The sequence below is a fragment of the Mustelus asterias genome, chromosome 11, assembly GCF_964213995.1.
Source record: "Mustelus asterias chromosome 11, sMusAst1.hap1.1, whole genome shotgun sequence".
In the NCBI taxonomy this organism is placed as follows: Eukaryota; Metazoa; Chordata; class Chondrichthyes; order Carcharhiniformes; family Triakidae; genus Mustelus; species Mustelus asterias.
The window spans coordinates 21,251,862-21,323,950 of record NC_135811.1 but is presented as its reverse complement, the minus strand read 5'-3'; the positions used below and the strand labels follow the sequence as shown (position 1 = coordinate 21,323,950).

Here is a 72,089-nt window from a genome sequence, read left to right as displayed (position 1 = left end):
TATTCCCTTCTCAAATCATCTTGTCCATGAGCCCTAACACCTGCTCAACTAAACTTAATTCCACGAAATATTTGACCACATAGCTTCCACGTTAATCTATATTGTTCACAGTTACCTCTCTTTAGGTCTTGCATCTCTCCTCTATCATCAGCCTTCTCAAGAAACACTTCTTAATCTTGATGTCCTTGCAAACAATGCCCTTTCTCCAATCTCCCTTGTCAATCCATAGTCCTTTGTGTTGTCGCCTCCCAAACTATGGCCATTTTTCCCAGAACTCCATGTTTGAATCCCTCCAATCAGGTTTACACTCTGCTAGGGTACTGAAATGGTGGTACTCTAAGTCACAAACAACACCCTAAGTGACTGTGACAAAGGTAAAAGAGCCCTTCTGGTCCTTCTTGGCCTGTCTACAGCTTTGTTTGACAGTTGACCACACCAAACACTGAACATTTGAATTAGGAGCAGGAGTAGGCCACTCAGCCCCTTGAGCCTGCTCCGTCATTCAATAAGATCATGGTTGATCCGATTGTAACCTCAACTTCACATTCCCGCCTACTCCGATAACCTTTCACCCCCTTGCTTGCCAAGAATCTATCCATCTCTGCCTTAAAAGTATTCAAAGACTCTGCTTTCACTGCCTTTTAGAGAACTGAATTCCAAAGACTAACACCCTCAGAAAAAAAATTCTCCTCATTTCTGTCTTAAATGAGTGGCCTCTTATTTTTAAACAGTGACCCGTCGTTCTAGATTCTCTCATAGAGGAAACATCCTTTCTACTTTCACCCTGTCAAGACCCCTCATGATTGTATATGTTTCAATTAAGTTGCCTCTTACTCTTCTAAACTCCTTGAGGAGTTAGCAGAGACAAGCCTAGCCTGTCCAACCCTTCCTCATAAGACAGCTCTCCCTTTCCAGGTATTAGTCTAGTAAACCTTCTCTGAAATGCCTCCAATGTATTTACAACCTTCTGTAATTAAGGATATCAAAATGGTACACAATAGTCCAGGTGTGTCTCACCAATGCCCTGAATAACTGAAGTGTAACCTCCAACCTTTTGTATTCAACTCCCCTTGCAATAAATAATAACATTCTATTAGCTTTCCTAAGCAGTTGCTGTATCTATTTACATACTAAACTTTTGTGATTCATGCATTAGGACACCCAGATCCCTCTGAATCTCAGAGATCTGCAATCTCTCACCGTTCGATCTACTTCTTTATTCTTCCTTCCAAAATGGACAAATTCACGTTTTCTCACATTATACTCCATTTGCCAGATCTTTGCCCACTCACTTAACCAAACTATATCCCTTTATATCTCCTTATGCCCACTTCACAATTTACTTTCCTATCTATTGTCATCATTAGCAAATTTAGTAACCATACCTTTAGTCCCTTCATGATATAAATTATAAAACCTTGAGGCAACAGCACTGATCCCTGTGGCACACCATTCATTACATCTTGCCAACCAGAAAATGACCCATTTATGCCTACTCTCAGCCCTTGTTAGCTAGCTAATCTACTATCCATGCCAATATGTTAATCCATGAACTTTTATTTTCCACCGTAACCTTTGATTAAAGGATTTGATTAACCTCATCAAATGTCTTCTGGCAATCTAAGTAAAGTACATCCACCAGTTCCCCATTACGCATAGCACGTGCTTATTCCTTAAAGAACTCCAATCAATTGGTCAAACATGATCTATTCCTCATAAAACCATGTTGACTCTGCCTAATCGCCTTGAATTTATCAAAATGCCCTGCTATAACATCTTTAATAATAGTTTCTGAGACTTTCCCTATGACAAATGTCAAGCTATCCTACTTGTAGCTTCTTGCTTTCTGTCTTCCTCCCTTTTTGAATAAAGGAGTTATATTCTCTCTATTTGGAACCTTCCAGAAAGCATTTTAAATTTAAAACCAATGCATCAACTATCTCACACGCCACTTCTTTTGAGACACTAGAATGAAGTCCATCAGGACCCAGGGACTTGTCACCCCGCAGCTCCAATACTATCCTCCTCCAACACTTATATACTGCCATTCAGCTGGGTGGAACTGCTCTCATCTAGTTCCATTCTTGTCAACCTAATCATAAGCAGGGAATGGGTGGCATGGTGGCTCAGTGGTTAGCACTGCTGCTCACAGTACCATGGAGCCTGGTTCGATTCCAGCCTTGGGTCACTGTCTGTGTGGAGTTTGCACATTCTCTCCATGTCTGCATGGGTTTCCTCCGGGTGCTCCGGTTTCCTCCCACACTCCATAAATGCGCAGGTTAGGTTGATTGGCCATGGAAAATTGCTCCTTAGTGTCAGGGGGACGAGCAAGGTAGAAATGTGAGGTTGCAGGGGATGGGGCTTGGGTGGGATTGTTGTTGGTGCAGGCATGATGAGCCAAATGGCCACCTTCTGCACTGTATGGATTCTATGATTCTACGACTCTAACGACTTGCAATGGATTCTCTTCCTGCTCCCAAACCTTTACGTCCACTGTCCCCACGGGTCTATCCTTCATCCATTCCCACTTCTCATCTAAATGTTGCCACTCCGTGAGATCATCTAAAAGCATAATATTGGTTTTCACATGTTTGCTGAAGCCACCCACATTTACCTCACCAACAGCTCACTCAACTTCAGCACAGTTGCAAAATTATCAGACTGTTCATCCAGCATTCATTACTGGGGGAGCAAACATTTCCACCAATTAAACATTAGGAAGACTGACGTTATTGTTTTTGATCCTTGCTACAAACCCATCCCTCTCCTGGGCAAGGAGACTAAACCAGTTTGCAGCCTTGGTGTCATATTTGATCCCAAAATGCACTTGGGATGTCATATTTGTGGCACCTCTAAGATTGTCTGTTGACCCCTCGGTAACTGCGGAATCTTGCCCCTGCTTGAGTTCATCTGCTGCTGAAACTTCATTCAGGCCTTTGTTCCCTCGAGACGTGACTATTCCAACTCATGGTTGGCCTCCCACACTTTACCCTCTGTAATTTGAAGGACATCCAACATTCTGCTGTGTCCTAACTCACATCAAGTCCCTTTCACCTATTACCCCTGTGCTCACTAACTACACTGCCTCCCATTCAAACCCATTCTTGATTTTAAAATCCTCATTCTGGTTTTCAGATCCCACCACGGCCTTGCCCTTCCCTATCTCTGTAATCTCTTTCAGCCCATAAAGCTCCAGGTTTTCTGCACTCATCAAATTCTGGCCTCCTAACCATCCCAATTTTAATCACCACCCCATTGGTGGCCATGCTTTTAATTGCCTAGATCCTAAATACTGGAGCACCCTCCCCTTCACCTATCTTCCTCCTTTAAGACCCTCCTTCAAGCTTATCTCTTTTACTAAGTTTATAGTCAGCTGACTTTGTATCTCCTTATGTGATTGAATGCCATAGTTTGTTTCATAATGCTCCAATGCAACTTGGAATGTGATATTATGTTAAATGCAAGATGTTGTTTTTATATAAACTCATTATGTAATTAGGTCCTCCTACCAGTGGTGGCTCTGCAGCATCTCTACAAGCAACAGGATGCACAATGGCAAAAGTTGATAGAAAATGTAATGTACTACACCCTGTGGTATTGATCACAGTGGGTAAAGTCTACGTGCAGTATTCAGGTCAAGCCAGCTCAGCTGAGAGAAGAGGAGAGGAAGGGAAGAGGAAAAGGAGAGGCAGAGAGAAAGGAAGAGAGAGGAAAGGTCATGGTGGCAAGTGGGAAAAGGTAGAGGCAAGAGATGAAGATAAGCAAGGAGATGAGAAAAAGAAGGGAAGATTAGCTCCATGTCCAGGCAAGTGAAGAAAATGTCATCACTCTCCTGACTTGGCTCTTAGTGGTGGATGGACATTGGCGAATTAGGTGAGCCACTCGCTGTAGAATACCAAGTCTCTGCCATATTCTTTCAGCCCCAGTATTTATGTGGCAGGTTCAGTTAAGTTTCATTTCAATGGTCCTCTCCAGGATGTTGATGATTGGGATTTTGAAAAAAAAAATGCAATTGACAGTCAAGGCAAGATATGAAATCTCTTTTATTAGAGATCGTCATTGCTTAGCACTTGTGTGGTGCAAATATTAGTGGTCACTTATCTACTCAAGCTTAGATGTTTCTAGGTCTTGATGCATGAAAATATATACAGATGTAGTATCCTTTATCTGAAACCCTTGGGGCTGAAACCCTTGGGGCGGCACGGTAGCACAGTGGTTAGCACTGCTGCTTCACAGCTCCAGGGTCCCGGGTTCGATGCTCGGGTCACTGTCTATGTGGAGTTTGCACATTCTCCTCGTGTCTGCGTGGGTTTCCTCCGGGTGCTCCGGTTTCCTCCCACATCCAAAGATGTGCAGGTTAGGTTGATTGGCCAGGTTAAAAATTGCCCCTTAGAATCCTGGGATGCGTAGATTAGTGGGTAAATATGTGGGGGTAGGGTCTGGGTGGGATTGTGGTCGGTGCAGACTCGATGGGCCGAATGGCCTCCTTCTGCACTGTAGGGTTTCTATGATTTCTATGACTTCAAAATTACTTGATTTCAGGTAATTTTGGTTTTCGGGATACCCCATATAGACCGAGGCCTACCTACATTACAATGACCAAAGCCAAGGCTTAATATCGTCTAAAGTAAATAAAATGGTTAGAAAAGTAAGATGTACCACTGAATAATAAATACAGGCTATTTGTAATAAGTTCCCACCGGGTGCCATATGTATTTGGTTTGCAAGGAAAAGTTCCCAAAGTAAGAAGTGCAGACAAAGAACTGCATTTCCCATGCTAAAGGTTCAGTGTGATCGGTGAGGTTCTTATCATAGAATCCTACAGTGCAGAAAGAGGCCATTCAGCCCATCGAGTCTGCACCAACCACAATCCCACCCAGGCCCTATCCACATATCCCTACATATTTACCCACTAACCCCTCTAACCTATGCATCCCGGGACACAAAGGGGCAATTTAGAATGGCCAATCAACCTGGCCCGCACACCTTTGGACTGTGGGAGGAAACCGGAGCACCCGGAGGAAACCCACGCAGACACGGGGAGAATGTGCAAACTCCACACAGACAGCGACCCGAGCCGGGATTCGAACCCAGGTCCCTGGAGCTGTGAAGCAGCAGTGCTAACCACTGTGCTACCGTGCCGCCCCGGCTTGGGTCGTGTCAGCTTGGGTCAGGGACTTCCTGTGCTAAAGGTCAGGTGTGGTTGGTAAGGTACAACTGAGCTCAGGTCAGAGATTTCCCACGCTAATTGTCAATGAGGTTCAAAAAAAGTGTGATTTTTGGATGCATTCGGTTTTCAGTTTTATAGAAAAAGGATACTCAACCTGGAGTAGGTTTCTTTAAATGACAAACTGGCTACTCTGAAATTCTGATTTGAAAGCAACAACTGAATGCTCTGAATTAAATGATACACTTAGTCTAACAGGGATTTGACTGAATTTACAAACAGATTCAGGTTTAAATCTTGCATGTTGACACAACAGTTTCAAAATGCATAACATTTTCAAATCTAAAGCACCATTTTCAGTGTAGGGTAATAACCTTGTGCATAATTTTCCTTGATAACATTTGAATTAAATCCAAATAATCATCTTGTGAAGACATGTTAATAGACTGCAATATATCATTACAATCAAAGAACTGTGATAACTCCTCGCGGAAGTAGGTAGTTAATACCATCAAATCTAGCTTCTGGAAGATATGATTTCTACAATATCTGGCAAAAAAAAGGCTCTGAAATGGCATATATTATTTAGGAAATGTGCTCTTCAATCCATTTACTGATGAGTAAGCTTGAGTGCAATCAACTAGAGCTAAAAAAAAACTCATAAAATAATGCATCTCTGATGAAGCAGACATTGTAAAATTACAGACTTTCTTAAAACTCATCAGTAATTGGGAATAGGGGTCATCATTAATAAGTCACAGTTACAAATTCTTGTTCACCATCCACACGGTAAAAATCAATGAATATAAATTGCTGCATGAGAAACAATTTTCTGTCCAAGTCATTTTCTAACTAATCAAAAAGCCAAGTATTTTTACACGGTGAAGTTGAAGTATTAATAAATTGTGCCAGAGTCAATCATTTTTATTGTACAACTTTTAGAATCATTTACATTGAAAAAAAAGAATGAGCTTAGCCAAGATCTATTAGGTCTACCTTGTTTGTTCTTTCTAAATGGGCAATTTACAGTAACTTTCGTTAAAATGAGGAATGCATGAAAATCAAATGCGGTTACACTTACCACTAACCTCTGAACAAAGTATGCCCAGAAAGGCATGAAGGCATTTAGAGTAACATTTCTCTTGTATTTGACTTTTTGTTCTGCCACTATAATTGCAAACTCAGAACTGAAATGAAATATGGATTGTCAGCAAACACCAGTTACTGGAGGAAGCAATAGGAAATGCGGTGGTTTAGTGGACGAGACTGAAAATTCAGAGATTTTTAAAAATTCACTTTACGGGGTGCGAGCGTTGCTGGTTGGGCTAATATTCATTGCTCGTACCTAACTGCCCTCCATTTGAGAGTCACCTGTAAGCCAGATTTATATTGTGAATCAGATGGGTTTTTACGACAATCAACATGGCCATCATTGGATTTATAATTCCAGATTTCTATTGAATTCAAATTTCACCATCTGCCATGGTGGGATTTGAACCCAGATCTTGCTCTGGGTCTCTGGATTACTAGTCCAGTGACAGTGGCACTGCCTCCCCTGTAATGGTATTGATGTCATTAGGAATCTGGAAAACAACAAGCATTTTGTCCAGAACGAGGAAACAAATAGAGGACAAGGCCTATATTTGAATGGAGAGGCAAGAATTGATTTTAAAAAATTTGTGGGAATATTGTTTTAATGAGCGAGTGCTAAATGTATGAAAAATATTCCCTGAGTAAAAACTGTAAGCAGATAGTACCAATTAGATCAAATAAAAGCTAGATTTCTTTCAGACGGTACTATTTTGAGATACAGTGTCAGAGCAATTTGAGACATGAAAAATTATAATTGTGCCATTCCAATTCTCTTCCCGCACTTTGTGATGCACTAAGGCAGACTTTTGTCTCTTTCCATAGCTAGTAATTCCTGGAACAGGTTGCTAGTCTGTCGCCAGGGGCTTATAACTCAAGAGTAGACTGAGGGGACTGCAATGTACTGAATTGGATCTGTCCTGATTTTTCTGGACAAGATGTACGTGGGCAATTTTCCACAATGTCAAGTAGATGTCAGTGTTTTAGCTGTACAGCTTGGTGTGTCTAGTGTTGGAGCACATGTCCTCAATACTAGTGCCAGAGACTTTGCAGTTTCCAGTGCCTTCAGCCATTTCTTGATATCATATAAAGTGAAGCTAATTGTCTCAAGATTGACATGTAAAATAATAAGGACCTCAGGAGGAGGCTGAGATGGATAAGAATATAAGAACAAAAGAAATAGAATTTACTTAGCCACTCCTCATATGACAACCATCTCTTCCCAGGAATCAAATCTAGTGAACTTTTGTTGCATTGCCTCCAATGTAACTATAAGCTTCCTTAAATATATCAACCAAAACCTGCACACACTATTCCCGGTATGGTTTTCAAAAATTCATTACTGGATGTGGGTGTCGCTGGGTAGACCAAAAGTTATTGCCCATCCCTACTTGCCCTCGAGAAAGTGGTGGTGAGCTGCCTTCTTAAACTGCTGCAGTCCTTGAGGTATAGGTACACCCCAAAGCTGTTCGGGACAGAGTGCGAGGAATTTGACCCAGCGACCCAGGAGTTAAGGCCAGCATAGATCAGCCATGATCGTATTGAATGGCGGGGCAGGCTTGAAGGGCCCTGCTGGCCTACTCCTGCTTATATTTCTTGTGTTCTTGTGACAGCGAAGGAATGGTGATGTATTTCCAAGTCAGGACAGTCTGCAACTTGGAGGGGAACCTCCAGATGGTGGTGTTCCCAGGTGTCTTCTGCTCTTGTCCTTCGAAATGATAGTGGTCGTGAGTTTGGAAGGTGCTGCCTAAGGAGTCTTGATGAGTTCCTGCAGTGCTTCTTAGAGATGTTACACAGTGCTGCCACTGTTCGTTGGTGGTGGAGGGATTGAATGTTTGGGGAAAGGGTGCCTGTCAAGTGAGTTGCTTTGTCCTGGGTGGTGTCGAGCGCCTTGAGTGTTGTTGAAGTTGCACTCATTTAGGCAAGTGGAGAGTATTCCATTACACTCCTGACTTGTGCTTTGTAGATGGTGGACAGGCTTTGGGGAGTCAGGAGTTGAGTTATTCACCACAGGATTCTTAGCCTGTTATAGAGTCATAGAGTAATACAGCACGGAAACAGGCACAACTGGTCCATGCTGACCATGGTGCCCTCCTAGCTAGTCCCAATTGCTCGTATTTGGCCCATGTCCTTCTAATCCTTTCCCATCCATGTACTTATCCAAATGCTTTTAAATGTTGCTATTGTATCTGCCTCAATCACTTCCTCAGGCAGCTCATTCCTCACCCTCTCCGTGAAGAAGTTGCCCTTCAGATCCCTTTTAAATCTTTCCCCTCTCACCTTAAACCTATGCCGCTAGTTTTCAATTCCCCTTCCCTGGGAAAAAGACTATAAGCATTCATCCTATCCATGCCCCTCATGATTTTATACACCTCAATAAGGTCACCCTTCATTCTCCTACTTTCCAACGAATCAAGCCCTAGCCTGGCCAACCGCTCCCTATAACTCAGGCCCACTAGTCTTGGCAACATCCTTGTAAATACTCTTTGCACTCTTTCCAGTTTATCGATGTCTTTCCTCTAATAGGATGACCAAAACTGTTCACAATACTCCAAGTGTGGCCTCACCAACAACTTATACAGCTGTAACCTAATGTCCTAACTCCTATACTCAATGTCCTGACTGATGAAGGCCAGCGTGCTAAACACCTTCTTCATCACCCTGTCTACCTGTAATGCTACTTTCAACAAACTACGTCCTTGTACTCCGAGGTCCCTCTGTTCCTCCTCAGTCCCCAGGGCCTTACCAATCACTGTACAAGTCCTATCCTAGTTTGACTTTCCAAAATGCAACAGCTCACACAATTCTGTATTGAAATCCATTCGCCAATCCTGTTCTTGTAGCACAGTAAATATATATATGGCTAGCCCAGTTCAGTTTCTGGTCAATGGTAACCCATAGGCTGTTGACAGCGGGGGTTAAGTTATAGTAATGCCATTAAATGTCAAAGAATAACTGTTAGATAAACACTCATGGGAGATGGTCATTGCCTGGCACCTGTGTGGCGTGAATGTTAACTGCCACCTGTCAGCCAATATTGGATATTGTCAAAATCTTGCTAATTTTGATATGGACTGCTTCAGTATGAGGAATCGTGAATGGTACTGAACATTGTGCAATCATCAGCCAAACATCCCCACTTCTGGCTCTATGATAGAAGTGTGGTCATTGATGAAGCAGTTGAAGACGGTGGGGCCTAGGTCACTACCCTGAGGAACTCCTGCAGTGATGTCCTGGAGCTGAGATGATTAACCATCTTTGTTTGTGCTAGGTATGACTCCAACCAGCAGAGAGGTTTCCCTCGATTCCCAGTTTTGTTAGGGCTCCTCAATACCACACTCAGTCAAATGCTGCCTTGATGTCAAGAGCAGTCACTCTCAGCTCACCTGGTCTGACCAAAGCTCTGTACAATTGTAGCAAGACTTCCCCTAGCCAGGGGAGCAGCATCTCAGAATAAAGGGTAGGAAATTTAGAATTGAGGCGTGAAGGAATTTCTTCAGAATTTGGTGAATCTTTGGAATTCAGTCTCCTCAGTCATCGAGAATGTTCAAAACAGAGATCGATAGATTTACAGATATTAAAGACATCAAGGGACAGGGTGCAGAAAAATTATGTTGAAGTGGAAGAACATCCATGATCTAGTCGAATGGCAAGCAGGCTTGACGGACCAAGTGGCCTACTCTTGCTCCTATTTTCCATGTTCTTATATCATTCTACTCCAATCCCTTTACAATAAAGGTCAACATGCCATTTGCTATAATTTCTTGTACCTGCACTCTAACTTCATATTTCCACTCGGCGCTGAAGATGGTTGTAAATACTTCAGCTTTGACTTTTTAACTGATGTGCTGGCTTCCCCATTATTGACAATGAGGATATTCTTACTGCCTCCGCCAAGTAACTGTGTAACTATCTGCCACTATTCATGATTGCATGTGACAGAATTGGAGAGCCTTGATCTGATTCATTGGCAGTGGGATTGTTTACCTCTGTTTATAGCATGTGGCTTCCACTGTTTAGCATGCACATAATCCTGTGTTTTAGCTTCAAATGTAGGTTGGCATCTCATTATTTGTTATGCCCAGTGTTGCTCCTGGCATGTTCTCCTCCACTGATCATAAAACCAGGGTTGGTGCTCTGAATTGATGGTAACGATAGAGTGCGGGACATGTTAAGCCATGAGTTAAAAGGTTCTGGTGGAATATAATTCAACTGCTGCTGGCCCACAGTGCCTCATGCGCTGTTATATCTGTCCTTAACCTATTCGATTTAGCACAGAGGTATTCTCCCTTCCCACCCCCAATGGATTTGGGGTGGGAGCTAAAAAATCAGAAAGCCGCCAGTGTAAAATCACATTGCAATTCGCCCAAAGGTGGGTTAATGGTGGGTCAGTATTCCCATTGGCTGGTGGTGTGAATACTATTTGCATTTATTTGCATCTCATGAATGCTCATTAAAACAGCTACCCAATAGCATCTCATCAGGGCTTCTGATCTTGTGTCACACCAGTGTGAAATTACATTGGCACAAAACCCGATTGTTAAAGAGTGGCATGAGTTGCTTGCATAGGACACCCCTCAGTTCCTAAGAGACATCGGGGTGAGTGCAACAAAACCTTGCTGCCATATTGCTGTGCTGTTCACCACTGTGCCGGGGCAGACTGGTTCCTGCCCTCTGTGCCGAACTGATCTTCATGGATAGCGCCATGCTGCTGGATGCATGGACCCTCTTGTGTCACCGAGTCAGATCAGTACTGTGTCGGAGGTTGGGGAGTAGAGCGGTTATCTTCCTCTTGGTGCCACACACCAGTGTCTAGCTTGATAGCAGTGTGCTGCGGCAATCATGCAGCCACTGCAGCAAAGGTTTGAAGTTCAACCAGCGTTGGTTCGAGGTGAGGCTTGGGAGGTGAGGTGGGGTGGGTTGAAGAGTTGTGGACTGATGACAAGGGGGTGCAGGAAGTGCAAAGATTCACGATGGCAGACAGAGGGGCAAGGAGCTGGATGAAGGAGATGAACAATGGAAGGCAGAAGGAAGACCAAAGGGAGGGAAGCTGGACCCTGACAAGGCTGCATAAAAAGCTCACAAACAAGGGGGTATCATATTGTCTATTGGAAGGGAGTGCATGAAGACTCCAGATGCAGTGGGTGGATATCCAAGTGGGGCATGGGCACCTTGCAGGTGCTAAGCAGGGGGTGGATGGGTGGTTGAATCAAGGAATAGATTTCCTCTCGAGGCTGCTATAGCCTTTTCCCTCTGGGTTGCTGACATCCTGCATGGTCTGGTGAAAACAGGCAGACTGGAGAGAGTGATACAAGTGTGCTGGATTAGTGTTCAAATATAGTACCAGGACCTTTGAACCTGGCAGCTGATTGTGGATGAGTGTATCAACTGCCAGCCCACCAGAAGATTCAGAGAGAAACGCGTCTGTGCATAATGAATGAGGCTCCTAGTGCAGAATCTGGAGTGGGATCCTGCCATTCTGGCCAGTGGAAAAGGCATTACACTTTGTCTCAAAAACGGAGAATTCTGCATAACATGATGCAAGGAGTCCTCAGTGTCTCCACAAGGATATGCGGTTGTCATCCCTACCATCCGTCATGGACAGCTGTGACGGATAGATTGGTGAGGGCGAGGGAATCTTTCCCTCTTGTTAGTTCTCTCATCATCTGCCACAGGCCCAGTCCAGTAGATATACATTTAATTGTAAGTGGAACCCCTAATGGGATGGTAAGATTTTTAAACTAGTAGACAATAAGGCACTGACAGAACTAGCAGCATTCAATTAAATGACTTTTAAATTAGGTTTATGAGCTAACAAGAGGCAATTTACACATATGAGATGCAGTCATTGATTCAAACAAGTGATCATGATTGTAAAACGCATATGCTGATATTTTGAATGCATTATTGATTTTAAGGAATATTGTTAACTTTAATCAAAAAGCATTTTACCGCAAGGTGTCATGATAAAAGTCATTAGGGCAAAGCCATATTTCAAGAGATGCAAGTTTTATCAGTAAAGGTTTGGATGGGAGAACATTTAGAACACTTTATCATATTTCATGAATAGGGTTTATTTGCTGTCCAGACTAGATGGACTGGTGCCCAGACGTGGTGTCACGAGTTAGTTTAGTTGGGCAATAACCTTTAAGGGAACCTGTGAGAACATTTATTGGAACTCTGGGCTGAGCATCTTAGACTACTAGGCAACCAGGGTGTGGGGTCAGCCAAGAGAGGAGTCAGCTTCCGGATTTCACGGACTAATAAAATATCATTATGCTGAGGGGTGGAATTCGATTGACATGTATTATTGTTGGTTTGTGTATCCTGGAGATGATTGATTTAAAGCTATTGAAAGGCGGGAATGATTGATAAGAAAGAACTATAATTGATCTGTTTTTGATTGCATGTTAGATTCATCTGAGAGGTTCTGCTGCCCTATGTCAGAGCTACTTAACCCTTTGATGAACACCTGCAGGCCACTGGTTTAAATAAAGTTACATCTTTATACAGAGATACCTGCCTCATGAGTCTTGTATTGTCTAAACTTTGGGCAGTACTGGTCACCTCAGGTACCCCACAACATTACCATCCGTCATGGACAGTTGCGATGAATAGATTGGTGAGGGTGAGGGAGTCTTTCCCTCTTGTAAGTTCTCTCATCATCTGCCACAGGCCCAGTCCAGTAGATACACATTTCAGGACTCCAACCTGCTCAATCAGGAGTGGTGCTACCAGGCCACATTTGGTGAAGGATATTGATGTCTGTATTAAGAACATAAGAACATAAAAAATAGGAGAGGAGTAGCCCCTCGAGCCTGCCCTGCCATTCAATAAGATCATGACTGATCGGATAGTGGTTTAGTTCCACTTACCCGCCCACTCCACATAACCCTTAATTCCCTTATTTATCAGAAATCTATCTACCTGTGACTTAAACATATTTAACGAGGTAGCCTCCACTGATTCAATGGGCAGAGAATTCCAGAGATTCACTACCCTCTGAGAGAAGAAGTTCCTCCTCAACTCTGTTCTAAACTGACTCCCCCTTATTTTGAGGCTGTGTCCTCTAGTTCTTGTTTCCTTTCTAAGTGGAAAGAATCTCTCTGCCTCTACCCTGTCTAGCCCCTTCATTATCTTATATGTCTCTATAAGATCTCCCCTCAGCCTTCTAAACTCCAACGAGTACAGGCCCAATCTACTCAATCTCTCCTCATAAGCTAACCCCCTCATCTCCGGTATCAACCTGGTGAACCTTCTCTATACTCCCTCTAAGGCCAACATATCCTTCCGCAAATAAGGGGACCAAAATTGCACACAGTACTCTAGTTGCGGCCCCACCAGTACCTTGTACAATTGCAGCAAGACCTCCCTGCTTTTATACTCCATCCCCTTCGCAATAAAGGCCAACATTCCATTTGCCTTCTTGATCACCTGCTGAACCTGCAAACTGAGTTTTTGCGATTCATGCACAAGGACCCCCAGGTCCCTCTGCACAGTGGCATGTTTAATTTTCCATCATTTAAATAATAGTCCATTTTACTATTATTCCTTCCAAAGTGGATAACCTCACACTTGTCAATGTTATACTCCATCTGCCAGATCCTCGCCCACTCACTTAGCCTATCCAAATCTCTCTGCAGACTTTCCGCATCCTCCACGCAATTCGCTTTCCCACTCATCTTTGTGTCATCCGCAAACTTTGTTACCCTACACTCGGTCCCCTCCTCCAGATCGTCTATGTATATGGTAAACAGTTGAGGCCCCAGCACCGATCCCTGTGGCACGCCACTAGTCACCAACTGCCAACCAGAAAAGCACCCATTTATTCCAACTCTCTGCTTCTTGTTAGATAGCCAATCCTCAATCCACGCTAACACTTTACCCCCAACTCCATGTACCTTAATCTTCGGCAGCAACCTTTTGTGAGGCACTTTATCGAACGCCTTCTGGAAATCTAAAAAGACCACATCCACCGGTTCCCCTCTATCAACTGCACTCGTTACATCTTCATAAAAATCCAGTAAATTCGTCAAACACGACTTTCCCTTCATGAATCCATGCTGCGTCTGCTTGATCGAACCATTTTTTTCCAGGTGTCCTGCTATTTCTTCTTTAATGTTGGATTCCAGCAATTTCCCAACTACTGACGTTAAGCTAACCGGCCTGTAGTTACCTGCCTTTTGTCTACCTCCTTTTTTAAACAGTGGCGTCACATTAGCCGGCACTTCCCCAGCCTATCCAAAAATTACAACCTGCCACTTTTCCAATCAGCCGGCCCTTCCCCAGAGTCCAGCGAATTTTGATAAATTACAACCAACGCATCTGCTATTACTTCTGCCATTTCTTTCAGTACCCTGGGATGCATTCCATCCGGGCCCGGGGACTTGTCTACCTTTAGTCCCATTAGCCTACCAAGCACTACCTCTTTAGTAATAGTAATCGTTTTAAGGACCTCACCCCCTACAGTCCCACGACCGTCAATTTTTGGTAAGCTATTTGTGTCCTCTACCGTGAAGACCGACACAAAAAACTTGTTTAAGGCCTCGGCCATTTCCTCGTTTCCTATTATTAAATCCCCCTTCTCGTCTTCTAAGGGTCCAACATTTACTTTAGCTACTCTTTTCCTTTTTATATATTTGTAAAAACTTTTACTATCAGTTTTTATACTTTGTGCTAGTTTAGTTTCATAATCTATCTTTCCTTTCTTTATCACTTTCTTAGTAGTTCTTTGTTGTTTTTTTAAAGGTTTCCCAATCTTCTAATTCCCCACTAGTTTTGGCCACTCTGTACGCATCGGTTTTTAATTTAATACTCTCCTTTATTTCCTTAGTTATCCACGGCGGGTTATCCCTTTTCTTACATTCCTTCTTTATCACAGGAATATATTTTTGCTGAGTACTGAGAAAAATCTCCTTAAAAATCCGCCACTGTTGCTCAGCTGTCCTATCAACTAGTCTGCGCTCCCAGTCTACATTAGCCAATTCTGCCCTCATCCTATTGTACTCCCCTCTGTTCAAGCAGAGGACACTGGTTTGGGACCCTACTTTCTCACCCTCCATTTGTATTAGAAATTCAACCATATTGTGATCACTCATTCCAAGAGCATCCCTCACAAGAAGATTATTAATTTTACCTGTATCATTACACAGGACCAGATCCAAGATAACTCGCTCCCTCGTAGGTTCTGTAACATACTGTTCGAGGAAACTATCCCGACAGCATTCTAAGAACTCTTCCTCAAGTCCACCGCATTCAACTTGAGTCAACCAATCAATATGCAGGTTAAAATCCCCCATGATTATTGCTGTTCTGTTTTTGCACACATCCATTATTTGCTTGTTTATAGCCTGACCCACCTCAAAGTTATTATTTTGGGCGCCTATAGACCATGCCCACCAATGACTTTCTCCTCTTACTATTCCTTATCAACACCCACAACGATTCCACATTCTGCTCCTTAGAGCCTATATCGTCTCTCACTACCACCCTGATGTTATCTTTAATTAACAGAGCTACCCCACCTCCTTTTCCTTCCTGTCTATCCCTCCGAAATGTCTGATACCCCTGGATATTCAGTTCCCAGTCCTGGTCACCCTGCAACCACGTTTCTGTAATGGCCACTAGATCATACCCATTTGTACTGATTTGTGCCATCAACTCATTCGCTTTGTTTCGAATGCTACGTGCATTCAGGTAAAGTGTCTTTATGCTCGCCTTTATATGGACCCGATTTGTTAGTGCATTCTTTTGATTGCACGCTCTGTCCCTACCTGTCGCAAACTGGTTATCCTTCCCCAGACCATCTCCTTGCTCTGCGTTGACCACCTCCCTTCTTGTGCTCGTCACCTTTTTTACTCTGCCTGAGCCCTTGGCTCCTTTAACTAGATGAATGTTCTCATCATTAACCTGCACTCGTACCCTCTCCTTTACCTTTGATTTTGTAATTACCCCTTACCCCTGAACCCTCCCCCCCACTATTTAGTTTAAAGCCCTATTTACAGCCCTGGTTATAAGATTCGCCAGGGCTCTAGTCCCAGCACGATTCAGACGAAGACCATCCCATCTGAACAGGTCCCATCTTCCGCAATACTGGTGCCAATGTCCCATGAATTCAAACCCATTCCTCCCACACCAATCTTTGAGCCACGCATTTACCTCCTTAATCTTATTGACCCTGCGCCAATTCGCTTGTGGCTCAGGTAGTAATCCAGAGATTACCACCTTGTTGGTTCTGCTTTTTAATTTGGCTCCTAGCTTTTCATACTCCCTCTGCAGAACCTTTGTTCCTGTTCTGCCTATGTCGTTGGCACCTACGTGGACCACTCCAACTGGATTCTTACCCTCCCACTCCAAGTTCCTCTGCAGCCCAGATGAGATACCCTGGGCCTGAGCACCAGGCAGACAACACAACCTTTGGGATTCTCGATCCTGGTCACAAAGAACAGTGTCAATACCTCTAACTGCACTATCCCCAATTACCACTACATTTCTTTTTTCTTCCTCCACCTGAATGGCTCCCTGTACCACGGTGCCGTGGGCAGTTTGCTCGTCCTCCTTGCAGTCCCCGTTCCCGTCCACACTGGGAGCAAGAATCTCAAACCTGTTGTACAGATTCAGGGACTGAGGCTCTTGCAAACTCTAGCTTCTGGATCCCACTTCCTGCCTCACTCGCAGCCACACCCTCTTGTCCCTGACCCCTGGCTGAATTAGTTAGTCTAAGGGGTGTGACTGCCTCCAGGTAACTCTCCCCCTCCCTGATATGTCGCAGTGTCCGAAGCTCAGACTCCAGCTCATCAACCCTGAGCCGGAGTTCCTCAAGCAACCAACACTTACTGCAGACATGCTCACTGGGAACCACAGTGGGGTCCACCAGTTCCCACATCATGCAGAAACAACACATCACATGACCCTCCATCCCAATTACCTATGCCACGGAAACCCTTGGTGCTTCTTCCAAGTGCTGTTTAATGTGAAGTGCTGATTAATCAGCTAAAAGGGAGCAATAGGTAGCAATCAGCAGGAGATTTCTTTGTTTATGTTTGACTTGATGCCATGAGACTTCATGGGATCTAGAGTCAATGATGAGGCTGTCAGGGCAACTCCCCTTGACTGTATAGTATGGTGCCGCCACCTCAGGTCTATGGAAAACAGCCCCAGCCTAACCAGCCTATCTCCATAAAGGAAATGCTTCAGCCCAGGCAGCATGCTAGTGAATCTCTACTGCACCCTCTCTAGTGTTGTGACTTTTAATATTAGACATAAGACAGGCTTTCTGGCACGTTTAAGTCAGAAGATAAACACAACACCCTGATGCATAAATGCAACAAAAGCACTCTCTCCCTCAAGCAACAGACACACATAAACAGAAGATGAATTCTGGTGAAGAATCATGCATTTTGTTTCTTGTTACTCCCACCGTTAATAACCTATTAGTTCTTTTTAAGATGCAATGTCGCAAGCCTGGATGGGTTTTCTCTTGTGGTTTTTTGGAGGTTGGGAGTCTCTAGTTTTCCAAGCGAAGATGTAGCTGAGTTTCTGTTGAAATGACTTCTTGCAGGAAAGGCAAATTAGCCCCTGTCTCACTTCCTGGATTGACTGATTGTATTCGGCAGAGTTTCTTTCTTACTGTTGGAGGATAGTCTCTCTTTTGTCCTGCTGGTCTCCAGACTGACTTATCTATGGCTGGTTCTTGGTGTAATAAGATTTGTTAGCTGAAGTCAGTTTTGTTCATGTGACTAGATGATCAATGTTTCTATTGTCCACACAAATGATCCAAAGAAAGAAGCCATTGCTAGTAAATAGTAGCTGTTCACACCTTCTTGCGATAAATTGGCTTCTCCAACATTCTTGTTGCTAAGTTTCAAGCTTGCTGACATGGAGTCTGGGGGCAAGGGGCTATTGAACTTAAGTTTTTGTAAATACCCAGAAAATTGGGTATGTGAATTCACAAATTATTTAATATCCAACATTTCCATTCAAGGAAGGGCACTCCACAATCATTTGAAATTGAAGAACTTTCCAGTGACCCAAGTTAATTCTTTGTCTGTGCAGAAATCACAAAAAGTGACTTACTTTCTCGGGAGCAGAGGGAGCCAGACCTATGAGGGACACACTGCACAGAGGAGAGGATTAACAGAGAGCCAGGCTTGGGGCCTTTACTTAGCTTCTCAGGAGTGGAGGCAGTTGGACCTGCAAGTGACACATTGTATAGGGACAGCGGGCTGAGTTTGAAAAAAATCGTAAGAAGTTTAACAACACCAGGTTAAAGTCCAACAGGTTTATTTGGTAGCAAAAGCCACACAAGCTTTCGGAGCTCTAAGCCCCTTCTTCAGGTGAGTGGGAATTCTGTTCACAAACATTAATAGTTTGTGAACAGAATTCCCGCTCACCTGAAGAAGGGGCTTAGAGCTCCGAAAGCTTGTGTGGCTTTTGCTACCAAATAAACCTGTTGGACTTTAACCTGGTGTTGTTAAACTTCTTACTGTGTTTACCCCAGTCCAACGCCGGCATCTCTACATTTTGAAAAAAATCAGCAGTGAAAGCACAGGAAAACTGTAAGTTGATTGACTGGTGAGAAGCTGCTATTAGGGATGGTGTTCAAAAAGCTTAAACTAAAAAATAAGTATCATCCTTAAGGAATTAACTCCTTGGGTTTCAGTTTGAACATTAGTAATAGAGGAAGCTCAGTGCTGCCTGCCTGCCTGGAGTGCTTTGGAGTTGTGTAAAACAGGCAGTTCAGGGGGTATATTGTAAGGTGTAAACTGAGAAACTGAATACAGAGCTCAGAGTTTAGTGAGAGGGAATAGTCAGAAATTTTGAAAAGCAAATTTTAAGAAGTAATTAAATAAAATGGGGATGCAGAGCCAGGTAACACGTTGTTCCTGCACGATGTGGGAGCTGGTGGAGTCCATTGTGGCTCCTGGTGAACAGATCCATAGCAAGTGTTACTTGAGAAACTCCAGCTCAGAGTTGATGAACTGGAGTCCGAGTTCCAGACCTTTGCATGGTCCGTGTCCCATCCTCTACAATTCTCGTGGTGGGCGAGGTGATAAAATTCCACCTAAGGAGTCTAAAATCAATGAAAAGGTAACTGAACACCTCAAAAAGTTTCAATTAACCAGAGAGAGACAGCATGGATTCATGACAGGTAGGTCATGCCTGACAAACCTCAGAGTTTTTTGAAGAGGTGACTAAGGTTGTGAACAGGGGAATGTCTGGCCATTGATAAAGTTTCACATAAGAGATTGTTAGCTAAGATAGAAGCCCATGGAATTGAGGGAAAATTACTGACATGGCTGGGAAATTGGTTGGGTGGCAGACGACAGAAAGCAAGGAAAATTGGTTGGTATTCAAATTGGCAGGATGTGACTAGCAGTGTTCCACAAGGATCTTTGTTAGGGCCTCAATTGTTCATATTAATTAATAACTTGGATAATGATATAGAAAATCATATCTAAATTTGTTGATGATACAAAGTTAGGCAGCATTGTGGACAGTGTAGATGATAGCGTAAAATTACAAAGTGATATTGTTAGACTAGGCGAATGGGCAAAACTGTGACAGATGGATTTCAATCTAAGCAAGTGTGGAGTTGTTTATTTTGGATTGAAAAAGGGTAGACCATGGTACTTTCCAGATGGTATGAAGTTAAATGCAATGGATGTTCCACAGAGACTTGGGGGTTCAGGTACATAGATTTTTAAAATGCTACCAACAGGTGCAGAAAATAAGCAAGGCGGCTAATGGAATTCTGGCCTTTATATCTAGAGGACTGGAATACAAGAACACAGAAGTTATGCTGCAGCACAGTACTTGGAGTACTGTGAGCAGATCTGGGCACCGTACCTTAGCACGGATGTATTAGCCTTCGAGGGAGTGCAGTGTAGGTTTATATGAATGATACCTGGAATTCAGGGGTTGAATTATGAGGAGAGAGTATACAAATTTGACCTGTTTTCTCTCGAATTTGAAGATTATGGGGTGATCTGATTGATGTTTTTGAGATACTAACAGGAAAACACAGGGTAGATAAAGATATTTCCACTGATTGGTGATTCTAGAATTAGACAGTAGTGTCTAAAACTTAGGGCCAGACCACTCAAGAGGTATGTTAGGAAGCACTCATACACACAAAGGTGGTAGAGGTTTGGAACTCTGCTCCACAAATGGCAGTTGATGCTAAGTCAGTCACTATCTTTAAATCTTGTTAAACAAAGGTATTAAGGAATGTGGGCCAAGGGCAGTATATGGAGTTAGGCCACAGATCAGCCATGATCTCATAGAATCATAGAAGCCCTACAGTGTAGAATGAGGCCATTCAGCCCATTGTGTATGCATTAACTCTCTGGAAGAGCACCTTACCCAGCCCACCCACATCCCCCTCCCAGTCACCTGCTCGGTCTCCATAAACATGTGCATTTACCATGGCCAATCCAGCTAACCTACACATCTTTGGATTGTGGGAGGAAACCGGAGCACACAGAGGAAACCCACATAGATACGGGGAGAACGTACAAACTCCACACAGACAATCACCCAAGGCCGAAATTGAACCCATGTCCCTGGCACTGTGAGGCAGCAGTGCTAACAACTGTGGGGCTGAACAGCCTACTCCTGTTCCTATGTTCATAAAAAGTCACTTGACCCTCGCTGGAACACTGACCTTTCCCTTAAATAGAGGACATTTTCAAAATGTCTCCATAAAGTCTGTATCTAGAAAAATTGAAATATGGTATGTCTTTACAGGGCATGACACCCTGAAGCAATTTTCAGTGGTATGAGCACTGGACGTTTTACCATTAAACATTAGAAAAATTAATAGGATGAACTCTTTTCTGGCGATAACTGAAAGTGGAATATGTACACTATATGCTGGCTGATATCATTAACCATGAACAGAAAATATGCTAAGGTTGCCAAACAGATACAACAAAACAGAAAACCCAGTGAATGAGAATTGAGTTAAAACAGATCTCCCCATTTTGTAACGATTACCCTGCTGCATTGCTGGTTTATGTCATGGACAAGGGTTGCTGCCCTGGTTTAAATTGCACTATTTCTCTAGCTGGAAGAGCATTTCACCTCCAGAATCTGCATTCAAATTCAACTCAGACTGATGGAGGTGAAAGCTTTGCCTGTCTTCTGGCAGCAAGGGGTCTTTTGTGATATGAGCCAATCTGCATCCATCCATCCCGTTCGTAGTGGGCATGGGTGTAAATTGGCCCTAGCTTGTCTCTAAATTGCCAATCTCTGTCAGAAAGGCTACATGGCGGCTGATGTGTTCAATAGAAATATTTTCACTTTGGTGCAGTGAAAGAACAAAGAACAAAGAACAGTACAGCACAGGAAACAGGCCCTTCGGCCCTCCAAGCCTGTGCCGCTCCTTGGTCCAACTAGACCAATCGTTTGTATCCCTCCATTCCCAGGCTGCTTATGTGACTATCCAGGTAAGTCTTAAACGATGTCAGCGTGCCTGCCTCCACCACCCTACTTGGCAGCGCATTCCAGGCCCCCACCACCCTCTGTGTAAAAAAACGTCCCTCTGATATCTGAGTTATACTTCGCCCCTCTCAGCTTGAGCCCGTGACCCCTCGTGATCGTCACCTCCGACCTGGGAAAAAGCTTCCCACTGTTCACCCTATCTATACCCTTCATAATCTTGTACACCTCTATTAGATCTCCCCTCATTCTCCGTCTTTCCAAGGAGAACAACCCCATTCTACCCAATCTCTCCTCATAGCTAAGACCCTCCATACCAGGCAACATCCTGGTAAACCTTCTCTGCACTCTCTCTAACGCCTCCACGTCCCTCTGGTAGTGCGGCGACCAGAACTGGACTCAGTACTCCAAATGTGGCCTAACCAGTGTTCTATACAGCTGCATCATCAGACTCCAGCTTTTATACTCTATACCCCGTCCTATAAAGGCAAGCATACCATATGCCTTCTTCACCACCTTCTCCACCTGTGTTGCCACCTTCAAGGATTTGTGGACTTGCACACCTAGGTCCCTCTGTGTTTCTATACTCCTGAAGACTCTGCCATTTATTGTATAACTCCTCCCTACATTATTTCTTCCAAAATGCATCACTTCACATTTATCCGGATTAAACTCCATCTGCCACCTCTCCGCCCAATTTTCCAGCCTATTTATATCCTGCTGTATTGCCCGAAAATGCTCTTCGCTATCCGCAAGGTTGGTCAAAGCAGAGTATAGGCTATTCTAGCTCTTCTCTGCTGGTCATGAGAGTGCTTTATGCTGCCAGTGCCTGTCTGAATTGGGAAGTGGTCCATTCCTCAGCACTCGGCTCCTTCACCTTGATGAAGGTGAAAAAAAAAAATTCCCAGGTTAAAAGTGCTAAATTTAAAATATTTACCAAAAAGATTCTAGTTGAAAATACAACACAAGGTAGAAGAAGAAAGATATAATAAAGATGACGTTCCCATTTTATTGATTTCTTAGCCTTTGCTATGAAAGAGGCCACACCTTAAGTAAAAGGATAGTAAAGACAATGACCTGCTCTCTCCCATCACGTGAACATTTACTGTGACTTGTATTTATCCACCCACGTACCTGCAGTTGAGGGAAATTGCTAAATATGGATTTTCCACGAGCCATTCAAAAGCATGCATCTGTCTCTTCACCATCTCTGGAAAGATAGTTTAAAAACTATCCACATACTCTAACTGGAGATATGCATCTCTCTTCAATGTCTTGCCTTGTAATAAAAAAACCTTTGAATCACTGTGAAGAATATAGTGGAAATCCCAAAATGGACAGTGTGTGCTTCAAGAAATAGGGTGAGTAAACCACTTTACACAATTCAAGAAAGAAAAGGGTTGGATATTAGGTTACAATAGTCAAGAAAAGGATAACTAAAGCATAATCATCTTCAGGGTAGAGAGAGAACACAGTAAAATGAAAAAATCCCATAGAATCTTTAACCATGCAGAAGGCCATTCGGCCCATCAAATCTGCACCAACTCTCTGATAGAGTATTCTGCCTAGGCACATTCCCCTGTCCTATCCCTGTAACATCATGGCCACTAACACTAAGGGGCAATTTTAGCATGGCAAATCCACTTAACCTGCACATCTTTGGACTGTGGGAGGAAACCCATGCAGACACGGGGAGAATGTGCAAACGCCACACAAACAAAGTCACCCAAGGCTGAAATTGAACCTGGGTCCCTGGTGCTGTGAGGCAGCAGTGCTAACCACTGTGCTGCCCATGGTGAGCACAAGTTATGTATTGAATTTGTTTGGCTCTAATTAAAAATCATGTTTTAGCTTTTAATTACTATCACAGTAAAGTACTCCTGCTAGTTCAGTTAACATCATAACACAGGGAAGATGAGAGTGACTGCCCTTTACATCAAGGCCTCACTTTGAGTCTGGCATCAAGTCACCCTAGCAAAACTGGAATCAATGGGAATTAGGGGGAAAACCCTCCGTCGGTTGGAGTCATATCTGGTACAAAGGAAGATGGTTGCGATTGTTAGGGGTCAGTCACCTCAGCTCCAGTACATCACTACAGGCGTTCCTGAGGGGAGTGCCCAAGGCCCAACCATCTTCAGCTGCTTCGTCAATGACTTTCCTTCTATCGTAAGGTCAGAATTTGGGTTGTTTGTTGATGATTGCACAAGGTTCAGCATCATTTGCGACTCCAAATGAAAGTCCATATCCAACTAGACCTGGACAATATCCAGGCTTGAGCAGACAAGTGGCAAGTAACATTCATGCCTCACAAGTACCAGGCAGTAGCAATCTCTAACAAGAGAGAATCTAAACATTACCCCTTGACATTCAATGGCATTACCATCACTAAATCCCCCACTAACCTCATCTTGGCGGTTTTAATCGACCAGAAACTCAACTGGACTAGCCATTTCAATACTGTGGCTACAACAGCATGTCAGAGGCTGGAAATCCTGCAATGAGTAACTCACAAAGTTAACAAATTTGAGGAGATAGATAGGTGTTTAATTAGTTGTGGGATGAAGGGTTATGAGGGATGGGCAGGAAGGTGGAGATAAGATCAGCCCTGATCGTATTGAATGGCGGAGCAGGCTCACGGGGCTGATTTGCCTACTCCTGCGCCTAGTTCTTATCTAAGCTCACTGAAAATGTGAAGCAAAGAAATAATCATTGTTCAAATTTCATATATTAATAGAAACAAAATAAAAATCTAGATGAGGCAACTCCAGTTAAAATACAGTTGTACCACCAAATTTAAATGGTTTTGTACAATCCAAGTATACTTAATTATTAAAGACCTTATTTTAGGACATGCAAAATTCACATTAAAATCATACTGGAGTTAATTAAAGGGGACATTTCATTTTCAAAGCTAATTCTGAAATGAATGATTAGCTCCCATCACATCAATGTACATAGTTAACACTCAGGTTCCATTACTTGTAAGTTTTTTTGTTAGAAAAGCAGAACTAATGCTCTAGGAATACAGCAAAACCTATCAAAATTTTTAAATGAGCAACATAGGTCAAACCTCAACACCCCAAAATGCAATGGCATCACAATAGTTGATGAGGGTTAACTGAAGGAGCCAGTACGTTGTGGTTAAATAACACATAGAAATTTAAAGATTGTGAAGGGAGGGATGTCTGAGAGAGGTCTGAAGTTCGGCAGTTTTGAGATCCTGGAAAAGGAGGTTGTGCAAGGTACTGAATAATATACCTTCGAAGCAAATACTTCTGCACTTTCGCGGCAACTTTTTTCAATTTCAAGGTGGTCTTGTATTGTACTGACTTCCTCAATCACCATTTGTGAAACTGTAATAAAGAAGCATTCAGATGTGATCATTTCATTTACAAAAACATCTGGTTAATCAACAACTTTCAAAAACATCTTATACAAAGATTGTTAAAAGAAAAGTTTGCACAACAGAAAAAGTGACTGGAAAGCATCTGTAACCTTGACATTTTCTGAGGTAATCATAAACTGCAGCAAACACAGGCCAACTGAATCCACTTAACTAATTAGCAGATGCTGTCACAGAGAAAACATGAATCAACACTGTTATTACAAGTGGCACATTTGAGTGGCATCTAATTATGACTTGATGAGCTTGATACTTGCATTATAATCACTACCACAGCATCCCATCAGAGACTAAAAGCCTCTGATGGTGCTGACTTCCAGTAACTCCCCCTGAAACCTTCACAGTTTCTGGCAGTCTCCTTGGCAGGGCCCCCTTCTCAGTTAATGACATGTTAAGTATAATTACTGGTAGGCATTGTAAATAAACAGGATTGGAACCGAAATTGGACAAGTGCATAAGACAATCTGACACATTGAAAGTGGCAGGCCTAATTGAGAGTTTCTCTGACTGCTGGAGATCATTTAACAGCATTTCTCTTAGGACAGTGATTATAACTGTGGAGACGGGCAGCATAATGGTATCAGACAAATGTGAGCATTGCTGACAGTGTAGTGAATTAAATTGTATCTACTCTGTGAAACGCCTTGATGAAAAGTACAAATGCCTTGGTGGTCTTATCATTATAACACAATGGTCATGTTGTCATCAACCTTGCCACTGTCAATTGAAAAGAAATGATTGTGTTGAGGTTTGCTATTGCCGACTGAATAGAACCAATTTTCAGAGATCTATGAAATCATGTAATTGGGTATAGAATGCAGCTGCTTCACATACAAACTGGCCTTAGTAAACAGGAGTTGCACACAATGTGTGTTCATGCCTAAATACAAATCAAAACTGAACAGGACTCAAGATAATTTAGAACTATAAAATAGCTGGAACTGAGATCGAAGAGTTGGAATTTGACCAATGTCGATTTTATTTTTCATTTCAAGCTTATTATAAACCAAGGTCATTTCTTAATACTGTACTTCTGATTCCTGCTTACACCAACTTTAAGCCATTGACTTATGTAACCCCAAGCAGAAGGCTTAACAAAATACTTTCAAGACCACATTCAACACTATTTAAATTTGCATGGTTTCACTTGTCAATGAATGTGAATTTTTAAAATGTGTGTTTATTTGAAAAAGATGCATTTCAGTAATATTCTTGCCCTGGGTCTTAGCAAATGTATTTGCTCTATGGATTATTTTCAATCTGTCCAATTTTTGTTTTACAAGCACTCTAGTGACAAGCAAGATTTTCCAGCATTCAAAAGCTCCTGTTCAGGAAAGGCGTAACCTATACAAAATATATAGCTGGCTTAAAACAGAAGTGGCGCCGGCACAAACACATTTCTTTTCATCCCAATCATAGTTATTTTAATGAATTTTTAAAAATAATTCTGCTACATAGTTAAATCAATTCAAAAACATAATCTAAAGGACCAACTACCAAGCTGATTTGGAAGTGTACAGGATGGTTTGGTGAATGGATAAGGATCCAGCAAATAAAGATATTGGAAAGAACATTTTCTTCAAGTATTGCTTGAAGAAAAACCTAGATTATGACGCAAGTGCTTCTGTTTAAACGTGAACATCAGTGCTGAAGTAAGACTAAATGCTGGGATTTGTGAATGCTTCACAATTCTTTGTTCATGATTTTAGGGGAAAGAAGTGCAAGGATATGCGGGTAAGGCAGGGGGCTTAGATAGAATGCTCTTTCAGTGAGCCAGTGCAGACTCGATGAGCTGAATGGTCTTCTATATAGTGAAGATCGTAAGCATTTTTCCCCATAAATTGTTCCCACAAGGCCGCTTCTGCGGAGCTCTGTGCAGCCCCATTCATTTAGAATGGTAAAATCTTACAGCATTGGGCCATCCAACACATCATGCCAATGCTGGCTCTTTCAGAAAACATTGAATTAGACCCACTCCCCTATTCTCTTTCCCATATGCTCAGCAAATATTCCCTTTCCAAATATATATATTCTCTTTTGCAAGTCAGTATTAAATCTTTCAGGTTGCACATCCCAGATAATGGCAACGCGCTGCCTGACAAGTTTAACATTCTAATTAATAGCTCCAAGTTAAAGCACCACCCAACTCCAGCAAGCCTCAGAGTGACCTTGGATAGGACACTGACCTTCTCAGAACACCTAAAAACAACTGCAGCCAAGGTAAAGTCCAGAAACAACTTTATTGCCAAATTAGCTGGTTCAACATGGGCGCTGCTGCCACCACCCTCTTGTGCTTTTCCCAAGTATATTTGTTGCCAACAATGAAATGATCCAGCCAGGATACAATTTTATTTATTTAGCAAATGCAAAGTTCCTAAGCCAAGCAGTTTCATCCGGTCCTGCTGTGTTCAGTACAGATAGGCCATCACTGAATCTGTGGATTGGACACTCTTCAATGATATGGTGCATAGTTTGCTGTCTCCCACAGGCACATAGGGGGCTGGCACGAATGCCCCATCTGAGGAGGTTGGCCAAGCATGGGCCATGGCCAGTCCTGAACTTGACGTGGGTGGACCACTCCTTCCTTGGAAGATTCAAACGAGGCAGCTGTTGGGAATCATTGTGTCCAATGACTCCCATTCATTTGTCCAAGTAGAATTTATGTTAAAGTCCTGTATGGGAGGGTTTTTCCAGATTGGCCTTCTTGTTGGGAGTTGTACCTTGGGAGAGGCTGAATAGATCAGCATGAAGTGGAACGTGAAGGGCATTGTGAATTTTTTCCATTATTCTGTGGGTTGTTGCAAGTCGGCAAATATGTGGAGGAATAATGTTTGCCAGGACAGGGAGCCAAGGGAGTGGTGTTGAACATACTGTTCCAGTAAAGGTACACATGGTAGCATTCAGCTGGATGTCAACTCTGTTTGTATGCATATGATGATCTTGACAAAACATGGGTGCAGTATTCTGCTCCTGAGTATGAGAGTGCTGAGATTTGGAGGATGGTGGCAGCAGTACCCATGTTGAGCTGGCTAGTTTGGCAATCAAGTTATTTCTGGACTTGACTTTGGCTGCGGGACTTTTTAGGTGTTCCCGGAAGGTCAGTGTCCTATCTTGGGTCACTCCGAGGTATGTTGGAGCTGGGTGGTGCTTTAATTTGCAGCCATTAATTTGGATGTCAAGTTTTTTATTGGTTTTTGCATTGTGAAGATGGAATAAACTGGATACTGTTTTTGCAGGGCTTGGCTTGAGTCACCAAGTGTTACAGTATTGTTCAAGTTTTGACAAGTCCTTGTTTAGGGTCCGGTCCAAGGTGCCAAAGTCAGGGGCTTGAATTATGAGGCAGATGTCATTGGCAATGGTTTAGTGATATTGTCATTGGACTAGTAATCCTGAGTCCCAAGGTAATGCTCTGGGGACCTGGGTTCGAATCCCACCACGGCAGATGGTGAAATTTGAATTTCTTTTTAAAAATCTGGAATTAGAAGTTTAATGGCGAGCATGAAACCATTGTCAATTGTTGTAAAAAACCCATCTGGTTCACTAATGTCCCTGAGGGAAGGAAATCTGCCGCCCTTACCTGGTCTAGTCTACATGTGACTCCAGGCCCTCAGCAATGTGGCTAACTCTTAAAATGCCCTCAGAGATGGGCAATAAGTGCTGGCCCAGCCAGTGACGCCCACATCCCATGAACAAATTTTTTAAAAAAGAATTTTTATAAGGTGGTTTATGAAAGATTATTTGTGTACAAGTTGAACAGCATTGGGGCCAGTACTGCGCCTTGGGGGAGCCCATCGGTTTGTCTTTCCCATGTATATTTTACCTGTCCAAGGTGAACTTTGAACGCTCAATTGTTCAACAGTATTCCGATGCTTTTAGCCGTCTGGGGGGTGGGGTTTGGGTACATGAAAGCTTCAGGAGAAGGCCAGCTTAACAAATAGTGTCGCATGCAGTTGTGAGATCGAGTAACACAGGACCTGTCTTCAAGTTTTTCTGAAAGCCATTTTCAACGTTAACTAGTAAGGGTCAGTACTTGTTCCCTAGTGCTGTGGTCTTTTGGGAAACCAGCTTGGTCGACGCTAAGGACTTTTTCTACGATTGGGGATATGTGCTGAAGGATGAGGCATTTAAGGATTTTGTATGGGACCAACAGGAGAGAGATCGGACAGTAGCTAAATGCGAGAATGAGGTCTTTTCCAAGTTTAGTATGGTGATGACTTTTGCTGTCTGCCATTTTGTTGGAATTTATGACCATCGCGTAAAACTGGGTCAGCCAGGCAAGAACTCGGGGCCCCAGGTGTTTCATGAATTCTGGTGCAATAATGTTATATTCTCCTGCCTTGGCACACTTCAGGCTCTGTAGGACATTCTTTAGATTTGCAACCTCAAAGGGGACAGGGCGGATGTCTTTTTTTTGTTGATGGTGTTGCGTTAGTTTACACTGGATGTTTCTTGGGCTGTTTTTGTCTAGGGGTGCTTTAGTTATGGCAAGTAGGTGGCTGGAGACATGGCTGGGAGTAACTGAGGTGATTCTGGAGTGGGTGGCTTTTGGGCTACTCCAAGGTGACAGATTAGGCTCCAGCATTTCCTGCTGGAGAGTGTGAAGTTTAGCTCTGCTACAGTTGCCTCCCACTTCGTGAGGTGCACAGCATTGAGGGACTCGATCAGATGGTCTCCTACCACTGGGTCCCTTGATGCTTCATGTGCCTTCAGGAGGGCAGCACTTTCTTCATCGAAGCATGGAATGTAGATGGGTTGGTAACCTTGGGGAATTGCTGTGCAGGCTGCATTGTAGATGGCACCACAGAGACAGTTGTATGCTTCATCAACAGTGATGTTTCGCAGTGGGATTGTTGAGATGGCAGAGAGCAATGAGTCAACCCCTGCCAGTACCCAGGCTTGCCTGGGGAAGCTAATGATCCTTCCAGCAGACTAAATTCCAAAGGAAGCTTCATGAGCAGAGTTCATACAGGGAATCCCAGTCATAGTCCAAAGTCAAAAGGAACAAGAATAAATAGCCAATGTATAATGTTCCTTTTCCAAATGCATAGATGTGAATTTTAGACTCGGGATTGCAGCTTTGGTTAAATAAAAAAAGTGCCTCGAACAATACAGTTTTATCTCATTTCCAATCTTTCCCAATTGCCTTAGCCACTTTCCTGCCATGCAGGATTCTGCAGAGCTTATCAAAATACGTCATTCAAATCAAAAATGTATGTTTTCCTCTTCAGAATTCTATCATCGGTCCTTTTGTTCCTTTTTTCTTCCATGTTCCTTTACCTTCTTCCATCTGAGAAGCACATTGGGATTTTACACAATGAAGGTGCCATGTAAACAATCTTCTGTTGCTATGAAATGAAACATTCACGTATTGCACTTGGTATTAGAATGAGGTTTTAAATTAGATAATGGTCTCAGGGATGAGGAACTTCAATTATGTGAATTGATTACAGAAGGTGGGACTGTTTTCACTGGAGAAGTGGTTGGGAGTAGATTCAATAGAGGTATTCATAATCATGAGAGCAGGTAGGGAGAAACTGTTTCCATTGGTAGCATTAAGGCCCAGGCCAGAAACTCCAAGGTTTTATGTGAGGCTAGCCTAGACCATAAGTTTTACATTTGATTTCGGCATTGGTGAACACAAGGTGTTTCACTCCAAGTGTGATTCAAGTGACACACTAGGAAGCTTTTATCGAACAAAGTTTATTTAAGAACAGAGTTAGAATATAACAAAAAGAATTAGCATAACTTTTACGAATTAGGAGACTTAAACATGACACAGTATAATTCTTAACAGCTAGCTATCTCTGTTGTTATAATTTAAAGCAATACCCCACAAACATACAGCCTTCTTCAAAATTAGTTTGCACTAAAACAATTATGCTCACGTAATACTAGATTTCAAGCTTTTTGACACCTACGGACAGAAATCCAACAGCAATTTTCAGAGAAGGATACATCCTCAAGACAGCAAAACAGAGAAGTAAATCCAGTCCCTCAGCAGCTTCTTCAGACTTCATAAAGAGAAAAGGATACTTCTCTCTCTGCAGCTTCCAAAACAGCAACACTCAGACCGCAGAAGCTCCAACTCTAGAGAGGAGGTGAAAGAGACACTGTCCTCTCAGCTGCAAATAGCATTTGAAACAGCAACTAAGCTGGAATTATCTGTGAAAGCCTAGCTGTTTCCAGTCATATGACCTGACCTGTCAATCATCCCAATCAAGCTCTACTCTGCAATCCCAGAGGAACACAAAAACGACAGGACACTGCATTGGTTCAGGCTAAAACAAACATGGTATCAATTATACTGCTTCATTAACAACAGAGGATACTGGTCGTAGACAAAACAGCTCTGATAAAATGCCAGGGACTGCTAGAAATATCCTGCAGAGAAACACGATTAAAATACATTTCTTAAAAGCACAGTATTGTCACACCTCCTCCCTTAAGAAAAGAAAAACATCAATATTCAAAGATGGTTTCATTCATCTTTTAGAAGCCACCCTCAAAGACTTCTTCCACACCCAGGAAACTTGCAGCCACTGAAAGAGCCATTATTCCACAAGACACTCCCTATTTAAACTGAATGCAACACACCTGAAAAGAAATCACAAATATATTCATTACTCACTGTCTTCGAGTCCAATAATCCCTAACCAGACAAGGAATATAGATTTTAATCCCACAAAGAATCCCCAAATGTTAAGGCCCAGGCCAGAAACTCCAAGGTTTTTTGTGAAGTTAGCCTAGATCCTAAAGGCACAGTGTTGTCAGAGTAGAAGGATCAAGAACCGGAGGGCACAGATTTAAGGTCATTGACAAAAGAAGCAATGGCAGAATGAGGAAAAACTTATTCCCACAGCCAGTGTTTAGTATCTGGAACACATTGTCAGAGAGAGTGTGGTCAACGCAGAATCAATGGAAGCATTCAAGAGGGAATTGTATTATCTGCAAGGAAGAACATGCAGACATACAAGGAGAAGACAGAGGAGTGGGGCGAGGTGAACTGCGCCTTCGGAGAGCCAGTATAGATGTGACAGACTGAATGGTCTCCTGCTGTGCTGTAACCAGTGTGTGATTTTGTGACTGTGCCCACAATGAAGAAATTGCTAACAAGATTTTACTTCTGTAACTTTTACTTTTAACACAAATCAGAATCAACCTAAATTAACAGACAAATCATATTTAAAATAAACAGTAACTTTCATTTGAAATAGTCATTACAACAGAGTTACATCTGAAACAAGCACCAGCATCAGTCCCTGCAGATACATGACATAAGGTACACAGTTTCACAATATAATGCTCTTTATTCACACAGGGTAGGTTCAGGAGTCCTACCTGAAAGCAGCTTTCACCTCTCGAGTCTCACAAGGTACAATAATCAGCAAGGCGCAATACTATAAAACCCTCTCTCCCTTGGTCAGGATCATCCTGATGGTTTGCAAGATTTCTTTTCAGCCAGCCAACCAACCAACAAATAATACCAAATTCACTCTCTGGTCCTGTGATACAAACTCTCAGCCCTCTCTCATGTCTGAACTCTTCGCACTGCTTGTATGATTCAATTCCTTTTACTTCAATTCCTTCCTTTCCCCAAGATCATCTGAAATTCTATTTTCCTTTTTGCCAAAGAGAAAATTGACAAATTTGTTGAGAGCTTTGCCGGCTTCTCCTTACAGGAGTTCTATACTTTTCTTTCTGTCTTTGTCTGCTTTCTCTGTGTGTCTTGCAGTCATATGGCTTCTGTATTTTAATTTTCTTCCTGTTGGTACCACTGCCAGGTCAGGGGTCACATGGACCTATTTTTCAAGAAAATTGCAACTGGTTTCTTTACAATTGAAGCAAACTCATGGAAGCATTTTTCAAACATTAAAAACAATTACAGAATCCAGTCTAGAAATTATAAATTTCCCTTACTGTACTGCTTCTGGGCACAGGTAGTAAGCTGCCAGTAGAACAGAAAGAGGTGCAGAGGGATATGGGGAGGTTAAGTGAGTGGGCATCAAGGTGGCAGATAGAGTTAGGAAGTTTGAGGTTATTCAATTTGCTGGAAGAATAGAACATAGGGCAGCACGGTGGCACAGTGGTTAGCACTGCTGCCTCACAGCGCCAGGGACTCAGTGACCTGGCTTGGGTCACTGTCAAAGAACAAAGAACAGTACAGCACAGGAAACAGGCCCTTCGGCCCTCCAAGCCTGTGCCGCTCCTTGGTCCAACTAGACCATTTGTTTGTATCCCTCCATTCCCAGACTGCTCATGTGACTATCCAGGTAAGTCTTAAACGATGCCAGCGTGTCTGCCTCCACCACCCTACTTGGCAGCACATTCCAGGCCCCCACCACTCTCTGTGTAAAAAACGTCCCTCTGATATCTGAGTTATACCTCGCCCCTCTCACCTTGAGCCTGTGACCCCTTGTGATCGTCACCTCCGACCTGGGAAAAAGCTTCCCACTGTTCACCCTATCTATACCCTTCATAATTTTGTACACCTCTATTAGATCTCCCCTCATTCTCCATCTTTCCAGGGATAACAAGCCCAGTTTACCCAATCTCTCCTCATAGCTAAGACCCTCTATACCAGGCAACATCCTGGTAACCCTTCTCTGCACTCTCTCTAAAGCCTCCACGTCCTTCTGGTAGTGCGGCAACCAGAACTGGACGCAGTACTCCAAATGTGGCCTAACCAGCGTTCTATACAGCTGCAACATCAGACTCCAGCTTTTATACTCTATACCCCATCCTATAAAGGCAAGCATACCATATGCCTTCTTCACCACCTTCTCCAACTGTGCTGCCACCTTCAAGGATTTGTGGACTTGCACACCTAGGTCCCTCTGTGTTTCTATACTCTTGATGGCTCAGCCATTTATTGTATAACTCCCCCCTACATTAGTTCTTCCAAAATGCATCACTTCGCATTTATCTGGATTAAATTCCATCTGCCATTTCTCCGCCCAATTTTCCAGCCTATCTATATCCTGCTGTATTGTCCGACAATGTTCATTGCTATCCGCAAGTCCAGCCATCTTCGTGTCATCCGCAAACTTGCTGATAACACCAGTTACACCTTCTTCCAAATCATTTATATATATCACAAGTAGCAGAGGTCCCAGTACAGAGCCCTGCGGAACACCAGTGGTCACAGACCTCCAGCCGGAAAAAGACCCTTTGACTGCTACCCTCTGTCTCCTGTGGCCAGTTTTCTACCCATCTAGCCACCTCTCCTTGTATCCCATGAGCCTTAACCTTCTTAACCAACCGGCCATGAGGGGACTTTGTCAAATGCCTTACTGAAATCCATATAGACGACATCCATGGCCCTTCCTTCGTCAACCGGTTTTGTCACTTCCTCAAAAAACTCCACCAAATTTGTAAGGCACGACCTCCCTCTTACAAAACCATGATGTCTGTCACTAATGAGATTGTTCCGTTCTAAATGAGCATACATCCTGTCTCTAAGAATCCTCTCCAACAACTTCCCTACCACGGACGTCAAGCTCACTGGCCTATAATTGTCCGGGTTATCCCTGCTACCCTTCTTAAATAACGGTACCACATTCGCTATCCTCCAATCCTCAGGGACCTCACCTGTGTCCAATGAAGAGACAAAGATTTCCGTCAGAGGCCCAGCAATGACATCTCTTGTATCCCTGAGCAGTCTAGGATAGATGCCATCAGGCCCTGGGGTTATGTCAGTTTTAATGTTACCTAAAAAACCTAACACTTCCTCCCTTGTAATGGAGATTCTCTCTAACGGGTCAACACCTCCCTCTGAGACACTCCCAGTCAACAAGTCCCTCTCCTTTGTGAATACCGATGCAAAGTATTCATTTAGGATCTCCCCTATTCCCTTGGGTTCTAAGCATAATTCCCCTCCTTTGTCCCTGAGAGGTCCGACTTTTTCCCTGACAACTCTTTTGTTCCTAACATATGAATAAAATGCCTTAGGATTCTCCTTAATCCTGTCTGCCAAGAACATTTCGTGACCTCTTTTTGCCCTTCTAACTCCCCGTTTGAGTTCTTTCCTACTCTCTCTGTATTCCTCCAGAGCTGCATCTGTTTTCCATGCGGAGTTTGCATGTTCTCCCCGTGTCTGTGTGAGTTTCTTCCGGGTGCTCCGGTTTCCTCCCACAATCCGAAAGACGTGCTGGTTAGGTGCATTAGCCATGCTAATTTCTCCCTCAGTGTACCTGAACAGGCGCCAGAGTGTGGCAACTAGGGGATTTTCACAGTAACTTCATTGCAATGTTAACGTAAGCCAACTTGCGACTAATAACTTTTTAACTTTAAAACATTGGACCATAAATTCCACCCAGGAGCAGGAAGTGATGATCCACTGGAATTACAAGAGTTTAAAGTGCACTTACCTGCTTTGGAAACTTTGGGTTGAGTCAGGTCGGGCGGGGTGGGGCAGTTGTGGATCAGTGGGAGGGGACTTAGAGTCTGGCCTGTGGGTTGGAATGGGAGGTATGAGGGAAGTTCCATGTGGCTGGGGGTCAGAAGGTGGTGGAATCCCATGGTAGGGTTCGGTGGGGTGGGGGGGGGGGGGGGGGGGGGCGGTGGGAGGTGTCTAGAATGTGGGAGGTGTCCAGTGTGGGGCTCGCTCTGGCTGTTTAAGATAGTTACTTTGAAGTTAGATGTGGTTTTATTTCCTCTAACTCTTTCAGAGTAACCATTGCTGTAAAACTGAAAGAACCATCCGATGCTGGTGATTTAGAATTGCTTTGTCTGATGGTTCCCAGCCCAGCACATTGTCCAGGAGAAGTTAGCCCTTTGGACAACTGCTGCATAAACCCTTACCTGGGTACCTCCAAGAGGAATTCCTAAGGACATCTTTTGGCTATCCTCAAATCTGGAATTGGGTAGCCTGGAAGTTATGGGCCTAATCATTTTTTTTGAACAATTAGGAGACAAATTTAAATGTTGATTTTTCAGCCAGATTTAGACCATTATTCTGCTATTTAACAGCTACTTTGGACCAAAGCTTTAGCTTTTAATACTATCATGGGTGACACGGTAGCACAGTGGTTAGCACTGCAGCTTCACAGCTCCAGGGACCTGGGTTCAATTCCCGGCTTGGGTCACTGTCTGTGTGGAGTTTGCACATTCTCCTCGTGTCTGCATGGGTTTTCTCCGGGTGCTCCGGTTTCCTCCCACAGTCCAAAGATGTGCGGGTTAGGTTGATTGGCCATGCTAAAATTGCCCCTTAGTGTCCTGGGATGCGTAGATTAGAGGGATTAGCGGGTAAAATGTTTAGGGATGTGGGGGTGGGGCCTGGGTGGGATTGTGGTCGGTGCAGACTCGATGGGCCGAGTGGCCTCTTTCTGTACTGTAGGGTTTCTATGATTATGACTCCATTTGTCCAGTGTTCTATAACACCTCTGTCATTTAATCTCTTTGGCCCCCTAACCTATCCATAACTTTCTCTTTTGCTCCAAATGTGCCCCCCCCACATTTTTTCAACAGCATAAAACCCATCTCTCTCCAGTTCCAAAGAGTAAGAGGTTTCACAAAACCAGGTTAAAGTCCAACAGGTTTATTTGGAATCACAAGCATACAAGCAGCGTAGAAAATTAGCACAAATACAAAATACTGAGCATTCTGGAAATGTGAAGTAAAAACTCAGCGGGTCTTGCAGCTTCTGTACAGAGAGAAACTGAGTTAATATTTTGAGTCCAATATGACTCGCCTTTTGGAACTGGAGAGGGGTCGAAACATGATGGATTTTATGCTGTGAAAATGGGAAAGGAGCAAAGAACAAAGAACAAAGAACAGTACAGCACAGGAAACAGGCCCTTCAGCCCTCCAAGCCTGTGCCGCTCCTTGGTCCAACTAGACCAATCGTTTGTATCCCTCCATTCCCAGGCTGCTCATGTGACTATCCAGGTAAGTCTTAAACGATGTCAGCGTGCCTGCCTCCACCACCCTACTTGGCAGCGCATTCTAGGCCCCCACCACCCTCTGTGTAAAAAACGTCCCTCTGATATCTGAGTTATACTTCGCCCCTCTCACCTTGAGCCCGTGACCCCTCGTGATCGTCACCTCCGACCTGGGAAAAAGCTTCCCACTGTTCACCCTATCTATACCCTTCATAATCTTGTACACCTCTATTAGGTCTCCCCTCATTCTCCGTCTTTCCAAGGAGAACAACCCCAGTCTACCCAATCTCTCCTCATAGCTAAGACCCTCCATACCAGGCAACATCCTGGTAAACCTTCTCTGCACTCTCTCTAACGCCTCCACGTCCTTCTGGTAGTGCGGCGACCAGAACTGGACGCAGTACTCCAAATGTGGCCTAACCAGCGTTCTATACAGCTGCATCATCAGACTCCAGCTTTTATACTCTATACCCTGTCCTATAAAGGCAAGCATACCATATGCCTTCTTCACCACCTTCTCCACCTGTGTTGCCACCTTCAAGGATTTGTGGACTTGCACACCTAGGTCCCTCTGTGTTTCTATACTCCTGATGACTCTGCCATTTATTGTATAACTCCTCCCTACATTATTTCTTCCAAAATGCATCACTTCGCATTTATCCGGATTAAACTCCATCTGCCACCTCTCCGCCCAATTTTCCAGCCTATTTATATCCTGCTGTATTGCCCGACAATGCTCTTCGCTATCCGCAAGTCCAGCCATCTTCGTGTCATCCGCAAACTTGCTGATTACTGAACTTGCAAGTGAAGCAAAATAGGTCAAGGTTAGGTTCGAGGGCAGGAGAGATTAAATGACAAACACAAGGGAAAGGGAATGGTAAGGTTTGGACCAAAGTTTAATGACTAATAGCAGAATAAGGTTCAGCATTGGCTGAAAGCAAAAGCACAGGAACAAGATACAGACTGGCACTGGGGGAAAAAGATCAAAATGGAGGACAGAATTTTTGAGCTGAATTTGCTGAATGCAATGTTAAGTCCAGAACGTTGTAAAAGTGCTTAATCAGAATATATAGAAACATAGAAAATAGAAGCAGAAACAGGCCATTTGGCCATGATATAAGAAGAAGCAAGCTGGAGGAGTGGCACCTCATCTTCCAATTAGATACTTTTGGAGTCAACACTTGAGTTTAGACCATGAACCCTATCTTCCATTTTGATCCAGTGCCAGTCTGTATCTTGTTCACATGTTTTTGCTTTAGACAGCCCTGATCAATTTTCTGCTATTGACATTTTCTGCTATTTTGCTTTCAGACAGTGTTGACCATTATTCTGTTATTTAACACCTACTCTGGACCAAGGCTTTGGTCTTTAATGCTATCATTACGACTCAATTTGTCTAGTGTTCCATAAACACCTTTGCCATTTAATCTCTCTTGCCCTCTAACCTATCCATAACTTTCTCTTTTGCTCTAAATGCACCCCCCCCCCCCATTTTTTCAACAGTATAAAATCCATCAAACTCCTATCTCTCTCCAGTTCCGAAGATTAAGAAGTCTCACAACACCAGGTTAAAGTCCAATTGGTTTATTTGAAATCACGAGCTTTCAAAGCACTGCTCCTTCCTCAGGTAAGACTCACCTGAGGAAGGAGCAGCGCTCCAAAAGCTCGTGATTCCAAATAAACCTGTTGGACTTTAACCTGGTGTTGTGAGACTTCTTATTGTGCCCAACCCAGTCCAACGCTGGCATCTCCACGTCGCAGTTCCGAAGAATCATATAAGACTCAAAATGGTAACTCAGTTGCTCTATCTACAGATGCTGCCAGAATTTTTCTAGCATTTTCTGTTTTTATTTTAGAAAAATTAACATGAAGGTACAGCAAGCAATTAGGAAGGCAAATGCAACATTGACCTTTATTGCAGGGGGATTGAAGTACACTGCTCATGTGTAGGCCTAGGAAACCAATATAAAAATGTACAGGTGGGCAGGCACCTTGTTACATGCTATGTGACTTGATCTTTGTGATATTTTTGAAGGATAGGCTTGCAGATTTCAAAGGTACAAACAAAACAAGAGCTTTATTGGAAAGGTGTTTACTATACAGGCTGTTAGAATAGACTGCCTGTTTGCCCACTGTGGTGAACCATAGTTGGTTACCACTATGAGTGCTGAGCCATGGATGGTCAGCACTATGGGGTTTGTAGATATGTTACTGTAATTACTGTTGGTGTTAGGGTTGGGCTGTTCTACCTGTTGATATTGTTCTGTGGTACTCTCCAGTTGGCTCCGCCTACCAGGGGAAGTATAAAGGTCACTGCACTGCCTGGAGACCCTTTAGTCTGAGATTGTATTGTATATAGTGTGCTCCATTCTTGTCAGTAATAAAAGCCTTTATTTCCCGGGTACAATCGAGCCTCCTGAGTGATTTAATCGCGCATCAATTTTATTACTGACAAAATTTTGAAAACCATGGAGCAAATGTTGAAACCCAATCGGCTTACACTAGATCCACGTGCGGCAGGAGCGTCGAACACTTTCGACCATTGGTTAAAGTGTTTTCAAGACTACATCGATGCCTCAACAGCCATTCAAAACGATGATGATAGATTGCGGGTCCTCCACGCGAGGGTAAGCGACACTGTATACTTAGCAATCCGCGATGCCCAAGACTACAAAGGGGCCATCGAACTACTTAAGAAGCGGTACAACAAACCGCCAAACGAGATCCATGCTCGACACCTTCTAGCCACTCGACGGCGGCAGCCCGGCGAAACGACAGAACAGTACCTGGGTGAACTCCAGCAGCTAGCCAGAGCCTGCAACTGCAAGTCAGTGTCGGCGGCCCAGTATACGAGCGACTTGATCCACGATGCGTTCATGGCGGGAATCGGCTCGTCGTACATTCGCCTCCGGCTGCTAGAGCAAGGTAATCTAGACCTCACTAAGACAGTAGAATTGGCTGACGCTATGGAGACGGCCTCCAGAAGCCTAGAAACGTACCCCACCGACCATGTGGGAACATCGTGGCAAGTACAGCCACTGACTCTACTTTGTTCAGCGGCTCCGAAAAACTGCGCGATTGTGTTCCCAACCTCGGACCTGACAACGGCGGCAGCTCCAGGAGGCCCGCGGTGTTACTTCTGTGGATTGGCGAAACATCCTCGGCAACGATGTCCAGCCAGAACGGTATTGTGCTCCGCGTGTGGAAAGAAAGGGCATTATGCCAAAGTCTGCAGGACCAAACCACCCTCCAAACATAGCAGTGCGGCGTGTGATTCTCCTGAGCCTGTCTCCTTGTCTCCAGCATCTTCGAGGTCTTCCACCACGTGCGATTCCAGAGCGCCGCCATTCCTGACGACGGAGACGCAAGACATGTGCGACCTGCAGGGGCCGCCACTTTTAGCGCCACCGACCACATGCGATCCATGGACGCAGCCATTTTGGTCAGCACCAACCGCGGACGACCAGCAGGGGTCATCATCATCAACCATCTCAGCTGCCTGCAGCGGCACCCAAGACTCAATGGTGGCGTCAATCATCCTGGACCAGGCCAAGCCTCACAGACTCGACAAGTCCATGACGGACATAGAGGTAAACGGACGCCAAATTCATTGTTTGTTTGACAGCGGGAGCACGGAGAGCTTCATTCACCCTAACACCGTGAAACGGTGCGGTCTCCAAGTACGGACTGTCAGACAGACAATTTCGATGGCGTCGAGGTCCCGGTCTGTTACCGTGCTAGGGAGCTGCGTGGTCAATCTGACGGTGCAGGGCACAGTTTACGAGAACTTCAGGCTCCTTGTGTTACCGCACCTTTGCGCTCCGATGCTCCTGGGACTAGACTTTATGGTCCACCTGAGGAGTGTAACCCTGCAGTACGATGGGCCGCTCCCTCCACTTTCAGTGGGAGCACAGCAGCCTCCAAATTGCCCAGCGCGCTCCACGTGTAGCCTCTCGACACTCAGAATCACCCCACCATCCTTATTCGAGAATCTAGTGCCAGGCTGCAAGCCCATCGCAACCAAGAGCAGGCGTTACAGCGCTAAGGATCGGATCTTTATTCGATCTGAAGTTCAGCAGCTCCTCAGGGAAGAGATCATCCAACCTAGCTCTAGTCCATGGAGAGCGCAAGTAGTGGTGGTTAAAACTGGGCACAAACCCCGGATGGTCATAGACTATAATCAGACCATTAATAGATACACGCAGCTGGATGTGTATCCTCTCCCGCGCATATCTGACATGGTCAACCAGATTGCGCAGTATCGGGTGTTCTCCACCATTGACTTGAAGTCAGCTTACCACCAGCTCCCCATTCGCCCAGAGGACTGAAAATACACGGCCTTTGAGGCGGATGGTCGTCTTTATCACTTTTTAAGGGTTCCCTTTGGCGTCACGAATGGGGTCTCGGTCTTCCAGCGTGCAATGGACCGAATGGTGGACCAAAACGGGCTGCGGGCTACCTTCCCATACCTGGATAACGTCACTATCTGCGGCCATGACCAGCAGGACCACGATGCCAACCTCCTTAGATTTTTACGCACTGCGTCTCGCCTGAATCTGACCTACAACAGGGAGAAGTGCGTATTTCACAAGCGCCGTTTAGCAATTCTCGGATACGTGGTGGAAAACGGGGTCCTTGGCCCTGCTCCAGACCGTATGCGTCCCCTCCTGGAACTTCCCCTGCCCACTAGCATCAAAGCACTGAGAAGATGCTTAGGCTTCTTCTCATACTATGCACAGTGGGGTCCCAATTATGCGGACAAAGCCCGTCCGCTCATCAAGTCTACCTCCTTTCCCCTAGCAACAGAGGCTCGCTTAGCCTTTGAAGGGATAAAAGCCGACATCGCGAAAGCCACGATGCACGCTGTTGATGAGTCCATCCCCTTTCAGGTGGAGGGTGATGCATCGGATTTCGCCCTGGACACCACACTTAACCAGGCAGGCAGGCCCGTCGCCTTTTTCTCTTGCACCCTCCAAGGCCCCGAAATTCTACACTCTGTGGTGGAAAAGGAGGCCCAGGCCATTGTGGAGGCCGTTCGGCATTGGCGCCATTACTTGGCGGGAAAACGATTCACCCTGCTCATGGACCAGCGGTCCGTGGCGTTCATGTTCAACAACACATTACGGGGTAAGATCAAAAATGATAAAATCTTGAGGTGGAGAATCGAACTCTCCACCTACAATTATGATATCATGTACCGTCCAGGGAAGCTCAATGAGCCCTCGACGCCCTGTCGCGTGGAACATGTGCAAGTGTGCAGGAGAATCGATTACAGGCCCTCCATAATGATCTCTGCCATCCGGGGGTCACTCGGCTCTTCCATTTCATAAAGGCCCGGAATCTACCCTACTCAGTGGAGGATGTCAGGTCCATAACCCGAAGCTGCCAGGTATGTGCTGAATGCAAACCGCACTTCTACCGACCTGACAGGGCACACCTCATTAAAGCCACTCGCCCTTTTGAAAGACTGAGTGTGGACTTTAAGGGCCCCCTTCCTTCGACAGATCGGAACGTGTACTTCCTCAATGTGATTGACGAGTACTCTTGATTCCCTTTTGTCATTCCCTGTTCTGATACGACCACTGCCACGGTCATTAAAGCATTACGGGATCTTTTCACCCTGTTCGGTTACCCCAGCTATATCCACAGTGATAGGGGCTCGTCATTCATGAGTGACGACTTGAGGCAATACCTGCTCTCAAAAGGGATTGCCTCAAGTAGAACTACGAGTTACAACCCCAGGGGTAATGGACAGGTTGAACAAGAAAATGCTACAGTCTGGAAGGCTGTCTTACTGGCGTTGAGGTCTAAAGGTCTTCCAGTCTCCCGTTGGCAAGAGGTACTCTCTGATACGCTCCATTCCATCCACTCACTCCTGTGTACGGCAACCAACGCTACTCCACATGAGAGGATGTTTTCCTTCCCTAGGAAGTCTTCCTCTGGGACCTCATTACCGTCTTGGTTGACGCACTCAGGACCTGTCCTCCTGCGGCGGCATGTTAGGACCCACAAGTCCGACCCTTTGGTTGAACAGGTCCATCTCCTCCACGCCAACCCTCAATATGCCTATGTGGCATATCCTGACGGGCGAGAGGACACGGTCTCTATTAGAGATCTGGCACCAGCAGGGGACTTGGACACCCCAGTTGCTCCCACACCCCTAGTTAGGGACCCCCCCGACCCTTATCTCCCCTCCTGACACGGCGCGGGCAGTATCGGGACCACCACTTAATCCTCTTACTCCCATGTACAGCTTGCCTGAGTCCAGGAGATTGTCACCACCTCGAGGCGTGCTCGAGTCCAGCAGATTGTCGCCACCTCGTGGTCCACCTGTCCATGAGGAACTGGAGGAGTCACTGGACACCGCCTTGGAGAGAAGGTCACCACGGTCACCAGAACCGGCATTACCGCCAGTGTTGAGGAGGTCGCAGAGACAGTGCGGTCCTCCAATACGACTGAACTTGTGATTATATGAACAGTTGTTCTGTTTTTTTTGCCCCACTGGCCTTTGTTTTTAAAGGAGGGGTGAATGTGGTGAACCATAGTTGGTTACCACTATGAGTGCTGAGCCATGGATGGTCAGCACTATGGGGTTTGTAGATATGTTACTGTAATTACTGTTGGTGTTAGGGTTGGGCTGTTCTACCTGTTAATATTGTTCTGTGGTACACTCCAGTTGGCTCCGCCTACCAGGGGAAGTATAAAGGTCACTGCACTGCCTGGAGACCCTTTATCTGGGATTGTATTGTATATAGTGTGCTCCATTCTTGTCAGTAATAAAAGCCTTTATTTCCCGGGTACAATCTAGCCTCCCAAGTGATTTAATCGCGCATCACCCACGCAAACAGCCAATGATGTTATCAATACGTCATGTGACTGGACTTTAAAGTGACCTTGCTCCATCTCGGAACAAACATGTATACACAACACTTTCCCCTCCTTTACATTAGAGGTTCCTGAAATGAAACACAATATGTTAATAATAAAAACTTATAATATGGGTAATTCACAGAATCACACAGTACAGAAGAGGCCCTTCGGCCCATCAAGTCTGCACTGACATGTGAGAAGCACCTGACCTACCTACCCAATCCAATTTACCAGCACTTGGCCCATAGTCTTGAATGTTATGACGTGCCAAGTTCTCATCCAGGTATTTTTTAAAAGGATTTGAGGCAACCTGCCTCTACACCCTCCCAGGCCGCGCATTCCAGACTATCACCACCCTCTGGTTAAAAAGGTTTTTCCTCACATCCCCCCTAAACCTCCTGCCCGTCACCTTGAACTTGTGTTCCCTTCAACTAAGAGGAACAACTGCTCCTTGTCTTGTACACCTCGATCAGGTTGCCCCCACAGTTTTCTCTGTTCCAACGGAAACAACCCAAGTCTATCCAACTTCTCTTCATATCTTAAATGTCCCATTCCAGGTAACATCCTATTGAATCTCCTCTGCACCCCTTCCAGTGCAATCACATTCTTCCTATCATGTGATGACCAGAACTGCACACAGTACTCCAGCTGTGGCATCACCAAAGTTCTATACAACTCCATCATGACCTCTCTGCTTTTATAATCTATGTCGTGATTGATAAAAGACAAGTGTCCCACATGGTTTTTTCACCACCCCACTAATATGCCCTTCCGCCTTCAGAGATTTATGGACAAACACACCAAGGTCCCTTTGTTCCTCAGAACTTCCTGGTGTCATGCCATTCATTCAATACTTCCTTGTCAAATTACTCCTTCTAAAGTGTATCACCTCACACTTTTCAGGGTTAAATTCCATTTGCCACTTATCTGCCCATTTGACCATCCGATCTATTTCTTCCTGTAGCCCAGGGCACTCAACCTGACTGTTAACCATCTGGCCACACTGTCACCTGCAAACTTACTAACCCTACCCGCCATATCGTCATCTAGGTCATTTACATAAATGATGAATAATAGGGGACCCAGCACAGATCCCCGTGGTATGCCACTGGACACTGGCTTCCAGTCACTAAAGCAGTCTTCTGTCATCACCTCCTGTCTCCTACAACTGAGCCAATTTTGAATCCACCTTATCAAATTACCCTGCATCCCGTGTGCATTTGCCTTCTTTATAAGTCTCCAATGTAGGACCTTTTCAAAGGCTTTGCTGAAATCTATTTATACCACATCAACTGCACTACCTCATCTAGGAATACTCAGCGAGTAACTCACCTCCTGACTCCCCAAAGTCTACCCACCACCTACAGAGCACAAGTCAGGAGTGTGATGGAATACTCCCCACTTGCCTGGATGGGTGCAGCTGCACCCACATTCAAGAAGCTTGACACCCATCCAGAACAAAGCAGCCCACTTGATTGGCACCATATCTACAAACATCCACTTCCTCCACCACTGACGCTCAGTAGCAGCAGTGTGTATTACCTACAAGATGCACTACGCAATTCACAAAAGATCCTTAGACAGCATCTTCCAAACCCACGACGACTTCCACGTAGAAGGACAAGAGCAGCAGATACATGGAAACACCACCACCTGCAAGTTCCCCTCCAAGCCACTCACCATCCTGACTTGGAAATATATCGCTGTTCCTTTGCAGTCACTGGTTCAAAATTCTGGAATTCCCTCCCTAACATCATTGTGAGTCAACCCACAGCACATGGACTGCAATGATTCAAGAAGGCTTCTGAAGGGCAACTAGGGATGGGCAATAAATGCTGGCCAGCCAGCAACGCCTAAGTCCCACGAATGAATAAAAAAACACACCTGGTCATCTCCTCAAAAAAATTCAATCAAATCTTTTAGGCATGACTTCCCCCTGACAAGGCCATGCTGACTATCTCTGATCAGCCCTTTCCCCTCCAAGTGGAGATAGATTCTCTTCTTCAGAATTTTCTCCAATAGTTTTCCTAGCACTGACATGAGACTGACTGGTCTCTACAATCCTTCTTAAATAGCGGAACCACATTAACTGTTCTCCAGTTCTCTGGCACTTCCCCATGGCCAGAGAGGAACTAAAAATGTGGGTCCAAGTCCCTGCAACCTCCTCCCTTGACTTCCACAGCAGCCTGGGACACAATTCATCCAGACCTGGAGATTTGTCCACTTTTAAGCCTGTCATCGCCTCCAATACTGGATAAACATATGGATGATATTGGAATAGTGTAGATTAGAGGGGCTTTAGATTGGTTCCACTGGTCGGCGCAACATCGAGGGCCGAAGGGCCTGTACTGCGCTGTAGTGTTCTATGTTCTAATACCTTATCAATTCCTATGTCTCTGAGTTCCATACTTTCATCCTAATCCCCTTGGGTGAAGACAGATGTGAGGTATTTGTTCAACATTTTACCAATGTCCTCTGGCTCTACCAGAGGATTGCCCCCTGGATCCTTGCTCTTTCCCTGGTTAACTTCTTCCCATTGATATACTTATAGAATATCCAGCCAGAGTTTTCTCATATCCCCTCTTTGCTCTCCTAATTGCTTTCTTAAGCTCCACCCTGCACTTCTGGTTCACCACTAATGCCTCCGCTGATTTGCTCCCCTTGTCCCTGGTAAAAAGCCTCTTCTTTCCATTTCAATGCATTAATAAACAAGCAGTCAATAAGTTAGACATTCCGGAGGATGTTGATTTTTGTGTGGTTGTCAACGAACCTCAGGCCTCTGCTTTTTTGTGCAACCTCTGGTGCTTTTGGTCTAGTTTGGACATTGACTATGGTTGAGACGACTACGGACAATGTAGTGTTGAGGTTGACTCAGTGTTGAAGTGTCCTCAACTGGGGTACAGTTGTTTCTGGTGTTGTCAGGTTCTCAGAAATGTCCAGGCCTTCACTTGACACAGTTTGTTGTGGGCTCTTGGTTGACTCTGTCCTTGGCAAACTAGTTCTAGCTGCAAAAAGTGTCTTTTCCATATTACATTATCCTGGGTTTGAACAGTGTGAGAGATCGGTCCAGTCTGTGCTAATACAATGGCAGGTGTCCACTTCTCACTGGTGGTATAGTTCCTTGCCGATATTTCCTGACCTTTTTGAAAACATGGCGTTTAGCCATTCTCACGTTGCAAAATCTGACTTTGTTATTTCCTCTCAACAGTTTCTCCTGTCTTAGGCAGCTTCATCAAATCAACTGACATTTTACCATGTGTAATGCCGGAGAACTTTGGGTTGTTGAATGTGTTGTATTCCTATATATCATCAGAAATTGGCTTAGTCATTTAAGACAATGATTCTTGCTCATGAGTTACCTTCAATGAACACTTCATTGTCTGAACAAACCTTTCAGCCCATTTGTGGAAGGATGTTAAGGAGTGGCTTGGATTTCATTCTCCTTTAGATAATTTGTGAATTCTTGTGAAATTAACTGTGGCCCATTGTCATTAACAAGTTGTTCAAGGTAACTGAATCTTGCAACAAAAGTCTGAGGTCAGGTACCAACCGACTCAAGAATAGCTTTATTCTCTGCTGCTGTCAGACTTTTGAATGGACCTACCTTGCACTAAGTTGATCTTTCTCTACACCCTAGCTATGACTGTAACACTATATTCTGCACTCTCTCATTTCCTTCTCTATGAACAGTATGTTTTATCTGTATAGCGCGCAAGAAACAATACTTTTCACTTAAGTTAATGCACGTGATAATAATAAATGAAATCAAATCAGTCTTTCTATTGTTCTTTCCGAGGACAATGACAAATTCAAGTCATTGACTGAGTATCTACCACAACAAAAAACATTTGTCCTTCAAATGGTCTGGCATAATCTATATCTCTTTGCCATGGCCCTTCTGGTCATTCCCATGGGTGTAGTGGCGTTAGTGGCAGCATGTTTCAAACTTTTACACAAGCCAAACACATACCCGCCTTCTCCTCGATTTCGCCATCAAGTCCTGGCCACCAAAATAGCTTCCGGCTATCTCTTTCATCCATTCTATCCCAAAATGACCTTCATGAAGTTGGTTTAGGACACATTTTCTTACCAATGGCAGAATGATGACCCTCATTCCTCAGAGGAGATAACCAGCCTGTACAGATAGTTTGAGTCTCAGGTAACATATGGCTTCAACTCCGGGTTTGTTCCCACGGTCTTACCACGAAGCACCATGTCCATAACTTCTGACATTAGTGGATCATCTTTGGGATACTTCTTAACTTGTTCCATGGTTACAAGAGTGTTATCAACTTCTTCAAAATAGAAAATATTACAACTCAAACTATTCATTGACGACTCATTAGATAACAGTAATCTAGAGAGTCCTTCAGCATACCCATGGAGATTTGATTAACGATATTTTAATGTGTACGTATGTGCTGACAACAGCATAGAGTCATAGAGGTTTACAGCATGGAAATAGACCCAACTCGTCCATGCTGCCCCCTTTTTTTTAAGCCACTAAGCTGGTCTCAAGTTTGGCCCATATCCCTCTATAGCCATCTTACCCATGTAACTGTCTAAATGTTTTTTAAAAGACAACATTGTACCTGCCTCTACTACAACCTCTGACAGCTGGTTCCAGAAACTCACCACCCTCTATGTGAAAAAATTGCCCCTCTGGACTCTTTTGTATCTCTCCCCTCTCACCTTAAACCTATGCTCTCTAGTTTTAGACTCCCCTACCTTTGGGAAAAGATATTGACTATCTAGCTGATTCATGCCCCTTATTATTTTACAGACCTCTATAAGATCACCCCTAAGCCTCCTACACTCCAGAGAAAAAAGTCCCAGTCTATCCAGCCTCTCCTTATAACTCAAACCATCAAGAAGCATCCCAGCAAATCTTTTCTGCACACTTTCTAGTTTAATAATATCCTTTCTATAATAGGATGACCAGAACTGTACATAGTATTCCAAGTGTGGCCTTACCAATGTATTGTACAACTTCAACAAGATGTCCAAACTCCTGCATTCAATGTTCTGACCGATGAAATTAAGCATGCCAAATGCCTTCTTCACCAATCTGTCCACCTGTAACTCCACTTTCAAGGAGCTATGAACCTGTACCCCTAGATCTCTTTGTTCTATAACTCTCCCCAACGCCCTACCATTAACTGAGTAAATCCTGCCCTGGGTAAGTCCTACCAAAATGCATCACCTCGCATTTATCCAAGTTAAATGCCATCTGCCATTTGTCAGCCCATTGGCCCAATTGATCAAGATCCTGTTACAATCCCAGAAAACTTTCTTCACTGTCCACTATGCCACCAATCTTGTGGACAGTAAAGCCAGCTCAGCATTTGGCTTGCTGCTCGAGATGGAACACCAGTGTGCAGCCAGAGTATCATTGTCAGTGGTCAATGATCCATTAGTAAAGTAAATTTTCTTCCATATAGGCATTTGTAAAAATGTGTGATTCCGAAAATGATGCATAGAGCTTCCTCCTCTACTTGTACATAGTTCATTTCTGCTTTGTTGAAAGGGCTTGATGCAAACCCTATTGGCTTTTCTTCTCCATTGGGCATTGTGTGTGAAACTATTAGTCCCACTCTTTAAGATGATGAGCCAGTTGCAAGGATAACTCTGGATAAAAGTATGTCAGTAATTCTGACTTTAGTAATGCCTCCTTAACTTGTATTCAGGCATTCTCACACTGATTCACTTATTTCCATTTCCTGTTTTGATACACTAAGTTATGTAAAGGCTTGAGAATAGTTGTTAGATTATGGACAAACCTTTCATAATAGTTTAATAAGCCCCAAAATGATCAAAGTTTTAAGGTGTAGGTGCCTCAGTTATAGCTTTTACCTTTCAAGGCGGTTTGTGCAGTCCCTTTGCATCTAATGACATGCATATTTATCCTTCCGTATTCATAGCCCGTAATCTTCTAGCCTCTAGGATGCAGCATCTAAATTTTGCAGATGCTCTTCTTCATTCTTTCCAGTAACTAAGATATTGTCTAAGTAGCACTGGACTCCTTAGAGTCTGCTTAGAATTTGATCCATGGCACTTTGGAACAACACAGTGCAGACATAATGCTAAATGGAAGCTTTTCATACCTGAATAGCCCCTTGTGTGTCATGATCGTCAAATATTGCTGTGAATCTGGATCCACACTGATACGAAGATAAGCTTGACCAAGGTCAGTGAAAGGATTAAAAATCATTGAAGATAGCCAAGTTCTAAAGTGAGGCTGTCAAAGCCACACTGCCATGAAAGCAATATAAACAAGGGACAGGGGAGGATTTGCTTAGATCACAGGGACACCATTGTTGAGTCTCTGCTCTAGATAATAGTTAAGGACGATAGACATGTTTTGGTAGGCCACAATAAGTCACTGCATAGAATAAAAGACAGTCAATGACTACAGATATATGTGTTTGCTGATAGTATAAACTTTGAATATGTGCCTCGTCAGTAATTGAATATTGTAATTAGACAAGCGTAGAGATGGTGTAATTGGTTAAATATGACTATGGGAATCAACTGAAATAATCAGAACTATTGGATACTGAGGGATTGGATACTGATCACCTTTGAATGAATGTACAATTTTGATTGGTATATGTAAATCACTTACACCTGAGCCTGACGGTATAAATGCCATTGTAATCCTTTGTTTGGTGAACCTGGAAACCACATGGTCCAAAGCTGGTTCCCCTGCTATAGCTCGAATAAAGATCTTGAACTTGCTCTGAGTGGCGCCTGTTCAGTTATGAGGAGTGAGGCATATTATAGTTGAATAGCTGTGAAACTCCCGCAAACATCAGATTTACTGAAATGCTAACCTCCAGCCAACCCAGAAAATAAATCAATTAGTGGATACTGCTCTGCACACAGTACCAGATTGATAGTGACTTTAAAATCACTACACACATACCAAACCATCTTTCTTCATCGCGATAACTATCGGCATGACCAATAGTTACATTAATGAGTTGGAAGACCCCCATCTTGACCAGTCTCTCTAATTCTGCCTTAGGCCTGAAGGCATACAGCGCTGACCAAGCCTTTAAGCATCTTGCTTGACTGAAACCTTTTTCATGGTTCCCAGCTCTCCATTAAAGACAATGGCATGTTTCTTTAAAATCTTTGGTAGACCTGCCTCAGAGTCTGACATGAGATTCACCTTGGGCCAATTTAGCTTGATCCGTTCATTGATATTTTCATTTTCCAACCATTTTGACTCAAGCTTTAGTTTTAAACTTTTAATATCCTTCCACATACTGTAATAATACAATATTGTATGTTAATGTAATGTAATAATATAATATTGTAGCTTATTTAAAATTGATCTGTAATTGATCAAAGTGATATACAAGAAAATGAATTACTATTATCAGTAATGTTGGTAAGACTGTCTAAAACTTTGAAGAGGTGTAAAACAGGCTATAATATATTGTAATTAATAAATGTGTTGTAGAATCAACTTACTTTGAATGATTGATTATTGTGGAAAAGGATAGTGGTGGGGAAGAGATATTGAATATGTAAATAACAATTTTTTTAAGCACTACATTTGAGGTAGCTAATTACTTCAGAGAGCAAATCTGTATTCTTTTCATTTACCTATTCTTCCCCCTTCCCTTCTTCATGCTGGTTAATCCTAATAAGGGCTATATTCCTGCTCTGTATAACTTCTGTTAATAAATCATAGAAATTTCACAGAGAAGGTCATTTAGCCCATTGTGAAAAGCTCATAGCTTGAAGTTTTGTCTTGACTTGTTATGCTTGGTCACTGACAAATCTAGAGCTCATTTGCAGCGCTTTTTGTTTCTAATTTCAGATATCCTGCTACATTTCGACAGAAGATTTGATACGGCTGTGAATTCTGGAATGGCGACTCGCATTTTGTAACCATTGTAGCACTCTAGAATTCGCATCAATACATCAAACATATTGACTTACCCCGATGGAATCGCTTCACTTGTTGAATAGCATTATCTTTTTCTTCAATCAATCTTGCATTCTGTTCATAAATGGATTAAAATGTCAAACATAACACAAGAAGATGCTTAGATTTGTCATTATCGATTTACCACTCAAATGTATAGGTTTTAACAGTTTTATTCAGAAAATTCTGAACCAAATCTAATTTAGCAAATATTTGCCTCTTGTTTCTGTGAACTATTTTGGATACAATGATATAGCCCTGCAATGAAGCACACATAACAGTCTTTGGTGCACATTTTGTACAGTTCTAATCATGAGAATGAAACACCTCAAGTTACTAATTTAATACAACATGCGGTCAATAATATAACTCAGATATGATAACTTTGTATCATTGTGTGTAGGCACCAGTCTCAGATGGGTACAATAGAACAGTAGTGTAGCAGTATAATGTATCCCACAATATTGGAGGATCTTTAGCTAAATTTAAAATCAGAGTATTTTCAACTGGATTTGGTGAAAATTAAAATTTATTAATATGTTTTTTAAATGAGGAATTAGAAAGTTATCTCAAGGAAGGAGATGTTGCAGTTGGTCAGCATAATTTACATTTATTCAATGCCCGCCTTTTGTCCCTTTCCCTCGCTCCATACAAGTCTATTATCATGGCCACCCTTTTACCTTGTCATCTTACATGGTCACCCTTACTCCTATAGGTCCAAGGCATGCAGACTTGGTGGACAGCTGGTTTAGTTGTTCATTGCTTAATCTGGCTGGATCACATAAGGCATTATTGGCCCCTGCTCCTCTCTGCCAAAACTGCTCACTAATCCAGGATCACTTTGAAATGCAGAGATAACCATGACCTCCCTTCTCCACTACTTGAAATGGTAAAGGAATTCTTAAAGCCCTGTCTCTTGTGACCTCAGTAAGAAGTCTCACAACACCAGGTTAAAGTCCAACAGGTTTATTTGACAGCACTAGCTTTCGGAGTCTCAGGCTCCTTCATCAGGTGAGTGAGGAGTTGTGTTCACAAACAGGTCATATACAGACACAAACTCAATTTACAAGATAATGGTTGGAATGCGAGTCTTTACAGGTAATCAAGTCTTAAAGGTACAGACAATGTGAGTGGAGAGAGGGCCAAGCACAGGTTGAAGAGGTGTGTATTGTCTCCAGCCAGGACAGTTAGTGAGATTTTGCAAGCCCAGGCAAGTCGTGGGGGTTACAGATAGTGTGACATGAACCCAAGATCCCGGTTGAGGCCGTCCTCATGTGTGCGGAACTTGGCTATCAGTTTCTGCTCAGCGATTCTGTGTTGTCATGTGTCGTGAAGGCTGCCTTGGAGAATGCTTACCCGAAGATCAGAGGCTGAATGCCCGTGACTGCTGAAGTGTTCCCCGACTGGAAGGGAACACTATCTGTAACCCCACGACTTGCCTGGGCTTGCAAAATCTCACTAACTGTCCTAGCTGGAGACAATACACACCTCTTTAACCTGTGCTTGGCCCTCTCTCCACGCACATTGTCTGTACCTTTAAGACTTGATTACCTGTAAAGATTCGCATTCCAACCATTATCTTGTAAATTGAGTTTGTGTCTGTATATGACCTGTTTGTGCACACAAGTCCTCACTCACCTGATGAAGGAGTCTTTACAGGTACAGATAAGCGAGTGGGGAGAGGGGACGACCTCAAACAGGATCTTGCGTTCATGTCACACTACATGTAACCCCCATCATTTGGGCTGGGCTTGCAAAATCTGTCCTGGCTCGACACAAGTCACACCTCTTTAACCTGTGATTATCTCTCTCTCCATTCACACTGTAAAGACTCGCATTTCAACCATTCTTCACATTCCAATCTGTAATTATCTTGTAATTGTATCTTTGCCTATATATGCCGTGTTTGTGAACCTACCTCTCCACTCATCTGATGAAGGAGCAGCGTTCCGAAAGCTTGTGATTCCAAATACACTTGGTGGACTTTAACCTGTTGTTGTGAGACTTCTTACTGTGTCCACCACTGGCATCTCCACAAATTAGTTGCTATTCATAGAAGAAGCTCTACAGTGCAGAAGAAGGCCATTCGGCCCATCGAGTCTGCACCGATCACAATCCCACCCAGGCCCTATTCCCGTCACCCCATGGAGTTACCTGGCAAATCCCCCTGACACTAGGTTAATTTAGCATGGCCAATCAACCTAACCCGCACATCTTTGGACTGCGGGAGGAAACCGGAGCACCCGGAGGAAACCCACGCAGACAAGGGGAGAATGTGCAAACTCCACACAGACAGTGACCCAAGGCCGGAATTGAACCCAGGTTCCTGGCGCTGTGAGGCAGCAGTGCTAACCACTGTGCCACCTTGCTGCCCCCGATATTGTTAATGGTTCACGCTCCTCATGAAACCACCTGCCCATCAACCCCCACCCCTATTCAAACAAATCTAGCCTGAACTTTCTGCCTTGGAGATTACCACTCCACCTTCAGCCTTCCTTTCCTCTCTGTAGTCCTCCATCATGACCATCTTTCCTGTACCTATATATTTGAACCCCTTCAATCCTTGTCACAGTACAGAAACAGGCATATCACAGTCACAAATTACAGCTTATGTGACTGTGAGAAACTCTTCCTGTTCATCACTTTGTAGCAGGAAACCCAGATCCCTCTGAACCACTTTTGACTTGTCTGCAACCGTTGGGTTGCAGACAAGTCTGGGTTTAAGCACCCAATGCTACTCCAACACCCCACTTCCGTTGTCAAGTAGGTGGCACTTTTCTCACCTGGTTCCATTCCTATCTATCAAGTCATAGCCACAGGGTCAACCTGAAATGGCTGCCTTTCCCACACCATCTTCCCCCAAGTCTCTGCCACACCACACCACCCCACAATCCCCAACTCAGAATCTATCCTTAATCCCATCCTATTTCCAATGTACATACTTCCCCTCTGCGACAGCATCCAAAGATACAGCATTAGGTCCCACATGTCAAATGTGGTCAAATGTAAACGTGCCCACTTTAGCAGGAAAAATAGAAAAACAGCACGCTATTTAAACTGAGAGAGATTGCAAAACTCAGTGGTGCAGAGGGTTCTGGGTTTCCTGGTACATAAATCACAAAAGGTTGGTATGCAGGCAGAGTAAGTGATTAGGAAAGCGAATGTAGTAAAACAGTAAAGAGGTTTTACTGCAGCTATACGGGGTCTTGGTGAGAACACATCTGTACAGTATTTTTCTCCTTATTTGAAAATATATAATTGTGCTATAAACAGTACAGAGTCCTGGAGTGAGAGGCTTCACTTAGGAGGAAAGATTGAACAGGTTGGGCCTCTACCCATTGGAGATGATCTTATTGAAATGTAGAAGATCCTGAGGGGACTTGATGGTGTGGATACTGAAAGGATGTTTCCACTTGCAGCAGAGACTAGAACCAGGCGACACAGTTTAAGTATAAGAAGTCTACAATTAAAGAAGATGGGGAGAATGGGGAGAAATGTTTTCTCTCATGGGGTTGTTAGTGTGTGGCATTCGCTTCCCCAGAAAGCAGAGGAGGCTGTGTCATTCAATTTATTCAAGGCAATTAAGAGAGATTTTTGATTGACAAGGTAATCAAAGGTTATGGGGGGCAGACAGGAAAGTGAAGTTGAAAACTTATCCAGATCAGCCATGATCTGATTGAAAGGTGGAGCAGATTCAAAGGGCTGAAGGGTCTACTCCTGCTCTTAAGTTCTATGTCCCTATGTAAGGTGATCGCACCCAATTCTACCTCACCAGTATCCTTTTCGACGACCCCTTCACTGTCTCTGATTTGTCGCACTACTTGTCTGACATCCAGTACTTGATGAGTAGAAATTTCCTCTAATTAAATACTGGGAAGACAAAAGTCATTTTCTTTGGTCCCCATCACAAGCTTTGTTCCCGAGGCTCCCACTCCATCTCTCTCTCTCGCAAGTGTCTGAGGCTAAACTGGACAGTTCGCAATCTCACCATCCTATTTGACCCTGGGCTGAGTTTCCAATCAGATATTCATTCCATCATTATCATCTACTTCCACCTCTATAACATTACCCACCTCAGCTCATTTTTGGGAAACCCCTCAACGATGCCGTTGCTACCTCAAGACTTGAATATTCGAATGTCCTTCTGACCAGCCTCCAAACTTGCACATCCATAAACTTACGCTCATCCAAAACTCTGGTGACCATATTCTAACCTGCATGAAGTTCTGTTCAGTAACATACCTTAACTCCCAGTCCAGCAACATGTTAAAATTCTCATTCCGGTTTTCAAATTCTTCCATAGCCATGCTCTGCGTTATCTCCTCCAGCCTTACAATTATCCAAAACCTCTGCAGCATCTTACATATCCCTGATTTTCATTGCTCCACTGAAAGTCACCATTTCTTCAGTTGCCTAGTCCCTAAGTTCTGAAAGTCTCCTATACCTCTTTGCCTCTCAGACCTCATTTAAGATATTTCTTAATTTAGCACTTTAACCAAGCTTCTGGTCACCTGCCTTAATATCTCATGCGCCTCAATGTCAAATTTTATTTGATAGTTGCTTCCTTTACACTCCTCATTTACTGCATTAAAGAAATTATATGAATGCAAATTGATATTGTGGACTATGTCTGGTTCCTCTTTCCACTCCCATCAGACTCTTAGCATAAAGATACACCATGGAAATGTGACATGAGAAAACTGCCTCACAGAACTTTTGGTTATTGTATTGTTGGTGTGATGATACTGTGCCTTTAAGAAATGTATTTTAATCATATGGGTTGTATTTTAATCATGTTCTCTGCAGCTTTTCCAAGCAGGCCTGGTTATTTTGTTTTGACACCGTGCTTTCTGTGTTGATATCTTTTTATGATTGCTGAAGCAGGATAATTGAAGCAATGTTTATTTTTAATTTTGACTTATGCAGTGCCCTGGGGTTTTATGAGCCTTTTGGTATTGCTGGGTGGAGCCTGATTGACAGGTCAGGTGGTACCTTGGCACAGTTTTATTTAAACAGGAAAAATCCAAAGGTTTTGTTTTCATTTTGGCAAAAGTTGTTTGGGCCGCAGACTGAAAGCTGTGTTCTCTGCCTCTCTCTGGAGTGAAAATTCTGCTGTTTGTGAGGTGAAGTTAGAAGCTAGAGGCAAGCATTGTCTCTGTGCTCCTCAAGGTGTTGGAAGTTCCAGGACTGAGAAGGCCTCAGCATTTTCAATTCAACGCCCAAAGGAGTAATCCACAGCAGGTGTTGGAAAGCTGCAAGGTCCAGCATCACATGAGCATACTTGCTTTTTGTGCCAAGCCTAGAACAGGGTGCACATTTGTGGGGGTTACTTAATTTGGAAAAGTATACTCAGCTGTTAGGGTATATACAATATCATGGTTGTTCTTTTCTTTTGTAATTGGTAAAAGTTATGTTAATTTTTTTATTATATGTTAACTGTGTTCTTAAATAAACTTTAATTAATAAAAGCTCCCCAGTGGGTCACTTGGATCAACTCCTGGAGTTAAACATCTTGTGCTCACCCATGCCAAATTCAAAGTGCAAAACTTATGGTCTAGGCTGACTTCATAAGACACCTTGGAGTTTTTGACCTGAATATGTGACCTGGACGGTGTGATAAGGGATAGGATCTACAAATATTTGGATAGACAGGGACTTATTAGGGAGAGTCAACATGGCTTTGTGCGTGGTAGGTCATGTTTGACCAATCTATTAGAGTTTTTCGAGGAGGTTACCAGGAAAGTGGATGAAGGGAAGGCGGTGAATGTTGTCTACCTGGATTTCAGCAAGGCCTTTGACAAGGTCCCTCATGGGAGGTTAGTTAGGAAGGTTCAGTCACTAGGTACACATGGGGAGGTAGTAAATTGGATTAGACACTGGCTCAATGGAAGAAGCCAGAGAGTGGTTGTGGAGGATTGCTTCTCTGAGTGGAGGCCTGTGACTAGTGGTGTGCCGCAGGGATCGGTGTTGGGTCCATTGTTGTTTGTCATCTATATCAATGATCTGGATGATAATGTGGTCAATTGGATCAGCAAGTTTGCTGATGATACAAAGATTGGAGGTGTAGTGGACAGTGAGGAAGGTTTTCAAAGCTTGCAGAGGGATTTGGACCAACTAGAAAAATGGGCTGAAAAATGGCAAATGGAATTTAACGCAGGCAAATGTGAGATATTGCACATTGGAAGGACAAACCAAAGTAGAACGTACAGGGTAAATGGTAGGAATCTGAAGAGTGCAGTTGAACAGAGGGATCTGGGAATACAGGTACAGAATTCCCTAAAAGTGACATCACAGGTGGATAGGGTCGTAAAGAGTGCCTTTGGTACATTGGCCTTTATAAATCAGAGTATCGAGTATAAAAGTTGGAGTGTTATGGTAAGGCTATATAAGGCATTGGTGAGGCCAAATTTGGAGTATTGTGCACAGTTTTGGTCACCTAGTTACAGGAAGGATGTAAATAAGGTTGAAAGAGTGCAGGGAAGGTTCACATGGATGTTGCCGGGACTTGAGAAGCTGAGTTACAGAGAGAGATTGAATAGGTTGGGACTTTATTCCCTGGAGCGTAGAAGATTGAGGGGAGATTTGATCGGTGACTATCGGTGACCAAAGACTATTTCCTCGGGTGGATGGAGCTATTACAAGGGGGCATAACTATAGGATTCATGGTGGGAGATATAGGAAGGATATCAGAGGTAGGTTCTTTACGCAGAGAGTGGTTGGGGTGTGGAATGGACTGCCTGCAGTGATAGTGGAGTCAGACACTTTAGGAACATTTAAGTGGTTATTGGATAGGCACATGGAGCACACCAGGATGATAGGGAGTAGGATAGCTTGATCTTGCTTTCAGATAAAGCTCGGCACAACATCGTGGGCTGAAGGGCCTGTTCTGAGCTGTATTGTTCTATGTTCTATGTTGATAGAGGTGTATAAGATTTTGATGGGTGTAGATAGAGTGAATGCAAGCAGGCTTTTTCCGCTGAGGCTAGGGGAGAAAAAAACCAGAGGGCATGGGTAAAGGGTGAAAGGAGAAAAGTTTAAAGGGAATATTAGGGGGGGCTTCTTCACGCAGAGAGTGGTGGGAGTGTGGAATGAGCTGCCGGATAAAGTGATAATACCTTAACATTTAAGAAAACCTTGGACGGGTTCATGGATGAGAGGGGTGTGGAGGGATATGGTCCAAGTGCAGGTCAGTGGGACTAGGCAAAAAATGGGTCGGCACAGACAAGAAGGGCCAAAAGGCCTGTTTCTGAGCTGTAATTTTCTATGGTTCTATATGAACATTGGACTTAGGTAAAGGTCTGTTTACTAAGCAGTTCTTTCATCGTTACAGCATTTTGTTTCACCTATGGGTTCCCTGGGACATCAATGAAACATGATGCACAGTATTGCCAACATAGGCATGATCTCTGGAAGGCTTGCATGCAGTTATGATTCTGCCCAACCCAAAAAAGTGTTTGGTTTACACAGTCTGCTTACTAGTGGTGGCACATGGGCCTAGCCCTATGATTGGACAGCTTTACTGATTTGGGAATTCTTGATGTTGACGCTGGGCATGTGAAATGGGAAACAGTTTAACAGAAGGAAGCCATAAGACCATAAGATATGGGAGCAGAATTAGGCCACTCAGCCCATCGAGTCTGCTCCGCCATTCAATCATGGCTGATATTTTTCTCATCCCCATTCTCCTGCCTTTTCCCTAGAACCCCTGATCCCCTGTCTTAAGGACACTCAATGACCTGGCCTCCACAGCCTTCTGCGGCAAAGAGTTCCACAGATTCACCACTCTCTGGCTGAAGAAATTCCTCCTCATTGCTGTTTTAAAGGGTCGTGCCTTTAGCCTGAGGTTGTGCCATCTGGTTCTTGTTTTTCCTACTCGTAGAAACATCCTTTCCACATGCACTTTATCCAGGCCTCGCAGTATCCTGTAAGTTTCAAAAGATTCCCGCTCATCCTTCTAAACTCCAAAGAGTACAGACCCAGAGTCCTCAACCGTTCCTCATCTGACAAGCTCTTCATTCCAGGGATCATTCTTGTGAACCTCATCTAGACCCTTTCCAAGGCCAGCAAATCCTTCCTTAGATACAAGGCCCAAAACGGCTCACATTATTCCAAATGGGGTCTGACCAGAGCCTTATACAGCCTCAGAAGTACATCCCTGCTCTTGTATTCTAGCCCTCTCGATATGAATGCTAACATTGCATTTGCCTTCCTAACTGCCAACTGAACCTGCATGTTAACCTTAAGAGAATCTTGAACAAGGACTCCCAAGTTCCTTTGTGCTTCTGATTTCCTAAGCATTACCCCATTTGGAAAATAGTCTATGCCGCCATTCCTCCTTCCAAGGCACATAACCTCACACTTTTCCACACTGTATTCCATCCATCCATCCATGTAAGCCATTTGGCCCATCTCTCCAATTGAACAATTCACCACGTTCTATTCTCCTGCCTTCTCCCCATTAACCTGCACATTATTCCTTTTCAGTCAACGATCTAATTTCCTGCTGAATGCTTCAATTGAACTTGCCTCCACCACTCTCAGGCAGCGCATCCCAGAGCTTAACCACTCGGTGCACGGAAAAGTATTTCCACCTTTGCTTCTTGTATTAAGAATAAATAAGAATGTAGGAAAATAGAAATAGGAATAAGCCCATTCAATACATTGAACCTGCTCCACCATTCATTTAGATTATGGCTGATCATCTACCTTTATGCCATTTTCCCCCACTATCCCCATAACCTTTGATGTCATTAATAACCATAAACCTATTGATTTCTGTCTTGAAAATGCTCAATGACTAAACTTCCACAGCCCTCTGGGGTAGAGAATTTCACCACTCTTCGAATGAAGAAATTCTTCCTCATCTCATCTTACTGGTCTGTCCCTTATTTTGAGATTGATGTCCCTTATTCTAGACTCACCAGCCAGGGGAAACATCTTGCAGTGCGCGACAGGGTGGATGTCGGTAAGTATTTTGTAAGTCTCAATGAGATCACCTCTCATTCTTTGAAACTCAAGAGTATACAAGCCCAGTTTCCTCAATCCCACCACATAAAACAATTCCACCAGCCCAGGGATTAATCTCGTGAACGTCTGGCTGAGATTTTCCAGCCTCCCTGCAGCGGGTTTTCCCACAGTGAATGTGGCGGGCCACTGGCATCTTCCAGTCTCTCTGACATATATAGGCTTTTATGTGGTTCTCCCACCCCGCCACAAGGGTTCAACATCGGCAAGACTGGAAGATCCTGCCAGCGGGAGGAATCGGAAAATCCCATCCTTCATTGTACTCCCTCTATGACAAGTAAATTCTTCCTCAGGCAAGGTGACCAAAACTGTACACATTACTCCAGGTCTGGTCTCACCAACACTCTATGCAATTGCAGCAAGACATCTTTACCCATGTACTCAAATCTCCTGGTAATGAAGGTCAACATACCAGTTGCCTTCCCTTCCTAATTGCTTGCTGTGCCTGCATGCCAGCTTTTAGTGACTCATGAACAAGAACATCCAGGTCCCTTTGGACACCAACACTTCCCAATTTGCCACCATTTAAGAAATAAATCTTTCTGTTTTTCTATCAAAGTGGATAACTTCTCACATATTCACATCGTATTTCATCTTCCATGTTCTTGCCCATTCACGTGGCTGAAGCTCTAGCACTGATCCTAGTCATAGCCTGACATCCTGAGAATTACCTATCTATTCATACTCTCTGCCATCCATCTGTTTACCAATTCTCACTCCATACTAATATATTACCCCCAATCTCTGGCACTCTATTTGTATTTACTAATCTCCTATGTGGGATCTTATCAAAAGCCTTCTGAAAATCCAAATCTGTGCCCTTTTGTTCTCAATCCTTTCATGAGTGGGAACAGTTTCTCCTGAATTACTCTGTCCAGATTGTGACAAACCCCTGAGGAAAGAAACTTATCTTTAAATCAGAGATCGGGTTCTTGGAGTTCAGTGGGCCCTGGTGGTCTCTGTGCATGTGTCAGCTACAGAATGGCCCCACATGCGTAGTTTGTTCTTTTTTTTCGATCCTCAGGAGCTGGCATGCGCCAGCTGGAGAATAGCTCCACATGCGCCACTGGACCATTTTCACTGTCTTCAGGCCAGTAAACCATGCTGTGCAGTTCATTTTCGCTATTTTCTTAGCTGGAAACTAATTCTATGTGTCTGCACAGAAAAAGAAGCAAAACAAGGAAGAAAGCAAAACAGTGTGAAAGGAAGATCAGGTAATCTAGAAGAGGGGTGCCATTCCAAAAAGGGTGTCCAAAAGAGCAGGACATGGGAGAGGGTCAGGGCACAGGTCCTGAAACAAAGATGGTGGTCCCAAACCAGGGAGGAGGGCCCAAGAAGACACTGTAGTTAAGGGACAAGGGCAGTAATCTGAAACAGGCCCTGTTAGGTAAAGTTAAAATAAGGAGCATTGGAAAAGATTCAGAATTAAAGAGACAAAGCTGTGGGGACCAGACTTATAGCAAAGTGGGCTTGACTGAGGTCAGAAGACCTGAGGAGACAGCAGAAGGTTGGTGACCTCTTACTGTGGGACTCTGGAGCAGTAGTGGTCTGCTGGGCATGGTTGAAAGTCTGAGAGTGCGCGTAGAGGGTGAAGCTTGAAGGTACACAAAGATCCAGAGGAAAGTAGCATTGGAAGAAGAGACTGAAAGCCTGAAGGTGGATTCTTGTTGCAGATGACCAAATGAAAGTGTCAGTTGGGAGAGTATTACAAGTTGAGTTCTTCAAATGTGGAGATTGGAAGCCCTCGTGATATAGACAGAGTTTCAGTGAGACTGATTGGCTCAAGGTGAACAAACAACGGGGGCCGGGGTGTGGGGGGTTGATGAGAAATCTACAGACTCTGCTTTGGTGGCATCCATCATTTGATTTTGGAGTGTCTGATCACAGTTCACCTACTAGTTTACATGTGCCGCATGTAATAAATATTAGAGTATAAGATAGATATTGTAAATTGTGCTTTCTTTATGAATTTGTATGTATCTGTAAAGGTATAGATGGGGTAAAGATTAGTGTAATTTAACTCATTTACTGGTGTTTGGACTGAAATACTTCCAACCTTTTTGTCAAGTGTAATATCTTTCATTTTTCATGTCTAATAAATGTTTTATTCTTTTGTTACAAGTTCATCAGCAGACTTCTGTAAGGCTTTTCATTAATTGCCCTCCAAGGTTTCTAAACAAAAAAATAAAAGTGGGATCTAACAAGCCAGGTTTCACTCTGGGATAAAAGCTGGCTAAAAGCAAATTACTGTGGATTCTGGAATCTGAAACCAAAAGAGAAAATGCTGGAAAATCTCAGCAAATCTGGCAGCATCTGCAAGCGGAGAAAAGAGCTTTGACAAAGGGTCATCTGGACTCGAAACGTCAGCTCTTTTCCTTACAGATGCTGCCAAACCTGCTGAGATTTTTCCAGCATTTTCTCTTTTGGTTCCACTCTGGGATAAGACTTGTCCAGGACTATCAGCTGGGATTGTAACAGGGAATCAATCGCTCATGATTTTGAGTAAATCGGGTTTGAAAATAATCAATTGTACAGCCTGATGATTTCTTAAATGTGAATATTTTCAGAAGTGCGCGGACACCGCACTCTCCATTTGAACAACATGAAGCTGGCAATCAGAGTTCTGTTCAAGTGTGCAACTGAACAAGGTGTTAAGATGCAAATGGCACTATAGCACAGGGTTATCAGCAACGCATTGTGCAATACAAGTTCAATTTTGTGAGTAGTACCAACTCAACACTATCTCTAACTGAATTTAAAATGTAAAGGAGGAAAATTGTCAACAATCACTGGGTAAAATTTTAAGGATGGTAAGTAATTGGCATTCGCCATCCTGAGAATCGGTGCCTAACGCACAGCCACCAACTCTCTAAACTGCTGTTTCGTGCTCACTTGAGCGTTGATTGATGGTAGGCAGGGCTTCTGTCGGTCCTTGGAAAGAAGACCTGCCCGTGAGAGCTGTCAACCAACCAGATTAGTCAACAGCTCTTCAACCAGCCGGGAACAGCACTGCAGTGGTCAAAAGTGGTACTGCAACAATCTGCCTGGGACTAAGTCCTGGGGTTTTTGAGAAGGTAGACCCTGGGGGCCAGAGTGTAGGAGACACCCTGGGGGAGGGTGTTTGGAGGGGGGAGGTGAGGAGGAGGCAATCGCAATGCGGAGGTAGGTCAGGGGGAGGGGTTGCAGTGCTCCAATGTCCTGGGGTGGGGTGGGGGTGGTGGCAACACAACTCAGAGTTTTAATAGGGTTTCCCACCCAAGGCCCTGCCTGCTCAAGCATGAAATTGATTCTGGGTTCAGGTGGGCAGGTACCCAGGGGGAATCCTGCTCTCCCACCTCAGAATCTGTCTTGGGGGGAGCATAAAATTCTGCTCATTGGGAAAATGTGAGTTATTGTATTCGGGTTGTATTGGAATGTTTAAATCGCCGTTTTTCAGAAAGAGCTTCGAATTGAAATTATTCCACACTCTTCTATAAGCAGGTGTTGTATTTGTCTTACATAGAAACATAGAAAACAGACGCAGGAGGAGGCTATTCAGCCCTTCAAGCCTGCTCCACCATTCATTATGATCATGGCTGATCATCCAATCTCAATAGCCTGATCTCCCTTATCCTTTGATCCCCTTTGCCTCAAGCACTATATTTAACTGCTCTTGAAAATATACCATGTTTTAACCTCAACTACTTCCTGTGATTGCGAATTCCGCACACTGACCACTCTCTGGATGAAGAAATTTCTCATTTCAGTCCTATACAGTCTACCCTGTATCCTCAGACTGTGACCCCAGTTCTGGACACACCCACCATCGGGAACAGGGGCCCCACACTAGGGTTTGGGTTGGAGCCCTTTAATTTAATTCAACAATGAAGAAACTATTGTCAAATTCACATACCCAAGATCATGGTTGGGTTTGGGTTGGAGCCCTTTAATTTAATTCAACAAAGAAGAAACTATTGTCAAATTCACATACCCAAGATCATGATCAGTCATGTTAACAATATTAAGAGTAGTTGGCAATGTTTAGGAATCTGCAATTACCATTGCGTAGGTGTCTTTTCAGTGGAGCCATCGGAGTCCCTTACTGGCTCAGAACCCTGTGCAATTGTACAGGTTGCATGGGTCCTAACAATGTCCCTGTCTGTATGAATTATTAAAGAATGACAACACTATTTTTAAAGGACACGTTTCTTAGAAAAGTAAAGTTCATTTATTAGTCACAAGTAAGGCTTACATTAACACTGCAATAAAGTTACCGCGAAATTCCTCTAGTCACCACAGTCTGGCGCCTGTTTGGGTCAATGCACCTACCCAGCATGTCTTTCAGAATGTGGGAGGAAACCGGAGCACCCGGAGGAAATCCACGCAGACATGGGAAGAACATGCAAACTCCACACAGACAGTGACCCAAGCCAGGAATCAAACCCGGGTCCCTGGCGCTGTGAAGCAGCAGTGCTAACCACTGTGCTAATGTACGAAATGATGGTGCTGGGAAAGATACATTAATAAAAAAGGGAACTATACAAATGATAACTTTTGGAAAAGTTGACTGATACTTTCCCAAATGCTGAGAAACAATATTCTCAAGAAATGGTAACAAAATGTGAAACTGCAATACTTATCTCAATCATCGTTTAAGCCAGAGAGCTCCTATACTTAACAAATATTTATCTTCAAGAAACCATTTCCTGTTCAATGTGTCTCATTGTGAATTCAAAATTATATTTTAGAAGCATAATGCTTGATTAACTAAATAGATAATTGTTAAGGTGAGGTCAATTTTATTTGAAATACTTTAGTTTCACATAAATTAGATGTTGAAGACAAATTTAATTCAAAACAAAATGTGCTCTTAGTCTGGACAAAAGCCAACGTATAATAAAACTTTTTAAAAATTTAATGTTTGGTTCAATTCATGTTCTGTTTATTAACACTTTTGGTTTAAAAAGATCAGGTTTTCAGTTAATGTTTAGTGTCAATATTCTTTATCAAAACAGGACATATATTCATAGAATCATAGAATCCTACAGTGCAGAAGGAGGCCATTCGGCCCATCAAGTCGGCACCGACCAGAACCCCACCCAGGCCCTATCCCCACAACACAAGCATTTACCCTAGCGAGTCCCCCTGATGCTAAGGGGCAATTTAGCATGGCCAATCCACCTAATGCACACACATTACCATAATTTAACATATTTATAGTAAATAATGCAGAAATATATATCATATTCGGCACGTCAGAAGAGCCCGTTGCAATTATCGATTCAATCTCTCCCCAAAATGCATAACACGATGATGCATGATCACAATTGTTAATTATATCTTAACACAATTACAATAGAGCCCCATCAAAATCACAACCTATTCAAACAGAGACTGTTGGAACAGCTATTCCATTGACCTAGAATCCACTAAATAGTCAATTATTTTCAATTAAATAATTAAACTGTGGAACACATTCAACACACTATTGTATTAATATGATAATAAATGAACAATGATTCACAGAATTAACAGAAGTTAATGAAAAAATTGTATTGCTGCAACGTCACCAATGATCTATAGCATAAGGTCTGGCTAACCAAAGACAGTTCCTTTCCTCAACTTTAACACCCATCTCAACAATAACAAATTGATCATATAACTTTATATTTATTGTAAAAACAAACCATCAAAATTTACACTGCTGTAACATCCCATGGGGGAAATATCTTGTTTTTTGTAGCAAAATTCTAGACATTATTAGAACAAAAGGCAATTAAGATACAATACCTACAGTGAACATTTAGAGCCACAGCATTTCTATAAATGTCATTGAAATTTTTAATTAAGAAGGAGCTGAATTGGCCAGTTATAATTAGTAATTAACTCGTCAATCTTTGTGGAGTTTCACACAAGGAGTTGACAGTAAGTGAAGTATTCTGGTGCAGCAGCATTAGAAGAAAGCTAACAGGATGCAGAAGGGAATAAGAATAAGAGGAGAAAGGAAAGAGAATGGAAGGAAGAGGGAAGTGGAGAAAAGAGAGGAGTAAAAGGTGTAAAAGGAGGTAGACAAGGTGAAAGAAGGGGTGAGGGAGATGGGGAGGCAGGCATGAGTGGGAAGAGGGAGAGTTCGACAGAAATGGGGAAGGAGAGAGAGAGAAAGAAAGAAGCATTGGGAGGAGATACGACTGTACAAGAAGAGAAAAGGAGGAAATTGATGAGGCTGGAGGGAGGCATATGTAGGGAAACGTGAAGAGGAATATGGTCATGGGGGAGAAGAGGCAGAGGAAAACACATTGAGGATGACTGGAAGAGGGAGGATGACTGGAAGAGGGAAAATGGCTGGAAGAGGGAAAATGAGAAGGAAGACAATGAGGAAGGTGACAACTGGAGAAGGAAAGGTGCTGGAGGATGTTTGAGAAATTTGCAGAACAGATTTTGTGGGTAATTTTGAGGGCCCTGTAGAGGAAAATTGGACTATTGGCCAACAAAAATGTACTTGATCAATAGAGGCATAACGTTGCACAGGCTAATAGTCCTGTTTGGTGAATAGGGAATGCAAAGGTTAAAATGTCTCTCATTGATAGGTGGAGAGAGTGGAAGCAGCATAAAGACTTGTCAGCATCAAAGTAGCAGAAACAATCAGCTGGTCCATGCAGGGAGTGAGGAAGCAAGATGCCACTGGGGAGGTGGAGAGCCAAAATGATTCAGTAGGACAGAGCAAATAGATGGATAACAAATATTGTATATGAGCTGCAATACAGTCATTATATTTTGCAAGCTATATTGGATCTTGCTTTTAAAATAATCAAAATTCAATCAAAGGATGCATATAGGAGATACGAGCAAGTGAATAATTTCTAGGATCCACAGTTCTATCTTACATAGAGTTAACATTTAGTTTTGATCTATTGGAAAAATACTAACCTCCTCTCTTATTTTGTCATTTTCCTTTATCAGTTCTTCATATTCATCAATTGCTACAGTAGAGGAAAAATACATTTTCACATAAGAATTAATTCAATGTTTCAATTATTACTCCAGTAATTCACATTATAGAGTTACCACTGTCTATTCATAGTGGTTAAAATTCTGGGAAGAGGTATTTATACACAATTCAAAACTCTGCATTAAAGTCATATCTAGTAAGGGATAAATACTAGGTTAAGATATTCATACCAATAATTAAAGACAAGTTAGAAAAATATTCATATGGTGAATAGAATTTGGAATCCTCTCACAAACTATAGTCTTTACAAAGGGAATAATATAGTTATTTGAAAGATGTTCAGCATTTTTATTCCAATGCACATTTGTCTATGATTGTTATAGAAAAGCAGAATAGGATTTGAATTTCCTCTGAGACTTGGATATTCCCCTAAAATTGACTCAAGAAAATGCCTTGTGAGAAAGTACTTGTGTGTGGAACATTTGTACGATCAAGTGACTCGCATGCTGGTTTCTGGTCAGGCAGAGTAATGACAGCTTAAAATTGCTCATGTTTCTCTGTTCACAGAAGCGAGGTCAGTTCTTGTTCAGCTTCTAAGATGTGGATTGATTTTCCTTGCAGATCAATTATTATCTATTGCCATCAAGGTACGGCTGCAGAATGTACTTCACATGTGGTTCTCAATCAAGGAGGTTGACTTTTCAGTCACAAGATTTACTCTCATCCTTTGCCTTTGGAGGATATGTCTTATTTTTTGATGGAGTAGAGAATAGCTGAGTGGGATTAGATGAATTGGGTTGTAGAAAATCACTGGTGCAGCTTTGGTGGAAGAAATACCTCATACAGTAGCATTCTGCAATTCTATAAACTGTCAGTGCATCTCCCCTCCTCTGAACCATACTTCCTGATTCTAGACTGCAACGATGCATATAAGAATTTCACTGTATCCTGTAAACCTTCTGCAGAATAAATAAGCCCAGTCTCTTCAATCTCAGTTCATAGCTCTGGTGCCATTAGTTTGATATTGGTTTGTTTACTCTTTACTGCACCATCTGCAATGTCTGCAACGTCCGAATATCCTTGTTGTAGTCCTGACCAGAACTGTACACAGTACTCCAGAGGGTGCCTAGTCAGTGCCACATGCTTATCATCATCCTGGGGTTTGGATTCTTTCCCTGTGGGTCTAGCTGGTTTTCCTTGCTGCTGCCAGATTCTTGTCTATAGCCTATACACCAGCACTCCCACATCCATCACTAGTGTTTTGTCCAACAGCCTGGAGTCATTTTGTTTATTTTTATTTCTTTTCTGCAGTCTTATTAATCTGTGAGACAGATGGCATTGAATGTGGACGTATGCGTAAGTCCATCTTCCCAACTTTTCTAAAAGATAAATGTTTGTATTTAATTTGCCTGTTTCCTATTGTTTGACACTCCCACCACAAATTGAGCTTTGTTTCTGTCCCCAGTAACACGTCATTTATAGCCAGTGCAGATAGCAATGGCAGTGCTGATTACTATAGCAACCCTACTAATGAACCATTGCCATATTAATACAGACCTATTCACAACAATATTTTGCTTTATTCTGGCCTAAGCAACTTTGAATCCCGTTCAGACTCTTAACTTGAAATTCCATTGCTATCTAACCATATAAACTCATGTTTGCGTAGTACAGTATCAAAATTCTTGCTGAAATCCAAAGACATCGCATCCATGGAATTTGCATTTTTAATAAGGTGTCACCTGCTCCCTCATAAATCCATAATTCCCCACTAATCATCCCTAGCTGTTTTATGATCTCCTCTCTCACAATGTCCACTATAGCTTCAGTCACATCAGACAATGGGCTTGCTGGCTTAGAGTTCACTGTATTGATCTTATGCTGCTTTGCAATGATAGACATTAGATTAGCTACTTTTCAATCTTCCTTCATTTCTTCTACTTCTGATAAATCACCAAAGAGAGTGGCGAGAATCTAACCCATTTCATTAGCTAATTAATAACCCTTGCTCGAAGTCCATCCAGGTCGTGTGTCTTGCCTTCCTTGTTTCAGCTTTGAAACTTGTATTTCTTTTGGTGCTATTTTTTAAATTATCTTGCCCAGTTTCCCAATCTTGTTAACCTTATTTTTATATTTCACAGCCAACCCTGCTATCCACAAGATTATGAACAACCTGAAACATGCCCCCCCCCCCCCCACCCCCAACCATGTGCTTCTATTGTTAACTCTATTGATCTTTTCATTCTATGTGATCACCTCTTCCTTTAACTGATTATGTGGTTGATATCCAGGGTATTGATAACGGGACCTAAAAAAATTACACCCATGCAGAAAGTAGTAACCCAAGATCAAGGGAAGTACATTTCACAAATTCTGGTAGATTTAGCACATGGCAGATCTTTTCCGTTAGTGCTGTGACTTTTCCTATATTCTGCTCCAAACCCAAACTTCCATCTCTTACAGCATCAGAGGTGTGTTTTCATTTTCTGCATCATTTTCTTTCTGACATTTGTGAAACCTGATGGAATTAGTGCTCAATCTCACACCTGCTATAAATGGGGTAAAGATGACCAAAACTCATTTAACTGAAGATTCGTACAGATGAACCAGCGACCCTCACACGATCAGCTTGAACTGGTTTCTGATCCAAGTCACAAAACTGAAATTTAACTTACTCCATCATCCAAATTTAGAGAATTGAAATAAATCAATCCTCCAATCTTATCTGATCACCATCATGTTGCCTTTGCTGAGAGTGTTGCATATAATTTGGTTGACTCATAAATACCATCTGAAATGGCTTAGCAAGCCATTCAGTTCAACAGCAATCAGGGATGGACAACAAATGCTGGCCCAGCCAGCAATGCCCACATCCCACGAATGATTTTAAAAAATATATATACCAGTTGCATTAGTCACTTTACTGCATTAAAATACAGCACAGCGTCTGCATTGGAAATTAGGCCAGTTATTGTTTGTCAACCCTGCCATTACTTAAAGTGACTGTCTCATTACAAGGCAGGAGTGTTGTTCAATTTATATATAGAATCATAGAATGTACAGCACAGAGACAGGTCCTTCGGCCCAAACCGGTCCATGCCGACCCAAAAGGCCATCTAAGCTAACCTCATTTACCTGCATTTGGTTCATATCCCTCAAAACCTTTCCTATCCATGTATCCGTCCAAATGCCTTTTAAATTTAGATATAAATTATTAGTTTTGACAAATTGCTGATACTAGGATTGCAAGTGGTGAATGTATCAATGATAAATTAATGACATCATTCATCACTGTATGTAACATTTTTGCTAATAAGTACCACTAAAACAACTGCAATGAACTGGGATTAGATCTTGACACTGTTGATGAGTAATTATCACTCAAAAGTATAGGACTATGTAAGACCCACCTGCATTGCAAATGTGATTTATATTGGTCCAATGCACTCAACAATGATTTACTCAAAAACTATTGAAATAACTACTGTATGCAATTGCACCTTTCATAAGTTTATATGACGATGCCTGAATAAATTAAGCCAAAAGAGAAAATGCTGGAAAATCTCAGCAGCATCTGTAAGGAGAGAAAAGAGCTGACGTTTCGAGTCCATATGACCCTTTGTCAAAGTCTGAATAAATTAATTGCTTTGGAGGCGAAATTATTTCACGACAAGCAAGTCCACTAAACGCAATTCTGGCAAGTGCCAAACCCTATCTTTAACTTGCTTACAAAGTGACGAAGGATTCGTCTGTTAAGATACTTGGACTCTGCAACAGTTAAGGTTTTAAAAGATTAAAGTTGCCTTGTTCGAAAGTGAGAGCTCCCACTTTTTTCCCTGCTAAACATTTAACATCGCTTTGGCGTTTGTAACTTTTTACAGCGATTACCGCTAAGGGCGAACACTATTTTAACACAGACACGCACCTTGTTTGGACAAGTCGTTCAGATTTTTGAAGTGCTTTTCTTCCTCAGAAGTGGCCATTTTTTTGCTCGGTCTTGGATTTCAGCGCCTTAGAGGAAGTTGAAAGGTTGCCCATTGATCTCATGCTGGCGTTCTTCCAGGTGTACCTGACTCCTGGTTCAACTGCTGTAAAGTCACTTTTGAACACACCCTGCAACACAACGCCACAAGGCATGAGGAACAAGGTATTGTTTCACCGAAAGGAACTCGGTAGTTCAAGATGGTATTTATATATTCTTTTACAAAAAAGTGTTAGGTTCAATTCGCATCGTTCTGTTTCTATTTCAAAAGCAAAGGTCAGTCCTAATGAAGAGGAGTACAGACGGACTCGAAACCCTAACTATTTCTCTAAAGATGCTGCTGGACGTGCTGAGTTTTTCCAGCATT

At 43.2% G+C, this 72,089-nt stretch overlaps 2 protein-coding genes across 2 annotated transcripts in view; one reads left to right on the top strand and one right to left on the bottom strand.

Moving 5' to 3' along the window:
- The window catches only part of LOC144500854 (enolase 4-like), a 45,349-nt gene extending 41,536 nt beyond the window's left edge, over positions 1–3,813 (top strand). The window contains exon 4 of the mRNA XM_078224329.1: positions 3,513–3,813. Within this exon, the coding sequence (XP_078080455.1) occupies positions 3,513–3,813 (301 nt within the window). The remainder of the gene's footprint in view (positions 1–3,512) is intronic.
- Positions 3,814–24,713: 20,900 nt separating this feature from the next.
- LOC144500853 (shootin-1-like) lies at positions 24,714–71,853 on the bottom strand. Its single transcript, XM_078224328.1, has 5 exons — positions 71,666–71,853; positions 67,719–67,771; positions 51,803–51,863; positions 24,956–25,050; positions 24,714–24,731 (listed from the first exon to the last, which is right to left on the bottom strand). Exons 1-5 carry the CDS (start codon positions 71,721–71,723, stop codon positions 24,714–24,716), a joined length of 285 nt encoding a protein of 94 aa, XP_078080454.1. The 5' UTR covers positions 71,724–71,853.
- Positions 71,854–72,089: the final 236 nt, after the last annotated feature.

What these genes read in the sequence shown, in the direction of transcription:
- LOC144500853 (XM_078224328.1), bottom strand. Translation starts at nt 71,723, where the DNA reads ATGGCCACTTCTGAGGAAGAAAAGCACTTCAAAAATCTGAACGACTTG. An exon ending in GAACGACTTGTCCAAACAAG is followed by an intron (nt 67,772 to 71,665) that starts GTGCGTGTCTGT and finishes CCTCTACTGTAG; the next exon opens with CAATTGATGAATATGAAGAA. An exon ending in ATGACAAAATAAGAGAGGAG is followed by an intron (nt 51,864 to 67,718) that starts GTTAGTATTTTT and finishes ATTTATGAACAG; the next exon opens with AATGCAAGATTGATTGAAGA.